The 72,089-nt window shown below is 39.7% G+C and overlaps 2 long non-coding RNA genes across 2 annotated transcripts; one reads left to right on the top strand and one right to left on the bottom strand.

Annotated features, from left to right (window-relative positions):
• Positions 1 to 27,978: 27,978 nt before the first annotated feature.
• LOC109268365 (uncharacterized) lies at positions 27,979 to 31,039 on the bottom strand. The gene is made up of 3 exons (XR_002080616.2): positions 30,569 to 31,039; positions 30,332 to 30,435; positions 27,979 to 28,316 (listed from the first exon to the last, which is right to left on the bottom strand). It is a non-coding gene; the product is annotated as an uncharacterized LOC109268365 (long non-coding RNA).
• Positions 31,040 to 38,911: 7,872 nt separating this feature from the next.
• Positions 38,912 to 41,894, top strand: LOC109266733 (uncharacterized). The gene is made up of 3 exons (XR_002079847.2): positions 38,912 to 39,733; positions 40,222 to 40,350; positions 41,359 to 41,894. It is a non-coding gene; the product is annotated as an uncharacterized LOC109266733 (long non-coding RNA).
• Positions 41,895 to 72,089: the final 30,195 nt, after the last annotated feature.

The following is a 72,089-nucleotide window of genomic DNA, read 5'->3' as shown; positions in this document are numbered from 1 at the left end:
GGCTTCATGTTCAAAGGTGTTCATCATAGTCTTTTTTTATAATCATGAAACATTTGTTAGCAACTCAAGCCCGACAATATGAAAATGTTTAATAAAATGATGGTAAGGTTACTGTAGGAAACTACTGTGTAGCTCAGAAGTCGGCATTCACACCACTATTCAGAACATCATGGGCCAGGTAACCAGTGAGTAGCAAGGACACTGAAGGGCACAGGCTCAAAGAAGGACAAGAGTCTCTTGGTTAAGGTATCTGGGGATTCCTCAAATACTGGGCCTTGAAGGATGGGTTGGAGTTACCAGTGCAACAGTTCAGAGGGATAAAAATCAATAATAAAATGCACAATGATCTAGGATAGATTGTGGAAGGAGAACTTTCTTACACAGTTTCTTCTTTGAAAGCCATTAAATTTTTGCTTAAAGCAGAAAAGGAATTCCCATCTAAAATGAAACTAGGATGTAATTGCAATCACTTCTGGATGCATCTTCCAGATATTTAAAAAAAAGACTAAAATTTGGGTAAACATTTATTCAATAAATTGTACTAAGATCTGAAATGCAATGATAAACAGGAAAGACATGACCTCTAATGTCATTTGGTTTATTTTGAATAACCAAGTTCACAGACTAATAAATGAACTGTAACTGAGGTCAGAGTGGTAACAAATGTCCTAGGAAGACACAGTTTTGAGTTACAGAATGATTGCCAGAGGGAATGACTCTGAATAAGCTAACAGGAGAATTCGGAGGTGTTACCAAATCCAAGATCAAAGTTCAGAGATAATCCTATACCCCAGCGATAACCTATTTTATGGAAAAAGGCATCATTCACAACAGAAACTTAAACTATAAGGAAATAAACCTTTATAACACCCACATTAAAAATACTGTAAAATAATGTTGAAAGAGGTAAAATATTTCTATAAATGATCAAAAGACCATGTATAATTTGTTCATGGATAGGAAATCTCACCATCCTAACTTGGTCATTCCCCTCCCCCACCAAAAAAAAAAAAAACCCATATCTTCAAGACTATATAAATCAAAATCTCAACATGATTTTTCATGGGACTAAATAAACTGATTCTAAAATTATTTGAAAAGGCAATTATCTAATATATTTCAAAATAATTCTTTTTTCTTTTTTCAAAATAATTCTTAAAAAAAAGAATCAATGTAACTTGCCCTATTAGACATATTAATTTATAAAACTATGGCAGTTAAAACATTAAGGCAGACACTCAAACACAGAAAAATAAAGGGAATCAATAAGAGAGATGAGAAACAGACTCAGGTTTGTGTGGAAATTAGTACCTGACGTGCAAGGCATAGAAATCCTGCACAATGATAAACTGTTCATTAAAAGTTATAGTGACTCAGTTGGCTTTCCTTATAAAAAAACAAATCTAGAGCTCTATTTCACATCTGAGAAAAAACAAATTGCAAATGTACCAAATATCTAATTTATAAGATCAAACTTACAATGCATTTAAAAGGAAATGTGGAAAGATGTCTTCAGAACTTCTAAAAATGTCCGGGTGCCTGGGTGGCTCAGTCTACCCGGTTAAGCATCCGACTCAATTTCAGCTCAGATCATGATCTCATGGTTCGTGAGTTTGAGCCCTGAGTCAGGCTCTGGGCTGAGAGTATGGAGCCTGTTAGGGATTCTCTCTCTCTCTCTCTCTCTCTCTCTCTCTCTCTCTCTTTCTGCCCCTCCCCTGCTCACATGTGCACACTCTCTCTCTCTCAATAAATAAAAATTAAAAAATTAAAATTAAAAATTAAAAATGTAAACATTTCTTGGATAAGACAGATTAAAAAACAATGAGCAGGAAAGATTAATAACTGATTATATCAGAATTTAAAATTACTATAATATAAAGATGGCATATGAACAGTTTGAAAAGGGCCAGATGGGGAGAAGAGATTTCTACTAAATATAAAAAATTTATTATTTAAAATAAAAATAATCCAATAGGAAAAAAAATGAACAAAAGAATTATTTGAATAGGCGATCCCAGAAGATAGCCAATCAATAGGAAAATACATGCAATCTCATGGAAAATGAGTCAAGCATGAAGTAAAGCCAATATCCTCATATCAGATGACTGACAAAATTCAGTAAGTTTGACATTACAAAGTGTTGGCAATGATGAGGGCAAACCAAAGTTTTCCTATTCTCTGTAGAATGAATATTAATTTATAAAACTAATATGGAGAGCATTTAGAGGTCTAGTGAAATTGAAATGAATAGATCTTACTCGACAGTAACTCCACTTGGTGGTTTACACTATAAAAAAACTCACATACTTATGTACGAAGAGATAAGCCTTAAGTATTCCCACCACACACACACACACACACACACACACACACAAAGATAATTATGTGAGGTGATAGATGTGTTAATTAACTTGATTGTAGTAATCATTTCACAAAGTATATGCATGTCAAGCCATCACTGTGTACATCACTTTAAATATATACAATTTTGTCAAGTATACCCCAGTAAAGCTGAAAACACATTTAAAAAAAATTTTTAACTAAAAAAGAAAGATACATCTACCAGAAAAACTTGAAACAACATGAATGGCCAAGTGAGATGGTGTATTTGTAAGTAATCTTCGTTTATCTTCACAGTGTTGCATCAAATATGTCATTGTGGAATGGCATTTACAACATGATAGCATTAAGGAAATAAAATACATACACACACCCCTCCAAAGTGGCATGAAAAGATCCACCCAAAACAAGAGAGTTTACTCTAGGGAGAAAGACTTAGTAATGCAGTTGAGAAACAAAGGAAGTTTTCTCCCAATGTATTGCATGATTAGGGAATTATAAAACATTTGTATTATTTTTTGATGTTGGTTACATGGGTGTCTGGCATTTCCTTCTAAATCTTTTTAACCTTTCAAAATTAAAACACATGCACACACATACACAGTACTCAGTGACCACTAAAGTAAAAAAAAAAAAAAAAGGAGAAAGATGAATAAAAAGGATCTTGAAAAGTTTGATTATTAACAGGAAACCAAGAACTGGGATGGTTAATGGGGCAAACCTATGGGAGCTAAGGTTACGGGATTTTTTTTTTCAGGTGGAAAAGGCTAACAAATGCTCCAAATACATTGGGAAAGATTCACCAGAGAAGCTACGATTAATGATGCAGTGGAGAAATGGACTAGCCAAAGACAGAGGCTGTTGAAAAGCAAGAGACAAAGAAATCTATCATAATTGTGGATTCCTTGAAAGATAGACAGAGGCTTTCTCCCCTGAAAATAGAAAGATAGATAGTGCAAAAGTTTATACAGCTTTGGTATGTGTGCAGAATACTACAGTAGATTCTTCCCCAATTTGGGTGGTTCTTTCTCCTGATAGATTTGGAGAAGTCAGCTCGAGTAGTGGCTTCTCATAACCAGTGGAGGCCAGAGGCTATCCAATTTTGCTGTCATTATTCCTGAAGACCAGCCCTGGAAGGAGAAATGGGTCTGCAAAGATGCTAAGTTGATGTTAATATATCGTGGCTGCTACAGAAGGAAGCTTCACAAAGAGGTAGTGCTGACCTTACCCTACATCTACCCCACAAACGTTATGTTTTACCCCTGCATGCGGGTTTTTTTTGTTCTTTTGTTTTGTTTTGTTTTGTTTTGTTTTTGGCTTCTTGCATTGTAATTGCTCCTTCATCCAAATCTGTTCCTCTGCAAGAGATTTCAGACAAACAGGGTGAAACATCAGCATCAAACATTGACACAATGAAAGTTAAACTTCACTTCCCCTTTCCCAAAAACTTATTTCAAAAAGAATGTTGAATGGGGCACATAAGTAGGTTGGAAGTTGTGAAGGGAGGCATGTCTTAGTTTGAAAATTTATGATGCTAGACATATACACCTGAGAGATGAATACCAGCTGTCATATAGTATACATTAAGAGGGCTCCCATGCCAAAAAGATAAAGCAATTCACATCTGATGACTTCAATTTTCAGTTTGAAATATGAAGCTAGGTCATCAGCTGAGAGTGATGAAGAGATTATTTGAGGAGTAAATTAGCTTTGAGATAGTCATCTTAGATCATGATAAAAAGAGGTATTAGAGACACGTGGAAGGATTCCTAGTCCATTCTCCTTTCAACTTAGTGATCTTCTAGGGAAAACAAAAATTGTGTAGTTCACTTGTGTGATTTTTCTCCTTAGCCAGAGTCAGCTGCTCAGGTGCAGACCCTAAGGATATGGATTGTAATTTCCATCAAAGGTGAGTAAAAAAGAGGAAGATAAATACAAAAATATTGACAGTATTTTCAAGAAACTCATAATAATGAATGAAGAAACTCATGACCAAACAGCGGGAAAGTAAGGGATTCAGTGACAGTGAGAAAGTCATGGGTTCATTGGTTTAAAATCCTTGATGAGGTTTAAAAAATGGTGGGGTGGGGGAGGGAGTGAAGAAAGAAATGGAGATTCTTAAAGCAAGAAAAATAGGAAATTGTGAGTAGAAATTAGGATGTTCTACTTTAACTTCAGAGGGTATCATGTTAGGTGATAATAAATTCTAGAGTGTAACCTCTAGTGGGGTTGCAAATAAGTTTACTGGAGTTGAAGAGATAAAGAACCAGAAACTTTTGGATGATTTATTCATGTAGATGTTGAAGTCCCTGACAACATGAATTGAGATAGAAAGAAATACTACAGTCCTAGAGGTAAAAAGAAATGAAAAAATACAGAGTTATTCATAGAAGACAGTGGCTAAGTGGGAAGACAAGGTCTTAGCTAACTGATATGATCTTCAAGACAGCAAGAGATCTGTCCATTCCATTCAGTCTCCAACAGAAGGAAGGGTGTAGATAATCCCATGAGGAATAAGTGGACATCTAGCCAAACTCCTGGCCCTAAGATGAGAGGGGAAAGACAAAATCCTACAATCAACTTAATTTTGTAAGAACAGAAAGAAAAGTAGTATCTAATGGGCAGCCTCATTTTACTTAAGTCAAAGTAGCAAAAAGTACATTCAGAAAAAGAGGTTCAGAGTATTAGAACATAGACAGCTGACAGTGAAGAAGTTCCAGAATGCCCAGGGAAAGACTTGGAGAGCAGATACATGAGTGGAAAATTGTATCAGATGAGGGGATGGGTCCAGAACAGTTAGGGGAGGACAGCACGGGTGCTAGCTCACCTAGGAGACAAGGACTTCAGCACAAAACCAATCAAAATTCTAGTAAGTTACTTTGTGGATATTCACAAACTGATTCCAAAGTTTTTAAGAAAAGGCAAAACGCCTAGAATAGCCAACACAATATTGAAGGAGAAGAACAATGTTGGAGGACTGAAACTACCTAACTTCAGGCCTTATTACAGAGCTATAGTAATCAAGAGAGTGTGGTACTGGTGAAAGAAAAGACAAATAGATCAGTAGAACAGAATAGAGAGCCCAAAAGTAGACATAGACAAATATAGTTAATTAATCTCTGATAGAGGATCAAAGGTAATTCAATGAAGAAAGGATAGCCTGTTCAACAAATGACGCTGGAACGATTGGACATCCACATGCAAAAAAAAAAAAAAATGAGTGTAGACACATCTTACATATTTCACAAACATTTAGTCAAAATGGGTCATATACGTGAACATAAAATGCAAATTTATGAAACTCCTGGAGGAGAACATAGGAGAAAATCTATATGACCTTGAGCTTAGAGCAATGACTTCTTAGATACTACAAAAACATGATAAATGAGAAGGAGACATTGGTAAGTTGGATTTCATCAAATTAAAAAATTATGCTCTGCAAAAAAACACTGTTAAGAGAATGGACAGGCTACAGACTCAAAGAAAATTGGTCAATCACATGTACCCATGTGACAGGTATCCACAACTCATTAACCACAAGTAGATAATACATACCTAAACAGAGTACTTTGAAATGTTTCGTTGGTGGAGAGAAAATACCACCACCAATAAAAATGTCATGCAAATGTAAACATAAGAAAAGCAGCAGTTTCAACATTCATATTATAAATTATGAAAAAATAAAAATAAAGCTTCCCTTTATAATTATTAATGGAACCATCAGCAGAGAAATTATGACTTATGTTTGCATAAGTTAAGCAACCGAAAGTAATAATTATATGAAGCAACAAATAATATAAAAATAACGAAAAATATAACACAAATGGGAATTTTTTCATTGTTTACAGATTAAATAGACACAATCATGCACAGATGCAGAGCAAGGGCTGGCAGATATTTTGTGTAAAGGGCCAGATGGTAAATACTTTATCCTTTGCAGGTCTATGGTCTCTACTGAAACTTCTCAACTCTGCTGTTGTGTGAAAGCAACCATAGATAATGTGTAAACATATTGGCATAACTGTGAACAACTAAAACTTTATTTATAAAATAATGGCCAGCTGGACTTGGCCATCAGGCTGTACTCAGCCAACCCCTGTTACAGAATATCTGAATAGTATCAATAGAAATGCCTATCTCAAGTATTTGTTTTTATACACACCTGCACACATATAAAACTCTATACCTTTCACATGCAGACTGCATCTTCTTTTCAAACACTGTAGTTCATAAACTGTATTTTATTTTTATTTTTTAAATTTTTTTTATGTTTACTTTTGAGAGAGAGAGAGAGACAAAGCAGGGGAGGGTCAGAGAGAGAGGGAGACACAGAATCCGAAGCAGACTCCAGGCTCTGAGCTATCAACACACAGCCTGATCCCACCAACCCACCTCAAACCCACCAACCACAAGATCACGACCTGAGCCGAAGTCGGATGCTTAACCGATTAAGCCACCCAGGCACTCCTGTAAAATGCATTTTAAAGAATGATAATAGTTTAGAAATAGAAGGTATCGGATCTGCTCAGTGCAATTTAGTGACCACATAAATAGCAAAAGTAGAAAAATTTTAAAAAACAACTGATTACTTAAAAAATTTCTCTCTTAAACACTATTGGCTCAAGCAAGTTTCTGTATCTAATGCAGAACATCTAGCAACTAATGTCAATAATATTGTGGTTCAGATGGTATAAATCAAATCAGCACTTAATATCTAAGCCATAAGCTAAAGCTAAGAACGTTCTAAGAGAAAAAAATGGAAAGCCTTAAACGGTTTCATTTTTAATCAAGAAAGAGTGAAAATGAAATAATTTCATTGATTCAATTACCATATACAAATTGCGTGCCTAGGAAGAGCTTTCCTAAGCCTACCTAAGCTGCAGAATAGGCAACACAGGAAAACAGCAGTTTAACAAAATTGTATTATTTCGTATGAAGGAAATGTATTTCTGCTAGGGTGTGTTATGTTTCTCAGGACTGTATGTCTAAGAGGAAGTGTAGGACTTCACTTTACCACTCACTGCAACAGAGCTCCCATCCTCAGACCCCAGATGCAGGAGTCAAGATAAGTATGTATGTGCTGAGGGGGATCATGGAAGGTAGCTGTCAATCCATTCAACATACGTTTTTGTTTGTAAAAGTGAGTAGATGAGCAAAAATCACCAAACATATGAATAAAACAGGCAGCTCTATAGAAGATTGCCCGAGAAGTCATAGCTAATATTGCCCAGTGAAATAGAGTTTATTTGAGATCCAGGAAATTACCACAGGAAAAAACTTACACATACACATAGCGTACATACGTATCTTGCAGGAGGTTTGAGGCGCTGTTGGAGTACGAATAAAATAAGAGCTCGCTTCTTTTGCCAAAGGAGAATTTTTTTTTAATATCAAAGAAAGAATTATAAAAAAAAACACATGTAAGTAGTGAATATCATAATGGACAGAATTACAAACTGAATTAATGAAAAGATGGCCAAAATTCTCCCAAATCTCAGAGCAAAAACATAGAGAAATATAAATTATGGAAGACACATGTAATATAGCCAGAAAAAATTTTTTAAACAATTCTGGATTCTGGGAGAAAAGAGGATAGTGAGTTAAACCTTTTACTGTAAATTAAATTTGCATTTATTCTTAAGAAAAAAATGTTTAAGACACACAAGACCTCAGGACAATATATTCACAAATACTTCTGAAAACAGTTATTTCATGTTATTCTTTGCATAGAAAAGGCAGTAATGTATACAGTTAGAGTCTAGCTTGGCAGTCTTGGAGAGTAAGGAAAAGTGGAACTATTCAACTCCAACAACCTGATAGTTCCATGGGGTTGAGGTCACCCTTATGTTGACTAGTGTAAGGCAATAACTGGAAGGAGGGAAGGGCAGCTCCCCATGGAACTGGAAATAGAATTAAACAGAGTTCTAAAATGGCAACAAATTCAAAAAGATCAAGAGAGATAGTAAAACACAACTTTTATTTATGCCAGTGAGTGAGAAGCACACTTTTATAAAGTAGAAAGAGGAAACCAGACAATCTTAAGATGATAGTTGGATGAATGGATGGGTGGGTCAATGGATAATCCAATAGCTATACATATATACACATTAACAAAAAATATGATGGATCTAAAACTTAGATATGATTTATGGGAACTCTGTTTAACTTTTAAATTTCTCTATTGCTGAAAAGTGTTATAATAAGCATCTAATGTCTTCCATTATAAGAGAAAAAAAGTTTTCATATCTTTAAAATAGAAAGTTCCTTTCTTTCTTGAAACCTAGCAGATTAAACACACACACACACACACACACACACACACACACACACATCGAACTACATTAAATGTTTCCCTCCTGGTCAACCTGACAAAGAACATCTATAGAAAACCTATGGCTAACATCATACTTAATGACAAGAAAATAGTACCTTTCCCGCTAAGATGAAGAACAAGGCAAGGATGCCACTTCCTATACCTTTTCAACATTATACCAGAAGTCCAAGTGAATGCAATAAGACAAAAAAAGAAAAAAAAAGTACACAACCTTGGAAGGAAGAAAGAAACCCGACTTTGCTTCCAAATGATATGATTGTCTTTGTAGAAAATCCAAAGGAATCAACAACAACAACAACAACAACTCTTGGAACTAATAAGCAATTATAAAAGGGTTGCAAGATACAAGGTTAAAATACAAAAGGCAGCTGTTTTCCTATACATCAGCAATCAGCAAATGGAATTTGAAACAGAAAAACAATACTATTTATATTAGCATGCCAAAAAAAAATTTAGGTATAACAAAACATGTACAAGATCTATGAATATGAGAAAAACTATAAGTCTCTGATGAAAGAAGTGAAAGAACTAAATGAGAAAGATATTCCATTCCATTAAGGACTCAATATTCTCAATATATCTGTTCTTCCAAACTCGATCTATAGATTTAACACAAACCCAGTCAAAAACCCAATAATTTATCTTGTGAATGTTCAGAAACTGAATCTAAATTTTATAGTGAAAGGCAAAAAAACCCTGAAGAGCTAACAAATTATTGGAAGAGAGGAGTAAAGTCATAGGACTGTCACTACCCAACTTCAAGCCTTATTATAAAGCTATAGTCATCAAGAGAGTGTGTTATGTGTCGGCAAAATAATAGACAAGTAAATCAACGGAATAGAATAAAGAGTCCAGAAATACATATACGTAAATATGGTCAACTAATCTTTGACAAAGGAGTGAAGATAATACAATCAATAAATGGTTCTGGAACAAGTTGATATCCACATGCAAAGGAAAAAACAATCCAGACATAGACTTTATACTCTTCATAAAAATCAATTCAAAATATACCACAGACTAAACATAAAATGTAAAACTATAAAAGTCCTAGAAGGTAACATAGGAGAAAAATGGGGATCACCTTGGATATGGGGGAGACTTTTTAGATATAATATGAAAGGCATGATCCATGAAAAAAATAATTGCTAAGTTGAAATTCATCAAAATTAGAATATCTCGCTATGCAAAAGACACTGTCAAAAGAATGAGAAGACAAGCCACAGAAATCCACCAGGAGAAAATATTTGCAAATGACACATGTGATGAAGTACTGTCATCTAAAGTCCACAAATATTGGGGCGCCTGGGTGGCGCAGTCGGTTAAGCGTCCGACTTCAGCCAGGTCACGATCTCGCGGTCCGTGAGTTCGAGCCCCGCGTCGGGCTCTGGGCTGATGGCTCGGAGCCTGGAGCCTGCTTCCGATTCTGTGTCTCCCTCTCTCTCTCTGCCCCTCCCCCGTTCATGCTCTGTCTCTCTCTGTCCCAAAAATAAATAAAAAATAAAAAAAATAAAAAATAAAAAAAAAAAAAATAAAGTCCACAAATAACTCTTTAAACTCAACAATAAGAAACACAAACAACCCAATTTAAAGAGGGGCCAATATTCTCAATAGACACCTCACGAAAGAAGATATACAAACAGCAAATAAGCATATGAAAAGATGCTCCACATCATATGTCATCACGGAAATGCAAATTAAAACAAGATACTCCACACACTAGAAGGGCCAAAGTCTGAAACACTGACAACACCAAATGCTGGCAAAAGTATGAAACACCAGGAACTCTCTCTCACTGTTGCTGGAAACGCAAAATGGTATGACCACTTTGGAAGACAGCTTCCCAAATTCTTACAAAACTAAACGTACTCTTACCATATGATCCAGCAATCCCACTCCTTGGTTTATACCCAAATGGATTGAAAACTTAAGTCCGCACAAAACCTACACACTAATGCTTAGAGCAGCTTTGTTCACAATGGCCAAAACTTGGAAGAAACCAAGATGTCTTTCAGTAATTGAATGCGTAAACTGTAGTCCATCCAGACAATGGAGGATTATTTTATTCTGTACTAAAAAAAAACAAACAAACTATCAAGCCATGAAAAGACATGGAGGAAACTTAAGTGCAAATTGTTACGTGAAAGGAACCAATCTGATATAGCTACACACTGTATCATTCCAACTGCATGACCTGGGAAAGATGAAACTGCAGAGACAATAGGAGCAGTGAATTCACAGGCAGAACACAGAAGAAGTTTAGGGCAGTGAAACTTCCATGTTTGATACTATAATGGTGCATACATGTTTTTATATGTGTCCATACCCACAGAATGTAAAAAAACCAAGAGTGAACCCTCATGTAAACTATGGAATGTGGATGATTATGATATGCCCTGTAGACTCACAAGTCCTAGCAAATGCGCCATTCTGTTGGGGGATGCTGAGGATGGGGGAGGCTATATGTAGTGACTGTAGGAAATGAAAAATCTCTGTCCCTTCCACTCAATTTTGCTGTGTACTTAAAACTGATCAAAAAATTAAAATCCATTTAAAAAATTATCCTCATCCTTCACGCGTGACAGGAAAGAGATTTAATCACACAATAATATGGTTAAAAACAGTAAAATCCTGGTTTCATTATGACTTAATGTAGTCATATGGCCAGACCAGCAAGTATCAAACCCCTAAATCCAAAGCATCTTTATTAGGAAAAATCTCCTCCCTTTCTCCCTCTATCTCGGTTCGGCAAACAAAGTTCTACTGCTTTAAAGATTTACTTAAAAGGTTTGAAGCAATTTACTCCTTGCTAAGCCAACGAAACAGTTACTCCAAAATTGGTAGAAAATCCATTTTAGCTGAACGTGAAACTTCTCTATTCACAAGTTCAAATATTTAGTAAAGCAACTCACAACTGAATTAATCAAATGCAAATTGTTAACAACGGGAAGTGAGTGTTCCTGATTTCCAGTTACACTCAAAAGTTTTACATAATTTTAAAAGTATAAATAAAATACCACAATTATACACAAAGAGAATGAAAGAAGAATCAGTCTTGATTATAGTGAAAGGGATTATTTTGGGTAATTTGTATAATAAATATCTTATTCCTTATAAAATTGCACCTGGGGCACCCAACTGAAGGTCAGATCAATGTCACCAGAAATGTGCTTGGTCTTGTTTTCATTTTCTCTCTTCCCAATGATAGTAACTCACATGCACAATCCTCAAAGTGAACACCTGTCTCCCCCACAGTCCTCCCTCTGCTGCTCTGTAGGGACACTGCGCGTGTGCAGGCTCTCCTATCACTGCATGAAGTACTCTGTATGCAAGGTAAATGTGTAACTTTTAACATTTGGATGGAAGGTAAAAAGTGTAAGAGCTCATTGGAAGCAGAAATATAAAAGGAGAGTGTCTAATGCAGCCAATGTTAAGGTCTCCACAAACTGAAGATGCAAATAAAATCATGATGATTTTATTTTCCCTAATCATCATTGGAACCCCAATTCCTTACTAGCAGAAAGCCCAATAATACCCTCTAAATATTAATACTTATATCCTATTCCTTTCATCGTAGAAGAACCCCCAGTGTCATGCTTGACCCAAAGAGCTAAATCTTCTAATGCCAAGTATGGAACAGACTGCAGCTAGTTTTTCCTTGTCATAGGTCCCTATGTTTACACTGTATCTTTATTAAAGTTTACCCTACGCAATCTGATTGGTGATGTTTACTCACTGTAACAATGATGTTTCTGCTTGTTAAATCCAAGGTTTATCACAGAAAGATGATCCACTTTGAAAAGAGACCCAAGGTGACAGCTCTTAGCAGTCTTAGCATCCATGTCTCAGAATGAAAACAGCTCAGATACCTCACATCAAAAATCTGAAATGACTATGTCTCTGGCCTCCTGGTTATTTGACTCCCCAGTACATTGGGTCACCTTTTTTTTTAATTTTCTAAAAACAAAGAGCCTTATTAAAACTATTCCTGGACAATTAGATGTTCATTCTCTACCCAGCTTCATAAGGAAGCCTACATTCAATAATTTGGTATTCTAAGAAGGCATCCTTGGGAAACTCAGGGCTATTCTCTGCTCTGGCTCATACCAAGAAGTACAGTACTTCTGTTGCTACAGACAAAAAAAGAAAAGAAAAGAAAAAAAAAAGAAAGAAATGTTGATCACCTCCAGGGCAACCCTTTGGTAAAGCATCTGGTTATGCTAAGAATAGTAACTTTCCTGTCTTCTGAAAAGATAGTAATTTATCAAAATATTACTCTCTATTTATTCTTTTTTGCAATCCTCTCCCTCACCACTAATTTTTTTCAATGTGTCCTATCCCTATACAACAAAGGGGAAAACTAATAGTCATTGATACACCTAGCAGTGCCTGCACTTGACTTACATGATCTCACCTGATCCTCCCAAGCAAAACAGTGAGAGGCTCTGTATGTAGGTCGAAGGCAGGATTTGAACCCCGGGGGCTATTTGTCTCTGACACCCATATCCTGCCTCTTAAGCCTAACTGTATGATCATGCCCATTTGAGAGGTAGGAAATTGAATCTCAAAGATATTAAATAAGATGCCCACACTAAAGTCTCACAACTGACAAGAATGAGAGTTCAGAGTCAGATTCTCCAAATACTGGGCCTGTTTTTCTCAGCATTTCTCTCTCTCTCTTTTTTCCCAAATAACAAGAACAAAATCGCATTGCATTAGTGGCCACGTCTGGCTCTGAGACGTTTTCTTTTCTTCTGTCAGCATCAGAATGAAGACAGGCAGACGCTGGTGAAGGCCATCAGTCATCTGGAAGAAAACCTGCCCAGAGCCCATTAGCCATAAAAACAGGATGTTTTGGGACACCTTTCAGAAATTCCCTTTCAGGGACCTTTTCAATGCAATTACGACCTTGTCTCTGTTCTCAAAGGACTGTCACCAAGCACTTAAGGAACTCACCTGCCTGCTAAAATGCCCCATAGGCCAATGGAAAATTTTCCTCAATCAGGAGCGAAAGTCAGAGGTTCTTGCTGATTGCCACAAGATGGGGAGACAGCTTTGCACAGGTCATCCAGGGCCACCTGCCACGCCCTGACTTTTGTAAGAAAGGAGGTGACCAGCAGGGATGCAGAATTTCAGAATGTAACCCCTAAGGTCCTTCCCTCCACTGCCTCTGAGAATATTTAACATTTTCACTTTCTGGTACAAACATGAAACAGGAAACAAGCAAACAGAAACCTCTCTTACTTTAAGGGCAGGTCATTCCTTCAAAAAAGACTTAGAGGAAGCTCAAAGCCTTCAGTCAAATAGCAAATGTTGGAAGCTTCCATTACCAGACTTCCGGCTGTGTGCTTTATATAAATGATTGCATTAAGCCTTCTGAAAAAAACCACAAGTGAGGATCCCGGGTTTCAGCATGTGTAAATGGTTCAAAGCCTCCTCCTAACATTGGTGGCTAGTTGGGGGCAACGGTTCCTCCAAGAAAAAAGCTTCCATGGAGTATGAGAGTGAATGAAACACAGGCAAGTGTGTGCAGAAAGTGCCAGCGAGACACAGGTGCAGGACGTCCCATGGAGCCCCTGAGGAAGCATGGTCTTGAACTCACACCCCCCTCAGACACATCCGTCCTCTGGCCAAAATCACGGTGGACACCTAGGGAATGAGATGTGACAAGAGCAGAGCATGCCTCAGGCATCAGCAAGCTGGGGACTTGGGCAAGCTGCTCACCCTCTCTGGGCCTCATTTGACACATGCATAAAGGGGGACTTTGGATAAGATATCTGCAAGATCCCTCTGGCTCCACTACTCTTCAAGTTCATAGTGGTTTTTTTTTTTTTTAATTTTTTTTAGTGTTTATTTATTTTTGAGAGTGAGGCTGGGGGCAGAGGGGAGTATGAGCAGGGGAGGGGCAGAGAGAGGGGGACAGAAGATCTGAAGCAGGTTCCACGCTGACAGCCTCAAGGCAAACGCAGGCTCCAACTCACAAACCTTGAGACCATGACCTGAGCCGAAGCGGGGATGCTCAACCGACTGAGCCACCCAGGCGCCCCTTGAGTTCCTGTTCCAACAACACTGTAGGTTGACATAAAATATTCAATTGCCTGATTCAAACAAATGGATGTAAAACAGCATGATGTGTTATTTTTGCAATAACGTTTGACCTGATTCATTGAGGATTATGGAAGTATCAAACTCGATACACGGAGTTTTATACCACAAATTGTTTCTGCTTTTGGAAGGACAAAGGTAAACATTACCTCATGTTCTACGGTTTATAAAATCCGCATATATTATGGTTATTAAATCTCCATAAGTATTTGAAGCAGACGTTAATGTTCCCAGTTAAGATCACTAAGACCCAGGAAGTATAAATGAGTCTGCTCAGAGGGACAGAACTAGTAGGTGGCAAAGCCAGGACTGAAATCCTTATCCTGACCCCAAATCTCATGTTCCTTACATGTGTACACTTTTCCTTAAGATTAACAATAAATAAATGCATTTTTACCCTACAACAAATGAAAATTCAACATGTAGGGGCACCTGGTTGGCTCAGTCTGTTTAGCACTGACTTCAGTCCAGGTCATGGCCTCATTCATGGTCCATGGGTTCCAGTGTTGGGTTCTGTGCTGACAGCTCAGAGCCTAGAGCCTACTTTGAATTCTGTGTCTCTCTCTCTGTCTCTCAAAAATAAATAAACACTAAAAGAAAAAAATTTCAACATTTACCATCACTAGGCATCACTAGATCTATTTAATGGATCTGTTTGGAATATGGCAAAATTTCCGAACAGTTTGAGGTTAATTCTTTATGACAGAACCCTAAATTTGCAGCTTTTCATTCTATAAGAACAAAGATGAGGAGAAAAACAAAAAGATGGAATATCTCCACATTTTGTCACTCAAAAGCAAATCAGTTTTTAAACTAGTGGCTCAGTTAAGTGCCCAAATGCAAGCGTGACTCCATTCTGAACCGTCAAAACATGTTTTCCTGCCCAGAGCTAAGACCATTTCAAACATGGTGGCCAAATTGACAAACTTTTCAAGTTCCTCTGTTGTTTGAATAAAGCAAAATGATTTCCTGAAATCAAAACAAAACAAAACAAAAAAAGCATTAAAATGCTAGTAAGCCCATATGTCCCTGAGGGAAAGAGAACGAGCCCCTGGGGAGCTTTAAATGGGTACCATTTCCTACAGTGGAGATAATTCTTAGTTATAGCTTTTCAACCTGTTAAGGTGCCCTCCAGGGGAGGGTAAGAGGTTGCACAGACCCTGTGTGACAGGAATGGGGAGCAGTGGTGCTCTCTTGGGAGCTCCTACAGCTGGCTGGAGATGGTGGCCCCATGCTGTGACAACCCAAGAGAAGGAGCAGACTGAAGTCTGGTGTTCTGAGTGGGGTCGAGCAGAATCAAGACGGACTCAGGCCTTCCCTACCCTGTGCCCCTCCACTTCCTGTAAGTTGGAGTGCACGCCCGGCCAAGGAGAGAGCCTGGACCGCCTGACTCACAGGTAGGGAGAAGACCAAGGCTGGGCACGGCTCACAGCCAGAGGGTCACCGATGCCAGAGGAGAGAACTGGCCAGCTGAGCCTCCTGCAGAGACAGGGAAGCAGCACCAGGAGGAGCTGAACTTCAGGCTGGGCCTTCCGGGAGCGGGCATCTACTCCAAAGATCCTCTTGTCCCTGCCACAGACCACAACACCAACCACGACCGTGTCTGTGGGGGCTGATGCAATGAGCCTTCGGTCCTGGCTGGTGACTTCAAGCCCGGTGACATTAAACAAAGCTCTTGCTCGGGTTTCTTAACTGCGTCATGGAGAAGAGATCATGTGCTCACTTCCTTTTCTGAAATCTTATGAAAGTGCCCTGGAAATGAACTGGTGAAAATGTTTGAAACGATGCAGACAGACCAGGACCATAAACTTGAAGCTTCAAAATAAAAATACAACATGTAATTCAGTGATGCAGTCAAAGTTTATGTAAATAAGGACGCTGTTTGAAAGAAAATACAGAAACCTTGAAATCAGGGCTTATTCTTCTTCTACTTGGGGACAGAGTTTCAAAATGCCGGGCTGCCGACCTCACCATTATCAATTCAGAGCATAAGCTGCTTTCATAAAAGTTCCCTTTTGAGTGCAGCAGGCGCTGAAGCCCCATGAAATGTTCTTTAAAGGTTTAATAGACTGTGAGTAGGTCCCTGGGGCAGGATTAACCAGTTCTCTTAAAAAAAAAAAAAAAAAAAAAAAGGAAAGAAAGAAAAGAAAAAAGAAAGTAAGAAAAAGCCAAACATGTGCATTTATAATAGAGTCTTACATCCAGTCCTGATCTCATGGAACAGTTCTGAAATTTCCCTGAGACAATGACCAGGATCATGATAATAATGTTTAAAAATAAAACCTCTGTCGTTTTCTCCTGCTCCTAATTTTATTTTCCCCTATTATGTCCCTTTAGGAATTAGCAATCAAAACTTCTAATTGTATTCCTCGGAGACAGAGGTCAGAGATCTTAATTCAATCTAACAAAAGTTGTCTGAAAGCTCTTCTGAGTGGTTTTCTCAAAACAAGAGCATACTGGATCGTTACAATCTTACTATTCTTGTGGGCTAATTAATAGCAAGTACACTGGGCTTACTGAGCTAAAATGGGAAACAGTTTCCAAACCGAATACGAAAACCATGTCGCATCCCTGACTCAGTCAAAGCCTTTTTTATGTCAGATTAAGGAGTATCTCTCAAAACAGTACGAGCTGATATTCTTGTGTGTGCCCCAAGCCTTCTGCGAATGTAAGGAAAATCTCTCTATTAAAAGACAGAGAGGGAGGGAGAGAGAAAGCCATTGCTAATAATCTGCACAATATATAAATTTACATATTTAGCTATAAACATATATTTATAACTAACGAACGAATATACATACATATATATATATATATATATATATATGTATATAAAATGTTTCATATCCATTCCACAAAAGGTTTGAGGCCAAGAGAATGACAAAGTTAACTCAGTATTTTATAATTAACAGTGTTTAAATCTGGCTAAACTCATGTGATCTTCACAGCAATCCTGTGCTTTATTCTCCCACATTCTATTCATGGGGAAACCAGTATTCAGAGAGGGAACTCACATCACCATATCCCACATGAGTAACTTTGAGCCAGGAAAAAAAAAAAAAAACTCAATGTTTCACTGAGTACGTCCCTACTCTTTACTCTTGCTGTACTTCTTTGAGAAGACTTCATGCCTCTCGTCCCTCAGGGAACACCTGGCCCTTGCACGTAGCAGCCACAGTGCACAGAGGTACACGCTACATTTAGGGGCCCATGAAAATATTTTTAATTTCTTTTAAAATCAGAAAATAAGTGAATACGCCGTACCCTGGATTATAGTCATCTTTATACCATTACAGTCCTCTCTATGAGAGGGGAGGGGGATGAGAGAGAGGAGGGGAGGAGGCAGGGGGAGGGCGGGAGAGAGGGAAGGAGGGTGAGTTGATGGAGGAAGGAGCCCTCTGAAGAGAAGAGTGTGTAGGATCCACAGAGGTCATAATGCAGCACAGACAGCACCTTCTACCCCTTCTTTCCCTGGTTGTCTCCTACTCATCACTTTGAGACTCAGTCAAGGGCATGGGGCACCTAGGTGGTTCAGTCAGTTACGCATCTGACTCCTGGTTTGGGCTCAGGTCCTGATCTCACAGTTTTGTGAGTTTGAGCCCCACATCAGACTCTATTCTGGCAGCGTGGAGCCTGCTTGGGATTCTCTCTCTCTCCCTCTCTGCCCCTCCCCTGCTCATGCTGTCTCTGTCTCTCTCAAAATAAATAAATGAACTTAAAAAAAAAGACTCAGTAAAGGGGACAACTTCTACAGTAAGACTTCTTTGAAATAAGAGAGGGAAAGCAAGCAGAACTTAAGAACTAGTCATCAGAAGTATTAGATGACTCAAGTCAGAATCACCTGCATGGGCACCATGAAGACAGAGTGGGAAGCTTCAGCCCAGGCCAGGCTGTCAGGAGAGGAAAATACAAAATGAGCAAAGCTGTGTACCCAGGCGGAGTGAAACCCAAGTTACTTTACAAACATAATGAGGAATGAGAGAAATCTATAGAATCTCATTTCCTCCCCCGGGTTATAGAGAAACGCTTTTTTTGCCAATCAATTCTAATAATTGATTAGCTAATAAGAGACTGCATTTACAGCTGTAGGCAATAGTGGGTTCACTATCACTGGAAAAGAGCTTTCTCACAGGGAACAAGAAGCCAGCAAGGTGTGGGTGGCAGAGGGAACATCCCTCTGTCCAGAGATTCGCTTGAAGACACCAACACTCCCTATTTTGTTATGAAAAGGCTTTCAATTTTTCAAGAACTCAGACTGGTCTCTTTGCAACTCATCCCCATCAAGAACGTTGTCCTGGAAATGCAAAAATAGCACTACTTAACATTGTGAGTTCAGAATAGATTAGTTGCGTCTGTATTCAAATTTCATCTTCTCCCCAGAGATATATACCTCCTGTCATTTTCCGTATTTACATCAGTGTGAAGAAAGTTGATACGATCAACTGACCAGAGAAGTCCAAATGCAGATGAAGAAAATTATTTTATCTGCGTTTCTTTTCTTTTCCAGCTCAATGGAGATATAATGGACGTATAACATTGTGTAAGTTTAAGCCTTACAATGCCATGATTTGATACATGTATACTTGTGAAATTATTATAATAAGGTTAGTTAACACGTTCACTGTCTCACATAACTACCTTTTTGGTGGTGAGAACATGTAACATTGAAGATCTATCCTCTTAGCGGTTATTAAGCAATAATACAATATGTTTCACTGTAGTCACCATGCTGTACATTAGATCCCCAGAACTTATTCATCTTATAACTGGCAGTTTATACCTTTTAGTCACTATCTCTCTCATTTCATCTATCTGCCTGTCAGCCCCTGGCTATCACCATTCGGGGACCTGTTTCTACCAGCTTGGCTTTCCTCAATTCCAAAGGTAAGTGGGATATTACAGGAGAACTCTATTTTAAAGTTTGAGCCTTTGCACTTGAAGAGACAAAAGCTTTGACAGTCCGTATTGATATGAACACAGCCCAAAGTAGGCTGTGTTCGGGCCACAGAAATAGACCAGTAAAGCACAAAATCCAAATGACAACAGAAGAAAATTAAAACCGGAACAGGTAAAACTCAACAATTGTCCTCAACTAAAGTTTTTACTAAAACCCTGATGTGGAGGATTTTGAGTTGCAAGGATATCATGGATTTGTGTTATTTAATAGACTGAATAGAGCTCATTTGAGAACATGAGTTCTTTCTGCACCAATATTTAGTTGACCTTAAAGCTTTTAGTTAAAAGAACCACCCACATACTGTAGAAGACAGACAGGTATGTTTACCATCTCTTTTCTTGTTCACAATGAGTTCACCGGTGAGAAATGCTTCTTACAAAATTGGAAAAAAAAAAAACCAGGACCAAACCTTGCTCTGTTTGAAACATCCCTAAAAATAAATACCATGAGTTTAAACACTGCATAGAGGAGAAGGAACATTTTTAGGCATACATTTCTCTGTTGGTGTTTTGACATGAGATTCCCTGCGGAACGTGCCTGTTTTCTACATGTCTGCTTTTTTTTTCCTTTTTGTTTTGTTTTGTTTTGCAATAACTCATGTTTCAGAGGTGATTTGTTTCATCTGTGTTTACAACAGGCTACAAACTCGTTTGGTACAATGCTTTGTTTCTTATAATTTATTTGTAACAAATCAAGCTCTAAAACCCTTTTACTCCCTACCATCAAATTGGTTCAGTTTGTTTTAGGAAATATTTTGAAATCTGTGCTTGAATCTCTGCTGAAATTATGCTGCATTACAGTTTAATTAATGTCATCCAAGATTACTACTAATTTAAATGGTTTCACTCGAGGTGAGTTTTAGAAACATTGTTTCAAAATCACTGGTGCATTTTTTTTTTTAAATCAAAGTCTTGCTTAATCCCCAAAAGTAAGAAGAGTCACGTTTACTTTTTGTACACAGTTCAGTTTGGTTCTCAGTGTGATTCCTAAAAAAAGAAAAAAAGAAAAAAAAAAAAAAAGAAGAAGAAAACACCATTGGACAGAGCCCTCAAATCAATGTGGCTCACTTCAGGGAATGCTTTGTATGCATGTTACCTTTTGTATCCAGTTACAAAGTCCAGCTCGAATTTCTACAGTAATCATAACCCTACAGAACAATTACATTGACAGTACTGTAGATGTAATTAGGTAGTTTCAATTTCAAACGCAAAATTACAATTTGCACTAAGAACTAATAAAAACTAAAAGAACAATACTTTCAAAAAATAACTAAAGGTATTGTGTTTCACTAAAATATCTTTTTAGTTATTACTTCCCAGTCAAACAAGGGAAGCAAGGGGAGGTTTTTAAAAAGGCAGAATGACTTGGTGAGAAGGGTATTATCAAAATTCAACTTCACTTCTCTTGGGCAGTCACATATAAGGGACACAACTCTCTGAGCCTTATGTGTAGAATGATGGGCCTGGTCTAGGGGACATCCCACATTCCTTCTGTTCGTGGCATTTTGTGAAACTAATGACATTTTGTAATTTTTACTGCAAAATCAAAATCGTAAATTTCTGGAGGAGGAAGAATCATACTTAGTCAGGTCCATATCCACTGCTTGGCATAAATATGCTGTTATGTTTTCTGAAGTTGTGATTTAAGAACATAATGTAGGGGCACCTGGGTGGCTCAGTTGGTTAAGCATTAAACTCTTGATTCTGGCGCAGGTCATGATCTCACAGTTTGTGGGATTGATCCTGGCATCAGGGTCTATGCTGACAGTGTGGAGCCTGCTTGGGATCCTCACTCTCTATCTCTACCCCTTCCTTGCTTGTGCGCTCTCTCTCTCTCTCTCTCAAAATAAATATATAAATACATAAATAAATAAATAAGTAAATACACTTAACATAATGGAAATTTAGAGTAGATTAGGATATTTATTAAGTAAAATGCATCAGCCTGTTATGTCAAGACTCTCTCTGAAAATAATAGGGCTCCAAGCAATTTTTTGGAAGCACGCTTTCCACCTACATGTAGGATGGAGCTTCTGGAACAGCGGTCTACCATGGGGAGACCAGTGAGCTCAATTAGTGAGAATGTGAAAAGCACTTCCTGCAATCCCTTCTCTGTAACTTCCGTCAGCTACATAGTAAAAGCTACCAGAACTATGTTCTCCCATGGCACCTTTGGTAGTTTAGAATGTTCCCTGGGGCAGTTCATGCCCTACATGGCCCATGTGAAATTCACATACATGTTGCTAAAGTAACATGGTCCGTCTTTGGGGTCACTTTGCCTGTCCTCCCAAGATCTTTCTCATTGCTCTTTGCCACCGCTGCTGAATGATGGTTCCCTTGTCTTTGGCCTGCTCTTCTCCCTGGAGATTTCCTGAAAGCCCACATCCTGACTAGACTCATTTGCCCATTGCCAGGTCTGGGCTCCCCAAATCCTCCCTGACAGCCCTGTGCAATTTGTAAATAGTCGCCCTCCCTTTATCGCCTTTACCCAAAGCTGTGCATGTAATAGATTAAATTCCAGTTATCTCTTCTCCTGTGTCCTTCCCCTAAGCCCTTTACCGGTCTGCATTGCCTTGGTCATATTTATTTTTACCGTTATCAACTTCCTTCTCTGTGCATGGGAAATGGGAACGGAAACAGTGCTCAGGTGTGGCAGAAGTGGCTTCGTACACAGGGGCACAGCAAGAGACATGGACAGGAAGTCAGGACACCTGGGATGAGGTCAGAGTTCCCCCCAACTTCCTTGGTAACACTGGACAAGTCAGATACGTGCTACCAGCCATGGTCCACTTAAAACCTGTGTTCTCTGAAAGAGGCATGACCTCGAATTCTCATCCACTAGAGAGTTTCAGATAACAAATGGTGGAATGCACACACGTGGAAATCCACCTTGGGAGCTCACTGCAGCCATAGTCATCCATCTTCAATATTTAACTTTCTTTTTAGAAACGGCCGCATCATAAATTTCTCCATATCACAGTTTGCTTGTTTATTTGGTCTGATAATTAAGGTAACTTTGGCATCAGCAGGCCACTTCCTTAAGGAATGGAACGCAAGGCAGCTCACGGAATGTGGAATCATCCTCTCCATCTTGCTTAAGGCCTTCACGCCGAAGAAGGGAAACACAGAGCTCAAAAGCCGTCTTGGAAAGGTCAGTCGGCTTCTGTTTCTCAAAAAAGAAAAGAAAGAAGAAACCCTAAAGCACAATGAAAGAGAAGGGAACCGTGCTGCCTTATGGATTATTCAAGGTTGTTAACCAAAGCCTTCTTACCTGCCTCTAATCGCTGCCTCCCCCGCGCACCCTCCTTTTTCCAGGCATCAGAGGAGGGCAAATTAGATCATATATTTGAAGCGCTTGGTCTCCTTGTAGGAGAGGGGTCATATAAATCTTCAGTGTTGTCACTTTCTATTCTCTCCATGCCTTTGACCTTAGCTCGCTGAAAATAATTTATAACTGGTTGTAAGGCACCTGAGAACGGCTCCATCCACCTCATGAGTAAAGAGCCTGAGGCGGGAGTGCTTGGCAGTCACACTCCCTTGACCAGAGAACCCCCTCCAGCGCTTCAGGAGACAGAAGTATCCGGACAACAGCAGCTGTGACATGCCACATGGTGGCAGCAAGTAAGCCACCGGCCAACGAAGTGGGCTAGAAGTCAGAGTGCCGCCTCCCCCTGGCTCAGGCAGGCCTCCCCGCACCTGCCCAAATGTACCAGGTGAAAGGAAAGTCAGCTTTGTGACAAGGACCCGTGGATACTCACGGATACCCGTGAGTCCTGCCCACAGTGAGTGTAGCGGCTCCATTGGAAAGTGTGGCTGCCATGTGTTTTCATTCACTGAGTACCAGGACTCAAGAGGGAAAACAGATGCTGACAAGTCTGAGACGACAGAGAAAATAAATAACAATAAAGAATTTTTAAAAAGCAGGTCTATTGATGCCCTGTCTCATTTAGTGTCATCATTTTCTCCCAGGGATCCAGGTCATGAAGTCCCATCTTCTTTGCAACCCACACGTAGTTACAACTGAGTGTCACTTGTGTCTCCTGAATATTCCCCATCACCCGTTCGTCTATTTCCCCAGACCCAGTTGCCTGTTTTCTGTGGCTTCTCTGAAGACTTCTGTGTAGTAGGATTTCTTCTAGTGCACCTGCCTGATCCATCCCCTTGTATACTTCGAAACCAGAGAAATTCTAAAAGGTGATGTGGGAACAGAGTGGTCTGGGGGTTCAGGCCAGCAGATGAGTTGGGGACAGTGAGGAAGAGGAGGTGAAAGCTGGAGCGCCTCCTGCTGTCACAGCTCTGGGAACTGGAGTGAGCTCTGCATCAGCCTCCTGGCAGGAGGTGTGAAGCGTAATCAGTATTCATACACCTGCCCGAAGTTTTTCCATGGCTCTGAAATGTGTCTCGTGAGACGCGGTCGCACTCAGGAGCTAATCCCTAAATACATTTTCAGCCTTATCCTTTATTTCTCCCACAGAGTCACCCAACACTCAAGAAAATCGAAAGTCTATGGTCTTCATGACTTTTATGCTCACGTCATCATCGTTCCCAGGATTACTGATTCGCTCATCCAACTGGGAAATTCTACTTGGTCTCTACTTTCATGAAAGGACCACTTCCTGTTTTGAAGTCTTCTTTATTATCCACAGGCACCCTCCTCTACACATCTATTTACACCTTTTCATCTACATGTTGTGTTTTTACATGACTCTATTTTAATATTTTGTCTATATTTGTTTCCTCCACCAAAGTGAGCTGTCCCTCCTAGGTTCATTGATTATTTTATTCCTGGCATCCAGCACCATGACTGGATGCTACTGGAATACTTGATTTTGCTGGAAGCAAATTACATGTCTGAAGGATTACAAAGAGGCAAGTGGAGAAGAGCGGAAGCAGGCATGAGCGCTTTAAGAACAATTTCTTTTCCCCACTTTTCCATGCTGTGAGTTTATGCCGCATAGCGGGGAGCTGGGACACGGGATGTGATGTTGAGATCTTGTCCTCGGAAGTTAAGCCAAGTACCTTCAATATACGTAAATCGTAAATCGAAATGCCAACATCTTCACTACCCCCGCCCCCACACCTCGCACAGCATCTCACCAAACGAGTTTGAGCGTACGTGGGTTCAAATCAGGTAATGCTGAACCCAAGGTGATTGAAAGCACCTCACCAACAGGTTCCAGGGTCAGTGTTTTATGGGGAAGACCTGGAAGCAAAGCAAATAAATTTTACGACTGGTTGAAGCATAAGCAGCTGTCTTACCTGGGAAAGTTTAGTTGGTTATTTGTGGTTGCCTGTTCTTACGTTTCTATATCAGCTTTGAGTGCATTGACTCAGTCTCAGGTGTCAGTTTGCTTATATAAGCCGCCAAGGTATTAGAGCCACCCCAGTCTAATGGCTCCCTGTTTAACAACTGAGAGTGCTCTGTCCTACATTCAGTCTAGAATTCTCTCTCCTTTTACTTCATTTAATGGATTCACCGCAATAGAATTATCTTAAGTTTATAAGGTACTTTATAATTTGCCAGAATTCAAAAGATCGTGGGAATAAAAATTTCCCAAGGCCAGTATTTAAGCTGGGTGGCTTTAGTTGGCTTTACCATCCAATCGTATTCTTTGACCCTGATCTCCACTATTTGAAGTATCCGCCACAAGTTGAAAGCATTACGTTTACTTTATGTGAAACATTTAACACAAAAACTTTAAATAATGACAATCTCAGTCTTCAAGAAAACCAAAATGCAGAAGTCACTTGCCCAGTTTTGCACAACCAGTAGCAAAACGCGGACTCAGACTCAGATCGTTCCCAGCCCAAACCATGTGTTCCTGTCCTTTCCTTCTGCCGCCTTTCCATAACCAATGTCGATGCCAGGCCTTATGTCTTCAGACTTCCAAAATCACAATCATTGCCATGGTTCGATTCAACTTCATTATTTTTAAAAAATGCAGTTTCCATGGGAAAAAACTTTCCTCCCACCTACTCCAGGATTATAATCCAGCTTTCAGCGCCACAGCACATTCTTTCTTTTTAGGCAAATTAATTACGAGCTTTGATTAAGAGCCTATGAAGACTTCCTGCGCCAATCTGCACAGCAGAGGTGTGCTGAAAGCCTATGTGGTTGAAAGACCAGATCAAGTAAATAGTTCAGAGGTTTTAAACTACTCATCCCTTAGCCCAACTCTAAAAAGATGGAGATTTTAGTGCCTTTGCACATTTCCAAGTACTCTCTCTGCACGTTTGAGTCTGTTTTATTCACTGAGCATATATTTGAGCTATACGGACATAATTTCATTGCCAAAGTCAGTGGAATCTAACTTTCCCTATCTCCATCGCTGTGGACTTAGTTCAGGGCCTCATCTCTTGCACAGGCAACTGCATTTATCAATCATTAATGTAGATGGCACCCACAATTATAAGCCGGCTTCGTGTCAGAAATTTTCATACAGGCTCTCCCATTTTGCTTTCAAACCATCGTGGGAGATGTTCCCCGCTCCCACCCACATTTTACAAGCCCATCAGAGCCAGAAAATAACTTATCCATCATCACTCGACCTGGCAGAGGCAGAGCAAGATATGAAAATGAACATTTTCTCCTGCCTTATTTTCATACCATGCAGCAGGGGGCCCTGAGCTCCTGGCTGGGGGGAGAATCCATGCAGTGATGAAGGGGAAGAAGGGCTAAGATACACCCTTTGCTGTTGACCATAGGCCGTAACCAGCCACCACTTTCTTAGGTGGTCTCCATATTCACCCTCACAGGCACCGACCGTCAGAGACCAAAATGGGAAAGATTTCTGAGGGCAGGGAAGCCTAGGCCAGGAAGGGAGGATAAGACTTAGAAAAGTGCAGAGAACCTCAGAAGGGAATACGGTTTGATGGGTGTTGACAGAGGGGAGGTGACATTACTGTGTTTGTGATCTTCAGAGGCATTGTGCTAGACACTTCCACTTGCATTACTCACAGATCTACTATATTATCTGTCCCACTTCACGGATGAGGTAACTCAAGATAGGAGAGAATAACTATCTTGCTTCAAATTATACAGCTCATAAGTAGGAAAGCAGAAGCAAATCTGAATAATTGAGTGCCTACAGTGAGTCAGTTTCTGGGTACTCAGGAGAAAAAGACAGTGCTATGAAGCTTTGTGTAGGTGTTGGGGGTTGGAGGAAGCAAACAAACACTCTCAAAGAAGCACACAGAGTTTGTTAAGAAAACACGGAACGGGGACTCCATCAGACCGAAAAGTCATGAAAAGCTCCTTTGAAAGCGTCCGTGAAAAGAAAGAGGTGTCTGAGCCCAGCTGAACACAACACATACAGTAAGTATGCTGGCTTGGGTGAGGCAATCACGCAGATGCCCCGGGAGCATTAGCAAACTAGTTGGAGCAGTTTCTAGAGTTTTTAATCTCTAACCAGGAAGTCTGGGTGTCATTCCGTAGGCAGTGTGGTGGCCCGGATGATCATAAGGTAGGAGAGGGCCTGCATCCATCAGGTTTGCCAATTCAGTATCTTAAGGGGCAATGTCACTCTTGCAAAATGGAGGCAGGATTCTAGGATGCAGAATGCAGTGACACATTTCGGACTCTGATTATAGGGCAGGGGTACATGCGGTGACCAGGATGGGGCTGGAAGTGTATTTTTTTTAACGTGCCTCTATACACAGCACCAGTGCATAATTGGTGCTTTATACATATTAAGATGATTTGGGGGCGCCTGGGTGTCTCAGTCGGTTAAGCGTCCGACTTCAGCTCAGGTCACGATCTCGCGGTCCGCGAGTTCGAGCCCTGCGTCGGGCTCTGGGCTGACAGCTCAGAGCCTGGAGCTTGCTTCCGATTCTGTGTCTCCCTCTGTCTCTGCCCCTCCCCCGTTCATGCTGTGTCTCTCTCTGTCTCAAAAATAAATAAATAAATAAATAAATAAATAAATAAATAAATGTTAAAAAAAAAAGATGATTTGGACAAAAATATGAATAGGATTCATCTTAGGTTGGATTCTCTAGGAGCAGAGGAAGAAAATAGCGTTCTTGTTAAGTGATTGTGGGGAGAGGCTCTGAGGAGAAGGGAGTGAGGGAAGCAGGGCAGGAGAAACAGCTCAGCAACGATATGGGTTCCATGGGAGATGGGCTTTGGTCTGGCTCCACATGGAAGCGCCTGACCACAAACCACAACAGGTATTCCACCCACCTGGAGGTAGGTGTTTGTGTTAGGCTAAGGGCAACAGAAGGGTCAGCCATGACTTGTTGGCACCTAGGAGAGCAGAGCAGCTGGTAAAGGATCTGAGGGCAGGAAGAGCTTCCCCTAGAGCAGGGATGTTCAGGGCACACCACACTGGGAATATCTTAGAAATGCGTATTTCTCAGATATGCATCTCAGGCCCCACTCACACGTGATGAACTTGAAACTCTGGGAGCAAGGTCCAGGCAATTGTTTTCCCATGCCCTCTAAACGACGGGGATCCCTATAAAGTTGGAGGAATACCACACTGCAGGATCCTGGACTAGGTTCTCTCAGACTCCTCCTCCCCGCTTGGTGATCAGACAACTTCCTGGTCATGGAGCCCTTGAAAGAACAAAATCTGACCTTGACCTAACATGGCAAGGGAGGAATGTAAAGGAAAGGAAATGTCACTGTAGCACTGGGTATACTCAATGCTTATGAATTTCTGGATTTCTTCCATAATAAAATCATTATAGAATTCAGTCAGATTTAGGAGCCTAAACTTTACTGGTAAGAGAGAATAGCTTATTCTGTATAACTTAGAGAACAGCATAAAGTTTAGGGGATAAAACTTTGGCTTTATATAAGAAAGAATTTTTTTTTAAATTGAGGTAACTATATATAGTAAAATCAATGCAGTTGCCATGTATTGAGGACCTACTATACATCAGGAACCTAATTACATGACACGTAGAAATCAGGGCCTCAGCTGGATTAGAGAAAGGAATTCATTTACCTACAGTTTTAAGTAGGTGTCAGACCATGGTATGAAGTTTTTATTTTTTTTTTATTTATTGTTTTTAAAATGTTTACTTATTTTGAGAGAGAGAGACAGTGAGAGAGCGCAAATATGAGTGGGGGAGGAGCAGAGAGAAAGGGAGAGAGAGAACCCCAAGCAGGCTCCGTGGTGTCAGCACAGAGCCTGATGCAGGGCTTGATCCCACAAACCATGAGGTCATGACTTGAGCTGAAATCAAGAGGCGGCTGCTTAGCCAACTGAGCCACCCAGGCGTCCCTCTGGTACCAGGTTTTTAAAAGACTGGATTCGGGGCGCCTGGGCGGCTCAGTCGGTTGGGCGTCCGACTTCAGCTCGGGTCACGATCTCGCAGTCTGTGGGTTCGAGCCCCGCGTCGGGCTCTGGCCTGATGGCTCAGAGCCTGGAGCCTGCTTCTGATTCTGTGTCTCCCTCTCTCTCTGCCCCTGCCCCGTTCATGCTCTGTCTCTCTCTGTCTCAAAAATAAATAAAACGTTAAAAAAAAAAAATTTAAAAGACTGGATTCATATGAGCAGAAGAATTTGCCAGGAATATGCACTGTATCACATTTGGGGTGCAGAAATTTACAAACAGGTCTTCGGTCTCAAAAGAAGATCCTTATGATATTGGGCCACAGGGATGATGTGCCAGGCCTCTAGAGAGAAATAAACAATGGGCAGAAATAACCTGGGCAGAAATAACAAAACCCTGCAAAATTAAAAGGGAATTTTCTACCTAGAACAGTCTGAAAACACCCATAAAAAGACCTGGATTCCAACCAGTGATAGACAGCAGCTCAGGGGCAAGGTCCAGAATGAATGCTGGGCAATGAGAATCCAGAGCTGGGAGCTATATCCAGGAGAGATGGGCCACTAAGGGAAGCATATCAAAAACCCAGGAAGGTCTCCATGGCAGAGTCAGTGGTGATAAAAAATTCCCAGGGGACTTGAGGGGTTAATAGGAGTCTGGGTCCACCAAATGGGCAGGGGCTAATCTCAGCAGCTCTTCTGATGGCATTGGTCAGAGTTTCTGCCCAAGCTGACCAACAGCAAACAATGATGGGGAAGGCTCATGACACTGGACCACAGAAGAGAACTGCACAGGTGCTTAAAATAGCCCAAGTTAGGGGTGCCTGGGTGGCTCAGTCGGTTGAGCGGCCGACTTCGGCTCAGGTCATGATCTCATGGTCCGTGAGTTCGAGCCCCTGTGCTCGGGCCCTGTGCTGACAGCTCAGAGCCTGGAGCCTGCTTCAGATTCTGTGTCTCCCTCTCTCTACCCCTCCTCTGCTTGCTCTCTCTCTCTAAAAAATAAAGGCTAAAAAAAAAATTAAAAATACCCCAGGTTATACAGGAAACAGCCCCAGGACTCACAGGCAGACTCCAGGAAGGAGGAGGGCACCTCTGAATGAGGCCAGACAAGGCTCTCTATTCTCCCCCATGAAACTGTGGGGCTGTAGTTACCTGGGTATACCAAAGTATCTCTAATTCTTAAAATAGTCACCTACAGTATGTGTTGTTAATCATCTCTCCAGATTAAGGAGGGAAAAGCCAAGGCTTTAACAGCTTTATTTCTGCTCACAGCCATACAGCTAGTCAGGATTTAGCTCACTCAAAATTCAAATTAAATTTACCTGGACTCTTCTCTGTGTAAGTGTTTCTCAAAATGTAGCCACTTGAACACCTATGATTGAATGGCCAACAGCATCTCTAGAGCTTGAGTCCCAGGAATCTGAACCTGCAGCAAGTTGGGTGATTTGTGTTATGCACACATTTCTGAGGACACCTCCTCTCTCCATGTTGCCTCTCTATCTCCCACAACAAAACTAGGATCCTGCAGAAGTACGTGCACCATGGAGAAGCATTCCAACCTGGGATGGATGACCACAGTTCGCAGATGTCTGGGAGTGGGCTGCTGCAGGGCAGGTGCGGAGCAAGAAGTGCTTGATTCGATGACCTCACAATGGCCAGCTGCCATTGAATTTCATAAGCCCAACCTCTCAAACTTCCTAGAGAGCTACCATGGATGGAATTTTGTGTTCCAGAAAGATATGTTGGGTTCTAACCCCCTGTATCTCAGAAAGTGACCTTATTTGGAAATAAGGTCATTGCAGGTACAGTTAGTTAAGATGAGGTCATAGTAGAGAAAGGTGGCCCTTAACCCAATATGACCCATGCACTTATAAGAAAAGGGACGATATGAAGACATACACACAGGGAGGACACCATGGAGGGACAGAGCAGAGATATAAATGATACAGCTGCAAGCCAAGGAGCACCCATGATTTCCGGCTACCATCAGAAACTAGGTAGAAGCAAGGAAAGATTCTACCTAGAGTCTCAGAGGGAGCATGGCCCCACTAACTTAACTTAGGACTTCTAGCCTCCAGAACAGGAAGAGAATAAATTTCTGTTGTTTTTACAGCAGCCCTTGGAAATTAATTCCTTATAGCAGCCCTAGGATATTAGTATGACAGCTAATGACAGGGAAATTTAGTGCTTCCTCGCCTCCTCTTTTGCAGCTAAAATTAGATTTATTTATTTTGAGAGGATGGGGGAAGGGCGGAGGTAGAGGGAGAAAGAGAATCCCAAGCAGGTTCTACATTATCAGCGCAGAGCCCAACGCAGGGCTCAGTCCCAGGGACCATGAGATCATGACCTGAGCCAAAGTCAAGAGTAGGGATGTTTAACCTAAAGAGCCACCCAGGTGCCCCAAACTCTTTTTGTTTCTTGACTAAGAGAGCCTAGACTTGAAATCTCTGAGACTGAACATACGTTATGAAATCAAAAGTGTCTGTCTTCAGAGAATGTTGATGAAACGTTTGAATCCTCTGGCTTCCCCTCTTCTGCTGTCACCACACGAAATCTCTTCCAAGGATGATCTCTCTCTCTCTCCTACTTCTGTTACTGTGAAGAGAAGTTCCAAGGCACAAATGCCCCTGCTGTAATCTCCTTCCAACGGTGCTGCAGACCATACCAAATTGCATCAAATCTAGCAATTTTTGGTACAAGAAAGGTTATCAGTTGTTGGGGGAAAGAAAAAATCTATATAAATATATATACATTTTATACAACATTTTAAAAGCACTGCCTCTGAGTCGTTCCTGCCAGTTGGAAGGGCCAAATCTCAAGGCCAGCAGCCTTTTGATGTTGAAATGTTTGTGTTGCCTGACAGGACCCAAACATTTGTAAATCGGGGACTAAAGCTAATACTGATCGCAGGGGGAAGGCAAGGCCAATCTCCCACTTCCGTCAGCTCAAAATAAATGTTACTTCTTCTAAAGGCACATTTAGAGTCTGAATCCAGGATGAATCAGACCGAGTGTTCTTATTTAGATAATAGTGAAATCAGGCCTTAGAGAATTGTTAGTCAGCAAAACTTAATTTTGGTAAACCCATGCTGCGGGAAAGGAAATGAAGGGAGATGGAACCGGATTTAGACCTGCCGGAGACCAAAAACAGCGAGGTACACAGGAGAAAGATCAATCTGATGTTCCTCTTGCTTGAGGAGAAGCTGGGGTGAGCTGCAGGAAAAGGAGTCGCTCACTTTGCAAAGTTGGTGAGCTCCTTCCAGCTACGAGATCAGCCTGGGAACACTGTCCTACAGTGGCTTCTCACGGATACCGCTCCACTCAATGGCCTTCATCCTCCTTGGCCACAGCTCCTCCAGCAAGGCTCCTGCTCATCCCCGTGGCTGTCGCCCCTCCCTGCATGGTCTCAGAAGCTGCGGCCCATCATGTCTGGACAACCCTCTGGGGCCTCGGGTGCAGAGGTATTTCCCCAGCAGAGCCCTTGCGAGGTGGGGGCTGTCACTTCTCATTCTGAAGCGTCTTCAATATGATGATGGATTAAAATGGCTCTGGGCAAGAAAGACAGTCTGCCCATCCTGTCCTTGTCAGTCACCAGATGTGGGACAAAAGAAAGTTATAGCAAGAAGTGTTCCTCTGCTTTTCTCTCTCACACTTCTCTCAGTCTTCTAGAGTAATTCCAGGAAGGAATGAGAGACATTAATAGCCAGCGGATGGGAGCACTAATCTGCTTTTAAAAGTACTTCATTTAAATTCTTCCTGGTCCTATGACAGATTTCTTTCAATCTGGCCTCATTTCGTCTGGTGCTGTCCTCAGCTTAAAAACTCACAGAACTCACTAAGCAAACCACAGGAACCTCGGAAGTTAAGTACATTCACTGTGGAAGGGTATAGCACATCTCGTTCTCTCAAGGAATTGAGGTAGTCTATATCCCACTTTACTGAATACATCTGAAAAAAGAGAGGAACCATAAAAGATCTAAAATGATTTTCATTCTGTTATTCTCCAATCAGGGTGCGCCAGTCTATGGGAATAAAGTCATGGAAAATACCCTCCATTTTCCCTTAATGTGCAAATATTCGTGGAAGAGAAATACAGCAAAGAGAAAAGGCTATTACAGAAAGAACCATAATAGACATGAGGAGAGTACGCAGGGAGGATAAACAACGCTGCCCAAAGATTTGCAAAGACGTGTTCTTGCAGGAAGACTGAAGGTTCGCCAGGTATTGGCACATAAGAGGAGGAAAGTGGTGGGTGGTGCCTGTTGGGTGGTGGGGGGCTGGGGGGAGACAGGGAATGGCAAGGAGACAGGTTAGGTCCTTAGGGAGCAAAACCTATGATGTTTGTGGAAGGCAATAAGGAGTTCAATGGGGATGAGCAAAGATACAGACAAGAAGGAAAAAGAGATTGGATGAGTGCTGGAACATAAAGACTATTGCAGAATAAAAGTAAGTTTTCTCTGGCAATGGAAAGTCATTGATGGGTTTTAAACACAGGACTGAGGATTGGATAAAGTTTTGACAATTTCTCTGGCAGTAATGTGGAAAATGTTTTAGAGGGAACAAACCTAGGAGTGGGGTAGGAGGCTTGTTAAAATACTGTTGCCACTACCTAAAGAGCAGAGAATACACGTCTGGGATATAGGGTCAGGGTCTGAAGAGGCAGTGCCATAAGCCTGGCTCTCTGCAAACTATGTACACAGTGAAATAATCTGGAATCAATTTGTTAGAAGGACAAAAAAAAAAAAAAAAAAGAACCAAAAATAAAGATATCTTAAGAAAAATAATTTTCTCACCCCCTACTCCTATCTAAGGAAGCAACAACACCATCATGAAAAGAAGCTAGAATTTAAAAAAAAAAAAAAAAAAAAAAAAAAATATATATATATATATCTTGGGGCACCTGAGTGGCTCAGTCAGTTAAGCGACTGGCTCTTGATTTTGGCTCAGGTTATGATCTCATGGTTGGTGAGTTTGAGCCCCACGTCGGGCTCTGTGCTGACCGCTCGGAGCCTGGAGCCTGCTTCGGATTCTGTGTCTCCCTCTCTCTCTGCCCCTCCCACATGCTCGCTCTCTCTCTCTCAGAATAAATAAATAAAACTCAAAAAAAAAAATCTTGATAGCATCCAGACCATTTTTCCCATAGAGGGGAAAGATTGTTTTAAATATTAACTGATATATTTTCCTGCGTTGTAATTTTTCCTTACCTGCCACCACTCTACCATTAAACTGTTTGAGGGTAAGACTAACAACCATAAAAAAGGGAGGTCGCAAAAGACTCCAGCGAGAACCACCTTTTAAACCCTTGATCTCCTAACCCGGTCTTGGCACAGAGGCAGTAACTAACTCAGTAACTCACTCACTGTTGCTCAGCCTGTAGGAAAACGTTGTATTCCTTTCCAGATGTATTTCTGCTCTTTGATGACAACTCAAGCAGATCTATGACTTTATGGCCACTCTTGGTTTTAAGAGCAGGTCCTGTTTTCAAGACTAGTGCTCCCTTTTTGGTACTACAGATGTCCCTTCGAGCATACAGCAAAAGGTACTTTGCCTCATCCAGAGAAAGCTTTATACTCAGGCCATCCCTAACCCAGCCTGGAGACCTAGACACCTTGGACACCTCCCTCTTCCCATTGAGGCTCTTACTGAAAGAAGAGTAGGAATATACAGGAAAGGGGCAAACATTCTTCTCATTTATTAGGTATGGTTCTAGTGGCCCTCTGTAGTTATGCTGACTAGTGATGTCCTCCATGAGACAGGTGTCACATGCTGATTCTTCCAAGGGGTCCAGAATCCATTGTGTGAATTTCATCCCTGCACAAATTCCTGACATGGACAACTGGACCATTAGCCAATCACTCCCTTTTCAATTTCTGTCCCTGGGAACACTCCCACAGATGTTGGCTTCCCCTTGCCCCTGAAAGATACCCTATTGGATAGCTAAGAGATGGTTCAAGTTTAGCTACTTTCTGCACCATCCATTTGGGCCATTCTCAAACACCCTGCTGCACTAAACACTAGGAGCGCAAGCAGTCTGCCACTGGATGCCCTGTTTCCCCACCCTGCTGTCACAGGGGCTCCAGTGACCTGTTGCTTCTGGGCTAGAAGCAGGCACGCATTTCTATGTTTACCAGGACGCTCGTATTAAGCTCCCTTAAGAGTAACCTGTGAGTGCTACACTCTGATGGGCTTCGTTGCAGTGACCTGTGACTTTTGCAACTCGGCAATATCCACCTGGGGAGGGTGGTCCCAGTCCCTTTCTTTCTGACCTCAAAGAACTCTCTGGATGATTCTCTTGGAGAACCCCTTCCCGCTCCCAACCCAAGGAAAAGGTAAAAGCTTCAGACATGACTGCTACTGTAAAGTTTTCTTGTCCTGTAACCAATTCCCTTGGAATTGCCAGTCTCCTGTTTGCATAGGTTGTTTGGGGAGGGGAGGGTGGGGGATCAGGAGCCTGGTTTGGCAACCTTTTCACTAGCACTGGAAGTACTAACTGGCAGCAACTTGGTGCTCTATTTAGAATGTCACAGTACTTACTGTTCCCGGTTTGGGGCTTCAGCCAAAATTCCAGGACAATAGGAAAAGCCTCATTCAATATCCTATTTTAACAACTTTGAAAACTGAAGAGGACTTTTGTCATTGTCATTGTTGTTGATTTTAGCTCTTCAAGAACTATAGTGCTCGGAATGTAGAGTTCAGCTTCAACTATGGAGGAAGGAAGAGGCAAGGCTGACCTAAGAGCTGTGTAGCAACTAGACAAGGAAATAAGAAAGTAAAGTTGTGTACTGAACATGGGTAATGGGGAAAGCTTTGGGACGAGATAGAAACGTGTCTGCACGTGTGAAGGTTGGTTGGGAAACCACTTCTTGCTCCGCTTTTGGGGTCAAAACCTTGGGAGGGAAGGGTGGTTGACAACTTCAAATAACTTTGGAGGCTCTCAAAGCAGAGAGGGTTTATCTCTCTTGCTGTGGGGGAGAGCTCTTTGCTTTACAAAGAGCCAGAGGGTGGAACAGAAACAGCTATAAGGAGACCCAGAGAAGGCCCTGTGGAGAGTCCTACAGCCCTGTCATGGAAGCATCTAAGAGTATCTGAGAGTGCTAGCCAATAGGAAGAGCCCTCCAGGCTGGAACAAGGAGGAGACAGGGTGTGTTACATCTATAGGCACCTATAGGTGAGTCCGCAAGCAGATGATACAGTCCCAGCAGGGACAGGGGTGCGACCAAGACCTGGAAGAATGAGACAACCACAGCGGCGGCCTGTAAGAACACATAATGGGTTGAGGTTCTATGCTCACCCCACCTCACCCCAACCTGGAGCTAGCACAGACTTTTGCACCTTGATTCTTCCCCAGTGGAAGAGAAGGAAAGGGGAGGGACTGGGAGAAATGGAATTGACGTAGTAGCTACCTAAATGAGATTGGATTTTATTTTTTATTCATTTTTTTAAAGTTTTATTTGAGAGAGCGAGAGAGAGAGAGAGATAGTGTGTGCTAGTAGGGGGTGGGGGCAGAGAGAGAGGCTCTGCACTGTCAGTGTGCATCAGCTAGAGCTCAAATGGTGAGATCATGACCTGAGCTGAAACCAAGAGCCAGATACTCAGCCAACGGAGCCGTCCAGGCACCCCTGAATTTTAAATAAAAATGACTGACTTACCTTAATTTGCAAGGTTGAGTTTTTTGCCTTAGAAAAAAAAAATAGGTGGCTCATGAGCTAAGTTGAACGCAGGTATGGAGAAACATAAATGTGTCCTTTGTCCACTCCAGACTGTATGGCTAGGCAGTCCCACCTCACACCCGGTCTTAAAGATGGCAGATTGCAACTGGGTTGTGGTGAGGAGTGGGAACTGCCTTAGAATCTAAACAGAGTTTGCAACGAAGCCAGATCTCTACCCTGATCGTAATCATTGCCTTACACCAGAAGGGGTAATATCTATAACCACAATGGGCTGATCAGGAGCATTTAAAGAAGAAAATATTTCACTAACACATTTCCTTTGGATGTGATGAATCCTGTCCTGCCACAGCCAAGCTCTCCAACCAAGCCAAAATCCAAATCTCTAAATAATGTGTTCCTCTCCTTAATCCCCATCACTTAGACATGCCTCCATGTTCATTAAAATTGGCGTCAGAATACCTGGAAGGTTTATAACCTTCATTGAAGCAATGGGGGAGATACTGATTAGGTACAGAGGCAGAATATGTGCTTATTTAGCAGGGGGGCTCTAAGAGTCAGCATGCCGGGGGGTCAAATCTAGAGTCTGCAATTTACTCTATGCGCAACCTTGAGCAAATTGCTTAAATGTCGTGTGCCTCAGTTGCACCTTGTGTAAAGTAAGGATGATTACACTAGTTCTCTCAAGGTCTCCTAAATTGAAAGCCAACATAACTACTTACAGGTGAATGTGTATAGGAGTGAGTTCTCCGTCAGGTCAGACATTCAAGTTCAGGCTGGACAGCCACATGGTGGGGATGTTGCGTTGGACTGAGTAACTGGTGAGATCCTTGCCAGCTCTGAATATCCTTTGAAAAAGAAGGCTCAGTGCCAAAGAACAGCATCCACTTTGAGATAAACCCAACTGGCTCTCATTTGGAAAAGGAGGCCAAAGACACACAATCTATTTGAAACTAAGATAGAAATGGGCCAAGTCCCCTTTGCTGTTGACTCAGCAACGAGAGAGTTGTGTCAGGTGCATTAGATGTGGTCAGGAAGCCTGGGCTAGACCCCAGTTTGCTCTCAGCAGCCTGTCTTGGGGAAGCCAAGTAATAGACACGGACTGCAGATTCTTCACTTGTAAAATGGGTGTAAAAACTGTTTTTTTCTCAAAAGGTACTCATGAGGATGAAATGAGCCAATGTGAAATTGCTTTGAAAATGGTAAATCACAGGATGAATATAGGTATTATCATTTTCAGAGCTCAAATTACACTATACATCATTAATTCTGAAAATAACATATGTAACCTCAGACTCAGGCTGTGACTAAGCCCTTATTTTAACAATCGTGATGGGTGTAGAAGTTAGAAAAACTACCATTTCAAAAGTTCTTGCATATTTTCTCTACCACTCAAGAGTGGAGACTCCAATTTACCTTCAAGGGAAGCTGTGACTTTCTGAACAAAGAAAAATAAAAACAAAAACAAAACGAAAGGCACAGCACCTGGGCCATATAGGTTTATGCAAAGATAAGCAATCTTACCTATTTTTTTTTTTAATTTTTTAATTTTTTATTTTTTTTTTAAATTTTTTTTAACGTTTATTTATTTTTGAGACAGAGAGAGACAAAGCATGAACGGAGGAGGGTCAGAGAGAGGGAGACACAGAATCCGAAACAGGCTCCAGGCTCTGAGCTGTCAGCACAGAGCCCGACGCGGGGCTCGAACCCACGGACCGCGAGATCATGACCTGAGCTGAAGTCGGCCGCTTAACCGACTGAGCCACCCAGGCGCCCCATTACCTATTGTTTTTAGGAATAATTAGGTCATCCTCAACTTTAATGCTGAAGTCTTAGACCCAGTAAAGCTTTTCTCTATAAATTTTTACTCAGATATTTATGGACAGAAACTCTACACCAGGCAAATAAGAGTGGTGACAAGTCAGATACGTTTCTCATGGTGTTCACAGGCTGTATCATAGGAGACAGATAAAATAAGCAAAAATGACACGAATAACATATAAAGTGCCCTAAAGGCAATGAGGAAGTAAAAAAAAAAAGTGCTATTAAGAATCTGTAAGCTGAGGACCACTAAATGTGGAATTGGGGAAGTTGTCCTGAGAAAATAATATTTAAGCTGAGCCTTGAAAGATGAGCAGGAATTACCCAGGTGCAAGATGCCAGATGAGAGCAGAAATGTTTGTCCATCGTTTCTTTGAAGATAAGTGCTCTTTTCCTCTGGATGAATTTAGATGACTATGCCTATAAAGTAATTGCTATTCATGGTAAGTTTTGTGTATTCTTCTCTGGATAGACGTTACCAGAAGAAGCAAGCTAAGGTGAAAAGGGTTCAAGAAGGGCAAGGATATGCTGCCATATTTTATGTCTCATCCTGGAAGGAGGTGTTGTAAAAAGAACAAGACTGGGCTCAATATTGACTGGACATCCTAGACTTCATGTGTGGCTTTACGAGATGTAGCCCTGTTGGTATGATCGTCTTCCTGTCCCCACTTGGTATCCAAAGTCAAGGTCCCTCACTAAGTAAGGCTGGATTTTTACTTTATGTAAGCGAATCATCTCACTGTACCATCCTGTGAAAAGGTTAATCCTGGGAAAGAAAATGAAGACTCACTTTTTGTACCTTTAGCCAAAGTGTAGTCTGGGCTTGAACTTGAACCTGAAAACAAGCATGACCTAACATGATTATTATGAGGAATTGCCTGTGATGTGCTTTCCTTCTTTCTTCCCCCATTTTGGCTGTGCTCTGTTGGAACAGTGGAACTTTCTCCTCCATACTTGGGAAGGTGAAGAAGAGAATCCCGTTCTGGAGCCTAGAGCAGTGGTGGAGGCCTTGTCATCCATAGAAGACAAGTATGTCTGGCAACAAGGTGATCCCACAGCAGTGAGAAATGTGGCGACAAAGCTGCACTTTATCCTGGCACTGTCATCCTATAAAACAGCTGCGGCTAAGAAACCTCCCACCCATTCTTTGGTGTTCTGGGAAACAGCCTGCCGCAAAGTAACATCCTTCTCCAAATGACCTAAGTAAGACTTGCAGACGCTCCCTTGTTTATATATGGTAAGACCAGACACAGAACCTCCACATTTCCATTCTTTGTCTCATACATGATTGCCTATGATGATTGCTCCCCCCGCCCCCTACCCCACAATCAGAACAAAGTGCTTATGAATCCAATTCTGGTTAAGTTTCTTTTCTCTCTAATCCCTGAATTCTGACCTGAGCCTGAGCCAGCATCCAGCCTCTCCTTGATTCCCATCCACTCCCCAAGGACAGGCTGACCTCAGAGTATAACTTTCTGTGATGTGATCAGCCACCCTTTCATCCCTGTTCCACACACATGGGTATTTCTGGTCTTGTTTATTTTCCTCAAAAGAAAAAAACTCTCTCTGCCTAAACCTTGATCATAAACCTTGCTGATCTATTATTACAATAGTAGAACTCTCCGACCACATGATCAGAGAAAGAATCCTGGAAATAATCCTTGAAACAATCCTTTCAAATAAAGTCTCTCTTTACTAAGTCCAGATTTGTTTTTTATTTGACAGTGGTGAGATGGAAGTAAGCCCCAAGTGGAAAAATATGTGGGACTCCATTCTGAACACACGTTCAGATGAGTTGGCATCCTGGAGAAGCGTCAGAAAGAACAAGAGAAAAGTATAAAGAAGGACAATTAGGTCAGAAGTCTTCATGGGGTCATAATTTTGGTATTAAATATGAAATGTAATCTAATTTTGGGAACAGTTTTTGGAAACCGGATGATTAGGTTACATATAAAATAATTTTTTAATGGGAAAAACACCCCAGGTGGCAGAATCCAGCCAGCTTACAGCAAGCAATTCTTTCCCAGGTATTGGAAATTGCTCTAGCATTAAAATCTAGCCTATTATGAAGAATATGCAGTTAAGGAATAAAGTCCTTATCTCCACAGGCAAAGACTCTGCCTTTGGCTAGGAGTAATTCCTCTCTCCCTACCTGCCAGGAAATGCAGTCCCTAAAGTTTTTCTCAAAGGTGACCCCAAACACCTCTAAGAAAGTTAAAGACACAACAGTTCCTTCTATCATTGCCACATCTTTGTTCTGACCTTCTCCAGAGATTGAGGTTTCGTCAGTCTTCAATAAAAGCAGAATTATTAACACCTTAACTCTTGTATTTACTTATCAGTTAAACATATAATCCTTTAAAGTAAGAAATGGTAGGAACAGGGAGGAAAGGCTAACCTTTAGAGTCAGACACACTGAGGTTCAAATGCAAGCTCTGTCACACATTCGCTCTGTGATCTTTCAGGGCAGGTTAATTGAGCTCAGCAAGGTCATCACTAAGTGGAAATGATAGCTCTCATGATATTAGAGCATTATTACTAGGATTGGTAATCACTAAAAACATTAGGATTATTACGATCGGTAATCACTAAAAACATTATGAAAACATTCTTGGTCTTGAGTAGAGGGTTACTAAATCTTATTTTTCCCCCTCAATTCATGCTGAGCACATTTGAAGCCAGGTCTTCCATTTTCCCTCTCTCAAGTCCAACACAATGACTGGGTTTCATCACTCATTAAAGCCGATTATTTAACCAATTTTAAAATTATTGTGAACATAGAAAAACTAAGTTCAACACTAACTCAAAAAGACTTATAATGATTTTTCCTTTTTTTTGTCTTCTTCTTTCTATTTTCTTTAGGAATTACATATTAGTTCCCATTCCTTTCCTTCCCATGAATCATCCAGGTTTGCCAAGCTTGGCAAGGCCAGGGTCAAAGAGGCAGCCAGGGCTACTGAGGCACACAAGACCCAGGCCAAGAAGGTGACTGAGACTAAAGGAGTGACCAGAACTTGTGGGGCTTGGGCGGAGAAGGCAGCCAAAGGGGTCAATATATTGATTATAAAAGAGGGAAATGAGCAAATAAGAAAATAGGAACCATGTTTCTCATTGGGAAAGGGAGTTCAAATGACACAGCTAGAATAATTCCTGTGATTTGGGGATTTGAATTAGAGGTATGGATGAATTTATACTAACTAACAGAAGTAATTGACTTAAGTACAATTTGGAAATAAGGAATATGTTGCCAAGAGAACCCCCAGATGCCAAAAAGACATTGGGTGCTGGAAAGGTCAATAACTTCTTTGCGGGGCAGTGTAAGAGATAGAATGTACCAGAGAAATCTGCTCTGCTCTCTACAGAGACCTCAGTTATATAAGAAATAAACCATCTTATCCTCTTGTTGTGTGTGTGGCATCTTCAGTCTTGATATCTGAAAAAAATTGGGGTGGGATTCCATCATGCCTCTATAGTTGGGTTACAGCACTTACGATGGAGAAAACAGGTAGGCACCACCTTAGCAACATGATCTAATTTCACATCATCAGTGATAGGGTAAATATCACGTGCCTTCTGTTGTGATGAACAGAGAATGACACAATGTTATTTCTGTCATAGTCTTGCCAAAAATGCATAACCTCCATTAATTATAAGGAAATGTCAAATGTAAAGGGAGGGGAACTGTACAAAACAATTGGTCTCTAGTCTTCAAAATATCACCATGAAAGACAAAGAAAAGATTGAAGAACTACTCCAGATTGAAGGAGATTAAAGACATAAGTAAATGCAGCCTGTGATCATGATTTGTATCTTGGACTAGAGGAAAAATGGGTTTTGTTTGTTAGTTTGGCTAGAATTGTCTCATTATTTGGACAATTGATAGAATTTTCACAGGGTCTGTGTACTGGATAGCAATATATCAAATTCTTGATTTAAATAGTTTTTTCCCCTATGGCTATATAGAAAAGTACACTGGTCTTCTATAAAATACACATTGAAGTAAACATAAGGAGACAAAAAGAGAGAGAGAGGAAGAGAAAATGGCAGAAGAAACACACATGTGCTAGAATGTAAATAATTAGAAACTGGGTAAGAGTTATAGGTGTTTTGGTACCATTTTTGCACTTTTTTGGTAAATTACATTTATTTCAAATTGAGAAGTTTAATCTTTACTGAATAGAAATTTAGCCTCATCATAATTCCCAATTTCCAGAAAATGCACTATAATTAAGTGGTCTGTAAGACCATGTTAAGCAAATATTTCTTAAACAGGACCCCAAAAGCATAAATCATGAAATGAAAACGTGATATAACCATGACTTTAAAAATTTATTTTTAAAGTTTATTTTTGGGAGACAGAAAGAGAGAGAGCAAGGAGCAGGGGGCTAGAGAGAAAGGGAGACACAGAATCCAAAGCAGGCTCCAGGCTCTGAGCTGTCAGCACAGAGCCCAACACAGGGCTCAAACTCACAGACTGTGAGATCATGATCTGAGCCGAAGTCAGACGCTTAACCCACTGAACCACCCAGGCACCCCCACCATGACTTTTTTATATTAAGAATTGTTCATCAAAAGACATCAAGAAAGTGGTAAGTCAACATACTGAGGAAAAGAGAGTCACAATATATATCTGACATGAAACTCATATCCAGGATATACAATTAATTCCTACAAATCAATAAAAAAAAGGCAGAGAGTCCAATTTTTAAAAATTGAGAATAATTTGAGAAAATACTTCACAAAATAGAATATCCAAATGGCCAGAGCTCATTAGTCATCAGGCGAATGCAAATTAAAAGCATAACTATATATCACTACCCACCTACAAGAATGGCTAAATACCAAAGACCAACAATATCAAATGGTAACCAAAGATGTAAAGCATTGGAGCTTTCACACATTGCTGGTGGGAGGGTAAATCTGTCCACCCCTTGGGAAAATACTTTTGCATTACCTACTAAAGCTGTAAACCTACATCTGTCCTATGACCTAGCAATTCTATTTTTAGGCATATACCCAAGATCAGTGAGTGCACATATCCACCAAAAAACAATAGAAGAATGTCTGTAGTATCTTTATTCATATCACCAAAAAGCCATAAACAATTTAAATGTCCATTAACATGAAAAACAATAAGCATGGTACAACCATTTAAAAATGAACAAAAAAAGAATAAACTACTGATATACACAGAAACATAGATTAAACACAATGATATCACATTGAAAATAAGCTAGACACAAAAGAGTACACACCGTGTTATTCCATTTATATGAAGTTCAAGAATAAGCAAAACTAGTATATAGACAGATGTCAGAATATGTGTTAACTTCTAAGGGGAACTTGACTTAGAATGGGCATAAAGAACCCTTCCAGGGTGATGGAAACGTGCATATCTTGATACAGATGGTAGGTGGTAGTAACAAGGGTGCTTACATTTATAAACATTCATTAAGCTGTATGCATAAAATTGCATACACCTCAGTGAAAAACATAGATGGGCTCAGGGCTATCTATTTTAAGGGCTACTGGTTAAATGGAAACTATTTTGAACTTAGAAGAGTCTCTACTATGGCTTTGACCATATTTAAATCCTTCTTTAACCCTATATATCTTCTCAAAATGTTATAGGAGTAAAATCAAGTCCCCACTAAAGATTGAAAATTCAGTCATATCTGGTTGGCAAGACCTGGTGTGTCTGTATTGAACAATCTACATTTATATGTGTCATGCATGACAACAAAGGAAATGAAAATAGGCTAGTTTATTGCGAATCCCCAAGTCAGAAGGTGTCTAGTTAAAAAGGTAGCAGAAACAAAGTTGAATCGAGCCCTCATGAATCCTGGACATGTGTAAAAATTGATATATTATGAGATGGAAGAGTCTCCTGCAAACTGTCTCCTGCCAGCATCTATTGTTAATTCTGTCCCAAACTTGGTGTACATGAAAAGCCTCCAGCAACATTTGGGTCAGGAGTCCCTAGCATCTGGAGAGCTTCAGGTGAACCCTGCATGTCCCATTCACCTCCTGGCCCAGCGCAACCCAGTGGGATTGTACCTATTTCTCATCTAGGATGAAAGTCCCCTGCTAAAGCCTTTAAACCTGACCAGCGTCTGCCAGTTCCTCCCCTGGGGGAGAAAGTCCCTTCCCCCATCATCTTGGATACTAATGTCATATTTAAAATCGACATATTACCCCCTGACACAATGGCCCATTTTTCCTCCCTCACACAACCAGTAAGCTCTGCTGCCTGCATTGCGGCTCTGATCACTCAATGGGTTGGACTTCCTTGGACAAAAACCCTGGCCTCCAAAATAGAACGCCCCTCAATAAAAGTTATTGAAGTATTGTCAGGACATAGCTTTTGAGGATAGATTCTGTAGGCAAATCATTTTTCTAGAGCCCACACCACCCAGACTCAGCCACTTCCTATTCCTCATCACACCACTGGTTGGCATCTTAGTGTTCTTGGATCAATGCTTACTCTACTTACCAGCATGCCCAAAACATCAGAAAATCTGGAAAGACCAACTATGATCTCTAGGAATCCCTCGTACCAATTACATGACTAGGTCAAGAGTATCTACTGTCATATGACTTGTAGCCATGCAAATTTTAGAATAAGGTCTAGACTAGCATTCAACAGCTTCGTATGCTGGAAGTCAATATTCTGTTATTTATTCTGTTATAAGCTGTAAATGGAGAGAAAAGGGGAGAGAATAATAAAGCTGATCACCCACATACATGCTAATGGAAGGGGACTGCTGAGTTGTGAATGATGTTGAAAGCTGAGTGCAAGTGGGAGGAGTGAAGAGGAAGGGCCAGCAAAGTGGCATCTCAGAGTGGGTGGCGTAAGGAATGACTCCATGTTCTTCAGTTCCACTTCCATTTTTGACCATGTACCTTAGATTGCCAAACTTGCCAAACTCTGGTCTAGAGTTGATTAATAAGAGGCATTATTGCAACTAAAATCCTTTATCGTAGGTGCAACAGGGAAATGGTCCAAAAGGTTATCAGATCCCTAACTGGCAATTCAGCATCCAATCTATTATCCCTATCTCTCAGATCGGTAACCCTTTTCCATCCCTACTGTTTTGTCTACATTAGAACCTTATCATCTCTTATCTGGAATACCGAACCAGTCTCCTAGTTTTCCCTCTTCCCAGCTTTTCCCCTCAAAGCCATATTCCACATGGTACTCATGTTGATCTGTCTGAAAACTAAAATATGACCGTGTTATCCTTTTTATCTGCATCCTCCAATGGTTTCCAATTGTTTATTACACCCAAGCTCTTCAGCCATGAAAGGCTCTCTGTAATCTGGTCCTCCCCAGACGTATGCCCATATGAAATCTTGACTCACTAATCAGAGCCCTTACTAAGTATGTACATACTCTGTAAATGTTTGTTGAATGAATAACTAATGAATAAGTAAATATATAGATGTCATTGGGGCACCTGGGTGGCTCAGTGGTTTGAGCATCCAACTCTTGACTTTCAGCTCAGGTCATAATCCCAGAGTCATGGGATCAAGCCCTGGGCCGGGCTGTGCACTGAGTGTGGAGACTGCTTAAGATTCTCTCTCTCCCTCTGTCCCTCTCCCTCCACTCATGCACGCTTTATTTCTCTCTAAATTAAAAAATATATATGGTCAGAAAAGGGAATTCAGATAGATAGATAGATAGGTAGATAGATAGATAGATAGATAGATACAAGGGGAGTTGAATATTCTAGATAAGTTTCAAATCAGTTTTAGTTCCCAGCAGAGGGTTTGGAGAACAAGGAACTCCCTTTGACTAGATGTGTGCTCCTACATTCAGCATGCACACGTTTTGTTGGGAATGAAAGACTATCCTGCTGATATGTAGGTTTCCAACCAGATGTTGGCTCTGGAGAAGCTTGAATAATAGAAAATCCTTGAGGCTAAGTCTGTTCCTTAAGTTCCCTTTGTTCATATTTACATCTGGACAGAGACAAATATGCCTATTTCCCACGTAAGCATAACTCCCAGGGAGCAAATGTCCACCGCAATTGATTTCAAACCAGCTATGGAGAAACTATACAGTAGTTCATTAATGTAGTTTCCATCTCTCCCTTACTCCCAATACATCTTACAGACAGTAAAATTTATCTTCCCATAACACTAATCTCCCTACCTCCTCCCTCATCTTGCTTTATTTAATATGCTCCCTCCCAGTTAACATGTTAGCATTTTAATAGCAGCATGCTAGCATTTAACAGGAACCTTTAATTTTTAGCTGACATTAGGAATGAACAATGGTGAAATTTTAGGGACCGTGTACAGCAAACTGCTGTAAGAAATCATTAGAGACAGAATGGTCAGAGAAGGGAATTTCTGTGCCAATCACCTTGATCTTCATTAGTTATTCTTAGAGTATTTAGCAATTTATGTGCAGCAAGTCTTCTCTGCAGACTGCACGGGCGGTACACCCTCGTTTCACACTACAAATGGCGTTAACTTTGGCACCCCTGCACAACTGATTCCTCCCCGCTAGAATATGAGCCTGGTAATAAAAATCCTATGTTCTTGGCTATTCAAATTCTCTCGGAATGTTGGCATTTGTTTTGAAACCATCTTTCTGAATGTATCCAGAGCTGCTATGTTTATGTATAACAGAGAGTGAGAGAGGTAATAAAGCTAAGATCGATTGCCTAGTAATAGCCATGATTCCATAGACATTAAAGGGTATTTGTAATTTAGGCTCCATAATATGGCCTAATGCCCCATCTTGTGTAGCTATTGATTTTTCAATAATAGGACAGCCCCAGAAAACCTGCCAGGGCTCCGTCCTCCCTGCTACATCCAGCAAAGAACAAAACCCAGTCTTGTTTATAGGAGCCCAGCCTAGAGAATTGTCTTCTATCCTGGAAGCTAGAAGGACTCTGGCTTATGAATCCGTTTGCCAATGTTGTTCCTGCAAACCTCTCTCTGTCCATCTCTTCAAATATTCAAAACAACAATAATTTAAAAAACAATGTTAAGAAGAGGATTTTTATGATTTAGTAGTTAACAAGGAGAAAGCCCTGAAGAGAAGAGCCCCCTACCAATGACTTCTCTGACCAGAAATGATGTCCTGAAATGACCCATCACTTTTTTACACATACCGAAGACTTTTCTGGAATGGCCCTTCCAGACACTCAAAAAGCAAGAGGACAGACTTTGGCTTTATTGCAGTTCAAATGTTGCCAAAGGGCAGCCTTTCAGACAAATATATATCTCCTTCACTTTGCTATTCTCAAATAGGGAATGAGTTCTTTGAGAGTATGCCTGTTTGCTGTCATTTCAGGGTCCCAGGTCATATCCTTGTTCTAAAAAGATTTTACCTACCCTTGAAAGACTGGGTTTAGCTCTATTTTCTCCTCTAGATATATAATCACAGAACTCAAGCTTTTTGGCTTCCACCTTAAACTGTTTGGATAAATAATATATTAAGAGTTCAAGGTCAATGACTCAGTAATAAGTAGCTCTTACTACTACATCCATGCTGGCCTTGTTTTGTGTTTCTCTAAATGGGCCCTTGTCCTATTTTTGTATGATTAAGCTTTCACTTTTCCTAAACCGTACAAGAAACAAAACCACAGAAACAGCATAAATTCACATTCTGATATTATTACTGGCCAACTCTGTGACCTTGAGTATGCCCTTTTAACCTTGATGAGCATAATCTCCTCATCTGCAGTGAACATTCCTCTGCATAATCTGAAAGGCTAAGGCAGTGGGTTCTCAAATATTTGTTCTCAGGAAACTTAAAATCTTGTTGACCTCAAATAGCTTTTAATTTCTTTAAATAAGGATTTTATTCCTTAATATTAGAAGTCAAAACAAAAAAAATTTAAAAAGTATATATTAATTCCTTTATAAATAAGAATTCCATTACATGTTACCATAAGCATTTTTGTGGACATAACTATATTTCAAAAAACTTAATGAGAGAAAAGCACCATTATTTTACATTTTGAAATAATCTTTTTAATTCCTGGCTTAAGAAAAGACAACTGAATTCTCATATTTGCTTCTGCATTCAATCTGCTGCAATATGTTTCTTTGGTTGAAATACATGAAGAAAATTTGGCCTCTCCAGACGTATAGTTGGAAAAGGGTGGAGTATTTAAATAGCCTTTTCAGATAATTATGGACATTCTGCTTTTATTCTACACTAAAATTGGAAGAGCGGCAGCTGCTTAAAGGTTGGTTACCATGCGGCATCTGAAACCACATCAATGAACTTTTTATAATCTGAGGAGTTAAAATCTAGTTATCTGCACTTGAATAGATTTGTGCTCGCACATTTTTTGCCACACTGATCATTTTGGAAAATATCAGTTCATGATACTATGCAGATTTTCAAAATGTTGACACATTCCAACATACAATATTAAAAAAAATCACACTTGTTGGGGGCTGGGTGGCTCAGTCAGTTAAGCATCCGACTTCAGCTCAGGTTATGATCTCACACTTCATGGGTTCGAGCCCTGCACTGGGCTCTGTGCTGACAGCTCAGAGCCTGAAGCCTGCTTCGGATTCTGTATCTCCCTCTCTCTCTGCCCCTCCCCTGACCACACTTTGTCTGCCTCTCTCTCTCTCAAAAATAAATCAACATTAAAAATTTTTTAAAAATCACACTCATTAATACCACTGCAGATTTCATTAGAAGAGTCTTTAAATAAGGAAAAGCTTCCAAACTCACGATGGTAGATACAAGTTTTACAATACTAATATTTATCTGAAAACATGAATTTTATCCTTGGCCAAGAATACCATCAATTATCACCCTTAATGTAACAAGCTCACTTTATTCATCTTGGAGAAAATATCTGCCAAGTACCCAAGCCCGAACAGCCACTGCCTGTCTGTTCTTTCAAGTACAAATGGGTGTTCCATGAGGAAAGTGGCTAGTTCAACTCACCCCTCAAACAATCATGCCAGTGTTTTTCCTTGAGACAACCATTGTACTTGATGTGCAGCAGATAGAAGTTTTTAAGTTTATTTTTATTTATTTTGAGAGAAAGAGCAAACGAGGGAGGGGAAGAGAGAGAGGGAGACAGAATCCCAAGCAGGTTCTGTGTCTGCTGTTGATACTCAAACTCACAAACTGTGAGAGTGTGACCTGAGCCAAAGTCAAGATTCAGATGCTAAACTGAATGAGCCACCCAGGCACCCCCATCAGATACAGTTTTTACCCACATTTTCCAAACTGTATGCTGAGGCACCCCTAACACACCACCAATAACTCAGACAAACTCCACAGATATTTTTCAAGGCTGACACGGCAACATCTATTGGATATTGAGCAAAACACTACATACAACAGGAAAGAAGGGTGACGGCCAGTGTGACTCCAAGGTTTGAACAACTGGTAGAGTGAACAACAGGTATATCCCATTAGTAAGTATTTGACATTTATGAATGACATAACATTACTGCTTTTTTTCAGTTGATATACTAAAACTAAACTGTTTGGGCATACTTACTTAGTGAATAGAACTGGTAGTTTTGTTTATTTTGATCTAAGGGCCACCATAAAAAAAAACAAAAAAACAAGAAACAAAAAACAAAACAAAACAAAACAAACATAAAAAACAACAGCCCTGGGCCACTAGTGGAGAAACCTTAGGAACCTGAGTTTTATATGATCACACAGTATTAAATGGCTATGTACTCAGAGGTTAGATTTTAATAAAAGTAATATTTCTTACCATTTAATTAAAGGAAGTCTTAGGCAAAATTGTTTGTTGTTGAGAGTGCCTGGGGGTGAAAATGACAAGAACTACTAGAATAGTTTTGGGCCACGGCCTTGATTCCGGCGAGGGTGCCAACAACTTTACCCGCCATTGCCTTTGCTCTACCAGTAAATGCCAACATGGAGAAAAAGGCAAGTGATTTCTCAGTGCTGTTATGAAAATAGTTTTGACCTTATACACCCATTGAAAATGGATCCCCAGGGACCATACTTTGAAAACCACTGGGTAAAGGAACGATCAGATACAATCAACGTGAGGATGCTTTCTGTATCATAAAATGCTGGACCCATTCTAATTGCTACTGGCAACATCCCTGGTTTTCTGTATGTTTCTATACGCTTGTCAATTTCAGACTCTTGTAACCAGATCCACTGAATGAGGCAGAAATCTTGATAACAGGATATGATTAAACAATATACAGGTTAATATAAACAAAAATAAATTCATTGAAAGGGAATCGGGTCACTCATAAAATTGACTAGAGGTCTGTCATGGCAGGCTCCCACATCAACCAAGGGAGGAAAAGTAGAACCAGGTCATTCCCCAGATAACAGCACTTGCTGCCTCTGGACGCTCACTATCTCATCACTGAATTCTTGACTCCGCTGTGGCCGCTAAAGATAACCTCTGCTAGACTAACTCCACCTGTGTCTCATTCTTGCAATAGTCAACTTCCTGTGTGGGGGCAAGTAATTGACTGTCGTTTAGTCATGCACCCATGCTGTCTGGAGGCAGGGAGTGGAACCCTCCCCTTTCAGCTTCCGACTCCCATCTAGTTAGAGCTCTAAAGGCGTTTGTTGCCAAGCAGTTAAATTGACAAAGCTTGACATTGTTCAGCTCTTTGGCAAACAAGATCCAAACACAAACTTCTTTCTAATCTGCAACTTAAAAATATATTTACCTCTTGACAAAATTACTCCACAAGGGAAGACATTTCAAAAATATCATCAGTTATTCCACCCAGCTACAAGTTCAATGTACCCCGGCGATATCTATTTCTCCTATAGGTAGTTCTTTGTGATTTTTCCCATAATATTAACTATCACCTTCATATGCTTCATCAAATAGTTGGGAGAAGGTGAAGGAAAAAGAAGAAACTAAAGTATATACTTATGCAATTAACCCATAAGGAAAGGAAATGTAAGTATATGCTACAGTATTTAAATGTGCAACTGTTCACTATCTTGTTATTGATGTTGATAACTTTTCATATACTTTCTTTATGTTTTTCAAGTTCAGCAAGTATCTTGGTTCTTTAAAGGCAATCTGCAGTTTAGTTACTCAAACCTTTATGCCTAATGGCTCTGAATATTTAGGGTCCTAACTCCTAGTAATCCTAAGAGATATTCAGTGTTCTGGGGAATCTCTGGGGAATCTCCGTACTGTGCATACTCTGTTACCCGCCATTCATTAGCAACAACTCTATTTTCCCTAGAGAGCTAGATTCAATCACCCTAGTCAATACCGATAACCCCTGTTTTAGCTTGTTTTCTTAGTGATGAAGAGATCCTGACACGGTCTGTAAGAACCATTGGAACTGTTATTGGATCCCCTGGTGAAGCTTTCTTCCCTTGATACTAAAATCTGTAAACCAATAGAAGCAAGAGTAGCAAGGATGGGAAGCAAAAAGTATGCAAGTGGTTAATTAGAAGGAATTATGAAAGCTGCCATTCTCAAAATCACCTCTTACTTACCCGCTCCATAGTTTATAGCTATGGAAGAATCAGCACCACATATTAAGGACTAATTTAGAACATACACTGTATCTAGAAGGTAAACTGTTTTTCCGGCTAGCACTGTCGCTTATATTTAATATCCCATTCCACAATTATACAATATCAGGCCCTTCAGGATGATGGGTTTAATAATGCTTTCACTCAACATCTTTTTTTTACCATAAATTTGTTGAAAAAATTTTATATAATTTACCATGTATGGGAGACCATGACGGTACAAAAGGCATTCAGTAGATCCTTGAATTATAGTATTGTTAGAAACATGGGAACTAGGGAAAGCAAATCAAAAGACAGTTAAATGTTTATTCAGTGAGAACCACCTCTTCCATGATTGGGGTCAAATACCATCAGTCTGCTGCTAGGTAGCTGACTAGTCCTGCAAGAATATAATAGACTACCTGGGGCTCAGGATAGGTTGGTGCTACTGAAAGGCTGGGAACTCAGCAGTGGAAAAAGATAAGTCTGTGTTTATGAGGTAAAATTATGGGCACATAAACAGTCACCATGCCTGCTACTATGGCCACTTAGTTGAACCCATTGGTAAACCACTTGGGTGGCTAGAGAATGAGGATAACTCACATCTATTCCATAGGGATGGTGAATTCCCTTCCAGAATGTTTGTTGTTTTGTTGGTTGGTTAGTTTTATTTTGGTTTTGATCAGCATTCATATGGGACATAAGTATTCTTACATTTTAAGCCTATTTATCCATATATCTACTGGTCAGATGATTAGCCATTGTCGATTAATGGCTGTGGGTTATGACTTCATACCATCTCTTCTTGAAGAAAAGTGAATATTGAGATATTCTTCCAATGTTCTCAGTGGGGAGAATCTCTCTCCCCTCTTTTCTCTGTCTTCCCTGAATGAGGTTAAAACACTCCCACAGTCCATTTCTGGTTATACCAGTCATTTGTGCAGAGCCATGCGTAAACCAGACTTGACTTATTTCCCTTCTTAATTAGGAATTTATGGTTAACTTGCCAGAAGGCCATAATTGTGAGCTGGAGGGAGACACTCGGCAGATACATAGAACATTGGAAATATGAAAGAGTTCATGCGATTTACTTGCAAAATCAGAACCTGTGTGATCCCATTTCTGTAAGCACACTTCCAGTTGATAATGGAGTGCTTCTATGAACTCCCAATTTTATGCCAAGGTGAATGAGATAACACCCAAGACATGATGGGAAGTCTAGGTAGCCTAGTTAGCATAGTTGCCTCATGGCCCATAACCAAGCATTTAGTCAAGGAGTTGGCAAACATCTTCTGTAAGGGGCCACATCGTATATATTTTAGGTTTTGTGGGCCATACAGTCTGTAGCCTCAAGTTAACTCTTCTGTGGCAAGTGAAAGCAGCCACAGACGGCAGGTAAGCAAATGAATATAATTGTATTCTAATAAAACCTTCTTTATGGACACTGATATTTGAATTTCATGTAATTTAACATGTCACAAAATATTATTCTGCTTTTTATTTTTGTCCAATCCTTTATAAAGATACAAAACCACTCTTAACTCTTAACTTTATACAGAAACAGGCCGGAATGGCTTGCGGGGGCAGGGAGCATAGTTTGCCGGAACCTAATCTAGGCTCTACCAAGGCCAAATAGGAGTCCAAGTGTTACTTTGAAAAGGAAAGCAATGATTTGTCCAAGAAGTTATAACTTTACTGCAAAACCCTAGGAGACTTTGCTATAATTCAACCTTCAAAGGCTTGTCACAGATACAGGCAGCTTCCTAGTCTGCATATTGGATATGCAGGCTCACAAAAGCAAAAGTGTGTGAGCAGTTCTGCAGCAGCTAAAATCAGCTAGAGGGTCATTCTCTCATATGAGCTCCTCCTAAAAACTGGCTGCCTTTTCGGGTCTCCTGGTAAATTGGTGGGCAAATCGCACCTAGTGACAACTGAACTTCCAAATAGAATTCACTCATTAAGACTACTACAAACAATTGGTAATAAGTCACATTTTGATACCTTTATCAACACATGATATTTTAATGTTTTTTCTTATGAATCAGGTGGACAAAATATGATGTTCCATAAATATTTCACATTTTTTAACTTAGATTTTTTTAATCACAGAAATTGACTATTTTTCATGTTTGCATTCTTTTTTCTTTCTTCTGGGAATTTCCTGTTCATATCATTTGCCCATTTTTCCATTAGTTTTTTTTTTAAACATACCAATTTGTTTAAGCTTCTTTATTCCAGATATTAATCCTTTCTTATTAAATATATGGCAAATATTTTTGTCCAGTTGTTTACTAGTATTTTAACTTTCATAACATGTCATTTGTTGTATAAAAGCTTTCTTTTTTTTTTTTTATAACATCATGTGTTTTCCTTTTCCTTGATAGATTCTTCCTTATATCTCACATAGGGATACCTTTTCCATTCCAAAATTATAAAAGTAATGTTACATATTTCCCTAATTCCAAGAGATCTGGTTTTGTTTATTTGTTGTTTTTATAGATATCTCGTCAATCTATCTGATATTATTTAGTTTTTGGTGTGAGGAAAGAATATATCTTTATGGTTTATTAAGTAACTTACTAAATAGGGAGTCCTTTCCCCACAGATTTGAAATACCAACTTTATTTTACACACGATTGTCTATTGTCTTTTCTTAAATATATGATTATTTATATATGCTTTTACATTCATTTTTAATGTTTACTTATTCTTGAGAGAGAGACACACAGAGCATGAGCAGTGGAGGGGCAGAGAGAGAATGGGAAACACAGAATCCGAAGCAGGCTCCAGGCTCTCAGCTGTCAGCCCAGAGCCTGACGCAGGGCTTGAACTCACGAACCATGAGATCATGACCTGAGCCAAAGTCAGACGTTTAACAGACTGAGCCACCCAGGTGCCCCTATTTTTAATTAACCTAACTATTAACTATTATAATTAACCTAACTTTTGGTCTATTTAAAATCCTGTTAAGGCAAATCCCTTCCTTTTTCTTTCAAAATTTCCTTTGCATTTATAATCTATTAATTTTTCATATAATTTTTAAAATAAGCTTCTCAAACTCTATTACAACTTGTTTTATTTTAACTGGGATTATATCAGGGTTTGTATGACACTTTTATGAAGACTTATTTAATATATTCAATATTCTCATTCAGGAACCCAGTATGTTCATCCTTTTATTTACTGTTCTTTGCTCCCCTTAAGTAAAGATTTGTAAGTAATTTAAACCCCTCTGTATTTCTTATTAAGTTTATTCCGAGGTATTTTGCAATGGTTGCTGTTATTATGGTGATAATCATCTTTCATTGATATTTTTTAATTTCTTTAATGCTACTATGTTAAAGAAAGACTGTTGAATTGTATAACTGATTTGTATACTGCCAAATTAGGGAATCTGATTATTAGTCCTAAAAGTTTCTATTTGATTATTTTGAATTTTAGGTGTAGAAAATTACATTGCCTGCAATTCACAGCAGGTCCACAAATCCTTACCATTATTTATGTTTCCTACTTCTTTTCTTTACCTGTACTTTAATTAAGTTCTCCAGTGAAATATTAAGTACAGAGTAGCAGATATGGCAGTCAACTTTTACTGCTAATTACAAATTCCTATAGTATTATGAGAGATGGTCTTTATCAGGTGAGGCAGTTTTTCTTACTCTTAATTTTTAAGGATTTAAATTTTTTTGTAAATTGGTTTTGAATATTATCAAATGACTTCTTACATATATTGTGACTATATTTTCTGCTTTCACATTTTGAAATAAAGAATTTATTCTTTATTGAACAAATTTAATCATGGTGTGTTTTACATAGGCAATTCTTGATAATATTTTTGGATCTTTGTATCTATATTCTAGAATAAAATTTGTCTGTAGTTTTCACTTTTCAATGAGTGATCAATATGTGTTTTTTTTGTTTTTTGGTTTTTTTTTTTTTTTAATGATTTTGCCCCGTTCACAGAACAAATGCTAAAGTTCCACTGGAAAGTAGATCATGTCTCTTATGCTGATTAATAATCGAAATAACTTATAAACTGTCTAGCCATAATTAGGTTAATAAATAAGTTCCTAGTGAAATACTCTGAGCCTCATTTCCCTTTGTGTGTTAAGTCTCTAACGGCCTTTATTTTTTCATCTTCTAAATGGTTCTTGGTCTATTTAGGTTTTCTATCTCTTCTGGAATCAAATTTTGTATTTTCATGACAATCTTACATTTTATTATGATTTTAAAAATTATTTACATGCATGGCACAAAGTGTTCTGTCACAAATTTTTGGAATACATCATGTTCCTGTGATTATATTTGTTATTTCTTACAACAATTTTCACTCTATTTTCCTTTTTTCCTCTTTCATCAGACTGACAAAAGAATTGTCTATTTAATGACTCTTTGCAAATAACCAGCCTTGGTTTTCATTTATAAGCCTATCTTTTATATGGAACTGTAATTGCAAGAGTGTAAAAGTTAATCTTACACTAGAGAATATAAAGTGAACAATCATTTCATTCTATGTGCTTCCCAATCCCCCACTTCTCCCTGGTGGAAACTATTGCTAAGAATTTGGACTGTATTCTTCCAGAGGTTTCTAAACATTTAATTGCATCTAGAAAAGGTGAACAGATTCATATAGTACTTATTGTATCTTGACTAAATTTTTGTTTAAAACAAATCCCAACTTTCAAGAAAACACAACCTTTACAATTAGTAATAATCATTACAGTAAAACACTCATGAAATATTATAGTCTTATATCAGTAATGGCTCTGTTATGATCCACCTGTTTATTACTTATTGATAATATGGACATAGCCAGCAATCTACTGAAATAAAACTCAAATACACATAACGCCAATGAAATTGTTCATTAACTTATATTTGCTGTACATGCAAACATGTTATGAAAATACTTCTTTTGCAATTATAAAAATATATACTGTTGCATTTACAGTTTGCACCGCAAATGTCCCTCATTAATTCAGTTGTCCAAGAAATACATGCTGATGCTGACTTTGCCATACCCATTGTTCTAAAAACAGAGGATACACCCAGGCAGATTAAAGGAAATACCTTCATAAAAACTCATAGTTCCTACTCTACTCACTCTTTATTATCTTTCATATTCACGTGATAATGAACTCCATTATCACTAAGCCTACTTTTGTTTTACAACCCATTTCCAATAACTTTGGATGTTGTTGTCCATGAACATGATTCTCTTAACTTTATTGCTCTCTTTCCTGTCTGACTACTGGTGCTTTGGTTTCAGTGTAATGGCTTGCTTTTCCTAAGCCTAAAGCACAGTACAAATGAGGAAGAAAAATAATTTCCTAACAACTTAAGAAGACTGCACACAAATAGAACCAATGGACACATAAAAGGCAAACATATATGAGAAGCTTTAATTACTCTAAAAATATGCTAGAGAAGAGAGCGTAGAAGAGAGGTGAGAATCCAAGAGTCATTAGAAATTTGTAAAATTGCTAAGTGTCCAAAAGGGAAGGTCATTTAAATTTTCAGTCATATCTTATCATGGGGGAGGGACGGATATCAATTGGAAGTTTATTTACATTATCTAAACACCTGATAGGCATTCACAAGTCCTCATATTTTTGTTCATGGTTCTCCTTTCTCTGGGTAGCTCTCCCTCCCCTTGACTGTTTAGCAGATTCTTATATATCTTTCAAGAGTGAAATTATCACTTCCTCTGTGAAGTCTTTCCTAACCTCCCAACTCACTCCCAGGTAAAATGGATCATACTTTTCTTTGCACCTCCCTATACCCTGGAGCTTGTTTTCTTATCTGAATCCCTCTGTGAACTCTAGGTAACTTCAGTATGTATTTTACCCCTCTATAATCAATCCATGTCTAGCACAGAGTGTAGGTCCAACAAATATTTGTCAAATAAGAGAGAGGCTGGTAATGTCCCATTCTCCACTGAACCTACTGCCTGATTGTTCTTGGGTTCTCATGTGTTCAAGATTCCAAACTGACTTAATATTTTCTCTTCGATTGCAAGAACAAAAAAAGTCTACATCCCCTCTCAAATCATACCCACTCTTGCCTACATCACTGAACATTGTATATATTTTTTCCTTGTCACGTAGGCTAAATGAACATAAGTAAAATCACGCTGGACTGTGACTCATTTATTTGTGGACTACTGGAAGTTCAAGCTGAGTCCACAGGGCAATGAAATAAAAGGGAAGATAAAAATAATGGTTTATTTTTTTTAAGTTTATTTATTTAGTTTCATAATCTCTACACCTAATGTGGGACTCAAACCCATGCCCCTGAGATGAAGAATCACATGCTCTTCCGAAGGAGCCAGTCAGGCACCCCGTGATGGTTTCATTAATTGCTTCTTCATCTTCTTGTTCAACTAAAAATTTAAAGGGAGAATCTCAAGCAAAAACATAAAGATATTGAAGAAGTTAGCTATGCAAATCTCTGAGAAGAGCTTTCCAGGCAGAGGGAACATCCAGTACAAAGGCCATAAGGCAGAGGCATGCTTGGTATATTCAAAGAACAGCAAGAGGGCCCGTAGGGCAGCAAAGAGCATAGTGAAAAGAGTGAAAAAAAGGAGACTACTCTGGTTCTACTATGTTTCTGGGTAAGACATGATGGTGATGGTTTAGATGATAACAGTAGAGTTGGTGAAAGGTGGTTGAATTCCGAATATGTTTTCAGAGCAGAATTTACCAATGGATTTGAGTCTGTGTACAAAAGAAAGAGGAATAAAAGCTGACTCTGATTTTTAGCCTGAGTAAATAGAAGGATGAAGTTGCCAGCAACTTAAGTGTGAGTAGATTTTAAAGGAGCAAGATCAGAAGCTCGGCTTTAGGTACATTAACTCTGTTATGTCTTTAAGACATCAAACTGGAGATGGTGAGTGAGCAATGAGATACATAATTAAGTCAAGGGACAGGTCTGAGCTACAGATAGAAATGTGGAAGTCGCTGGCTTATAGGTGGTTCTAAAGGCCAAGAGAATGGTTAAGTTCACCAAAGGAACGAGGGCAGATAAAAAAGAAGAGGTAGCAGAAGCTCTAAGGACTGAGCCCTGGAGACAAAGAACCCTGAATTCAAGTCACAGACACCTGACTCTGAAGCTGTATGAATTTCCGAAGTCCATTACGGTTCCTTAATCTGTAAAATGTAGACCTGAGGTAAGGATTTGTGACCATATTTTTTAGGCATTAAGAGTAATGTCTGCCTCCTGGTAAATGCTCATTAAGTGGTGATTAGTTGCTGTCGTTGTTGCTGTTGTTAAAAATAACCAAAAAGTGTTTTCCAAAGGGTCTCCTCACAATGCAATCCCTATTTGGAGGGGATCAGATTATAAAAACCAATCTGGCAAGAATAGTCCATTTTTAAATAGTCTTGCCGAGCCAGGAAAATGACAAAAAGGAGGAGGCATGAAGTAACCAAGGTTGTCTTGCTAAATTCAAAGAATTTTCTCCATTCTGACCTTTCCCTCTTGGTAACATGTGACCCTGCTGACAAGTCCCTTCTTCTGGAAATAGGTCTTCCTTTAGACTTCTCCAGAGTTTTTTGAAATCTCTATTTTCACTTTCACTATTATTTAATTTCTGGTGTTCTCAGAATTTTATTCCGTGTCCTCTTCATCTCTCCTTAGCTTAGATTACCCTCTAAATACAGATGAACCCAAAATATTTACATGTAACCAAGATCCTTCTCATGATGTTTGAACTCAACATGTTTGGCCACCTGCTACTTACTGGACATGCTCCTTCTTGTTGCACATCATATATGTTATTCCTGCTAAGACTTATTCCTGATTCTCTGAACCTGCTGAATACTACCCCTCATTGAGCTTGGAAGTCATTTACTCCCAGTAACTGTTCTGACACCTCAACTGCACTTCAATGCCTGTTTGTGTCTACCAACACACCATACATCAGGCTAGGGGTACCCCCCGCCACCTTCAGTATTCACAGATAGTGGAGAGAAGTCTTGAAATAAGGAGAAAATTTAACTTCATGCATCTGAAGAAAAGCTTTGCATTCTCTACAATTATTGCATGAGCGATGGAAGAAAAGGGAGAGTCTATGATGGACCAGGAGATATCTGAAACACATAGAGAGATGATAACAGAAACAGCCAAAAGCAAGCAAGCAAGCAAGCAAAAACACCAAGAATCATTTACCCAGTTAATCCTAGTCCGTGTATTTTTTTTTATAAGTACTCTATAGAGATGAAATCGGTAATCAAACATTGCAAGCATATAGCTGTATCGGTTTATACGGCTACGTGCACGACTACCGACAGAAAACTAATAGTTGAACTATTTGATTTCTATGATAATTTGGGCGCTTATTTTCAAAATAAATCTTTCATTGCCTTTCTAGATTCTTTAATTAAAAGAATATATGTAAGTACATTTTTGAAATCCTCAAAGAGAAATGGAAGATAGAGCTTATGGAGACCTTTTGGGATAGCATATACGAGTAGTTACTTCTAAGAGGTCCTATTCATCTCATTTCATACAGATATAGATGCATGTGTGTGGCTCCCATTACACGGTGCTAGTTCAAGTGTTATTTGGTTTTAATGTCAAAGAATACAATTTTCTGAGGTCCTGCTAAAATGAAAGAACACTGAATTCTATTACCCTCCCAGCCCAAGCTAAGCAATAATGTACAAATAACTCTACGACTTTAACAACCACAAGAATTCACAGAGTAATTAAAGGAATTTAAGCTTTTAATCACTGCCATCTTGTACCAACTAAGCTAATCACATTTAGCAAAGCTTATCACTAACAGGAAGATCATCTATTGTTTTCTGCGCCCAACACAGGGGCTTTTCTGTGCCCTTCTCCCAGGGACAGCATGGCTCTCCTGGGAACTGTGCCTCCCTTGGAAGCTGTGGTCCTTCCACAACTCCAGCTGAATGATGCAAAGGTTAGCTCTTCACTCCAGCTTTTCTCCCAAATATTGGGTCTAAAACGTCAAGTAGCCCATAATCTGTTAACACTTCAAAGCAGTTGGCGACCATGGAGAACAAAAGGGCACACTGAAAGAGGCAGGAATGAGGGCTGGGGACAGAATCCTAGCTTTAGGTGTGGCCCTGCTCCTGAGGGCTCCATCTCTCTACCCTTCTTGTACCTATTGTTCAATCTTTCCTTCAGTCCTTGAGCCAATGGAAACATTTGGCTTAGGCTTGTTGAAGTTGTGTTTCTGTGTTACAAAGAGCCCCGATTAATAAACCAAACACAGTAGACATTTATATGGCCTTGTGTAATTTATAATTTCTATCTAGACTTTGATTTCCCCATCTAAATAAATCAGGGATTAGAGAAGGAGACATCTAAATATCGCTTCAGATTTAATATTCTATGAGACAAGGGCACTCACAGAACTAATCTTAATTTTTCTCTAGAAAATATCCTCTCCGATATGCACACCATGTTCACTTAAGCAATAATCAACATGGAATTGAAAAAAATGAGCATCTACTTGTAACATGAAATCCTTTGAGATATGCCCTATGGAGCATCAGACAGATTCAGCAGCTTTTACATCAGAAAATAAAATGGAAACAAGTCTGAGAAATATAGAAAGGAATAGGCAGCTATTAAAATACTTCTCAGCCAGCCATTTAATGACCTAAAATTTTCAAACCTACTCAAAACACCTACTACTTAATCCCTAGTGATTTAAGGAAATTGGGATATATGGTTCTTACAATCTATTGGAGGATTTCTAATTATTATATAATTACTTCAATTTGATTAGCATCCACCAGTAATGAATTCAAAGAACACTGAGACTCCAGTTATAAATGCGAGGTAAATTTATTTTATTTTATTTATTTTTATTTTTAAATGCTTATTTATTTTTGAGAGAGGGAGAGAGAGAAAGAGAGAAAAAGAGAAAACAAGTGGGGGAGGAGCAGAGAAGAGAGGGAGACACAGAATCCAAAGCAGGCTCCAGGCTCCGAGCTGTCAGCACAGAGCCCGGCATGGGGCTCAAACTCACAAACTGTGAGATCATGACCTGAGCTGAAGTCAGACGCTTAACCGACTGAGCTACCCAGGCGCCCCAGTGTGAAGTAAATTTTTAAAAGAAAGAAAGATGTAAAGGAAGGAAGGAAAGGAGGGAAGGGAGGGAGAATGGAGAGAAAGAAAAAGGCATAAATATCAGAGTAAAACTGGAAATTTCAACCTCTGTGGGACAGAAGCTGAGAAAACTGAAAAGAACACAGCAGGCAAATAAGAAGATGAGAAGGTGCATGGAAGCAGCTGAGATTTCCTGAGCAGTGTTGCCTTGGTTCCAATTTCACTGGGAAATGTTACAATTTACTCAGAACCCGTAATATCCCACCTACTGAAGTGTGCATTTAGCTTCCATTTTCAGTCTCCAAGATCCTCATAATGTACCACTAGGTAGGCTTACTGGTCTAGTTCCTAAAAGAAGAAGATTCTGAATGTCAGGGAGTTTTGTCCATAACTTCAGTGAATAAGGAGAGGCTCAGGATTTCAAATCACTTCTGTTTATGCTCCTTCAACTATGCTCTTTATAGCTCTATATAAAGTCCTACAAATAGCTCCATAAATTCTGAAAGAAAAGAATGTGGTCAACCAGAATGGGTGGACCCTCTGGATGGAGGATCTTCTAAAGCAGTGGTTTTCAAAATGTGGTTGTGGGACCAGGACCATTAGCGTCACATGGGAACTTGCTAGAAATGCAAATTCACTCACTCCCATCCACAAACCTAGGAAGTCAGATCTGAGGAGATGAGCTCCAGCAATCTGTGTGTTAAGAAGACTGCAGTGTGATTCTGATGTACACTCAAGTTTGAGAAGCACTGTTAAAGATCAGTGGTATACTAAGACCCCGTGACCTTTTCTTCCTTCTTTCCTTCCTATTTTTTTTTTTTTTTTTTTTTTTTGCCGTTTAGGGTAACTCTTGGGTCCGTTCCTACAACTCTACCTCCACACTTGTAAAATGTGAAGTAATTTTCTTACCCAAGAAATCCCGTGATAATCTTTAAAAGCCCATTATGCACTAAGCTTTGCAGTAGAGTCCAACAGATACAAAAGTAATAAGCCTCCAGTTTTCAACAAGTTAAAATCTCATGAAAGAAATAAACACATAATTAACTTTAAAACAAAATAGGCTGTGATAAATATTCAAGCAGGAGAATATAGTAGTTTTAAAACATAAAGCCAAGTAAATAATTCTAACTGGTGGCAATACGGAATGGCTTTTCATCAAAGATGTGACCTTCGCATGGTCTCTGACTAAGCAGTAGTATCTGAGCAGAATCGTACCGAGGGGAGCCGGGGTAGGAGTGCAGAGAGAGCAACGGTGGTACGTGCAGAAGGAACAACGTAGGAGGAAGCCAATTCGATGTCTCTATATGCTACCCTATGTTCTCTTTCATCCACGTCTCTAACATTGTCACTTCTATGAGAGGCGTCCTCTGGCTATACTGCAGTGGATAAATTCCCCCTTTAAGCTCATTCTATGCCCTAAGCTTTCACGTCACTGCAATGATTACAATGGACATTTCTCTAACTTTAAAAATCTCTTTTCATGTCCTGTGAGACTACAAGCTCCTTAGGACAAGGACCACCAGGTCTCTTTTGTCTACCTATATGTACCTAGCCCATAACACTGTGCCTAATCTATAGCGTGCACGCACGGTATTTGTTTAGTAAATGCACAAGACAAAAACCTGGGTGGAATACTTGCCATGAGGGCGAAAAAGATGTTTTTTTTGGAATCAGACAGACATAGGTTCAAATCTTGAATCTGCCTTTCTTAAACCGTATCATCTTTGGCAACTTTCTTAACTCCTCTCTTCTCGAGGTTTCGTATTTTATTTTATTTTTTTAACGTTTACTTATTTTTGAGACAGAGAGAAACAGAGCATGAACGGGGGAGGGTCAGAGAGAGAGGGAGACACAGAATCGGAAACAGGCTCCAGGCTCTGAGCTGTCAGCACAGAGCCCGACGCGGGGCTCGAACTCACAGACCGCGAGATCATGACCTGAGCCGAAGAAGGCCGCTTAACCAAACGAGCCACCCAGGCGCCCCAAGGTTTCTTATTTTAAATAGAGATGAAATTTAAATGTTATAAAAGCTAAATGGGAAAAGTTAAATGACAATATGAGTATTTAAACTACTTGGCACATAAACAACAGTTAACAAAATGATAATATTTAATGCCACATAAAAGGCAATACCTGTAAGACAGATAAGATCTAATAAAGGTTATTAAAGAGAGGGGGGAAAAAGGGCGTTCAGGAGGATGAAGTGAGCTATAAACCCCTGCCACCCCAGTCCCTACCCCCATCCAAATAACTGTCACGACCCTCAGCTGGTAGATCAGTGAGGAAGGGAATAAAGGAACAATGAGAGGAAGCAAGGAGTTGAGTAGGGAGATTGGAGAGAGGGAAGAGACAGAGACATGGAAACAGGAATGAAAGAAAAAGGGTTCTTCCTGTAGAGCCCCTGCCATCAGGTCAGTAGAGGTTTTCCTTGTCGAAGGATACATTCGGACCACTCCCACTGCACACTGGACCTCTATTCCTGCTCGTTCCGTATCCACCCGTCTGCTCTTTACCTATCTGTAAGTGCTAGATAGCCAACTCAAGACAAGTGACTGACTGTGGATGCTTACATCCAGACACAGAACTGGAAGGGAAAATCCCACCACCGACAAGACTAAACACAGCAAAGAAGTAGAAGATAATTCTTGGAAATTAAAAATGCCCACTAATTAATAAAATAGCCATGTCTAGATATTGAGTTTCCGAATATATAATTGAACAGAAGTGCCTCCCTAAGAGAGACAAAAATAAATGATGAAAGAAACAAAATGGCACAAAAGAAAAATCCAGAATTTAAATAGTCATCTAAAAGGAGGAAGAAAGAAAGAAAGAAAGAAAGAAAGAAAGAAAGAAAGAAAGAAAAGAAAAGAAAAGAAAAGGGAAGAATTAAATGAATTGCCAAAAGGGTTGATCCTTTTGATCATGTAAAATTGGAAAGATCAGATCACATTGAAAAGGTCTACTGGTACAGGGGCGCCTGGGTGGCTCAGTCGGTTAAGCACCCGACTTCCACTCAGGTCGTCATATTGTAGTTCGTGGGTTCAAGCCCCGCATCAGGCTCTGTGCTGACAGTTCAAAGCTTGGAGCCTGCTTCAGATTCTGTGTCTTCCTCTCTCTCTGCCCTGTCCTTGCTCATGCTCTCTCTTTCTTGCAAAAATAAAACATTAAAAAAATTTTTCTACTGGTGTTAAGTGGAAATAATAAAAACATAACCACAGTTAGACACATGCCAGGATGACTTTTTGAAATCTAGGGATAAGGGTTTTTTGTTTTGTTTTGTTTTGTTTTTAATTTTAATCCCCAAATTCTCTGGAAAAAAGTACAATGTACATAGAAAATAGAGTCTCGTACTGACATCACATTTTTCATCTGCAAAATGCATACTGAAAGACAATGCAGTAATATTTCAAACTTCTGAGAAAAAAATTATTTTCAAACTGAAACTCTAAACCCAGAAAAGTTATCATATCATCCCTATACCTACTATTTTCCTACAAGTGGGAAAGCAAAATTACATTAAAAAATTAAGGAATAATTACTACAAAATTTTTATAGTATGTTAAAGAAATAGCTCTTAATACAAGAACCAGAATTTGGAACTATTACTGTAAAGTGGACCTCCAAAATCCTCACGATATTTGGAAGACAGCTTGTAACAGAAAACATTACATGGTATTTGCTGATGTTCTAAATAATTGGAATTCATTTCATTCCAAGAGCACCATCTCAGGCATCTTAGCCTCCACTTGTTAACAGAAAATAAAACAGGAGCAGAGAGAGCCCAGGTAACATGCCTAGGGTCCTACAGCTCACCTGTTGAATTCGCAATTCAAATTCAAGCTGATAAGCAGCTTCACTATTTTCTTATATGTTACTTAGAGACAGTGCTTCATTCACAAGATGTGCATGAAATTCCAAATTGGAACCACCTGTTACAAATTCAAGGCGTGGCGCCTGGGTGGCTCAGTCGGTTAAGCCTCTGACTTCGCTCAGGTCATGATCTCGCAGTTCCTGAGTTCCAGCCCCATGTCAAGCTCTGTGCGGACAGCTCAGAGCTTGGTGCCTGCTTCAAATTCTATGTCTCCCTCTCTCTCTGTCCCTTCCCCTGCTCGTGCTTCTCTCTCTGTCTCTCTCTCTCTCTCTCAAAAATAAATACACATTAAAAAAAAAGGTTCAAGGTAAGTCAGTGAAGAACAGATTAGGTCTAACTTACAAGTTACTTGATGTAAAAATAGTAACATGGTAACATTATATGATTAGTCCAGTAAATACAATAAAAGGTGAAAGGACAGACAAAATCATCACATATAAAGATAATAAAATGGCGAAGTAATTCTCAACATATCAGTGATAATAAAAATTATAAATGGTTACATTTACTTATTAAAAGTTTAAGATTTTCACTCAAAGAAAATCAAAATTCAGTTTTATGCAATGACACACTGAAAAACGCAAAAGAAAATTTGAAAATGGGCAAATATATGCAAAGGACACACACACAAAACAACTCTAAATTGAAGTGGATTCATTGATGTATTTTACCAAGCATTTAATAAAGATATTATCAAAGTCTCTCACAGAATCTTCCAGAGACTTGAAAAGAAAATAATTCAATCACAATTATTTACAAACTTTGTATAACCTTGATTAAAGCCTATGGCTTTACAAAAATAGAAAATTATAGCCTAAAATCTTCTATAATTATAGACGCAAAACTTCCACACTATATATCAAGCAAGCAAAATGCTACTGGATTATACAACTGTAACAATACATCATAGCTCATATAATAAACATGAAAGATTAGTCTAAAGCTAGAAAATCGGGGGCACCTGGGTGGCTCAGTTGATTGAACTTCTGACTTAGGCTCAGGTCATTATCTCAGGTTCCTGGGTTGGAGCCCCACAGCAGGCTCCCTGCTGTCAGAGCAGAGTCCACTCTGGATCCTCTGCCCCCTCTCTGCTTGAGAACTCTCTCAAAATACACAAACATTAAAAAAAAAAAAAACCTTAGTAAATCAATGTAATATATTACATAAACAAAAGACAAAATCATATGATTACTAATTGCTACAGAAATGCATTCAATAAAATCTAATACTCATTACGATAAAAATCCTTAGTAAACTAGGAATATAAGGGATTATCCTTATTCTGTTGAAGGGTATCTCAAAAAACAACAACAACAACAAAATTATAGCAAAGATCAGACTTACTGGGAAAACACTGCTTTTTTCCAGAGATTGGTGAAGAGACCATCGTAACTTCTGTTTATCAATTCTATTCAATATAGAATAGCCAGTTCAATAAAACAAGAAAAAGAAGTGTAATTTATAAGAATTTGAAAAAGAAAAATGTAGTAATAGATATTCACAAATGGCATGACTGTGTTTATAGAAAAATTCAAAAGAATTTAAAGAAAATAATGAGAATAATTTAATGAAATCTCTAGACACAAGATGGGGGGGGTGGGGAACAACCTCAGGGATACTAATCTTTCCAAGACAACTTTCACACAGTGTTTGTCAAACTAACTGATATGTTTGGATCTTATTTCTAAAGCTTACTTTAAGTCAACACTTCATAAATTAGAGTACATTTTCCCACAAATATATAATAGTAAACTGAATAGCTGTATTTATGGACTGGACATAACCTAGATATGAATATACTAGGGTACTCCTTCCTTGACCTACATTGGTATTGTCATGCATAAGTACAACTGAGCCTTGGCACTCTCCATGTCCCAAATCCTAGATAATGACCTCTCAGTGGACTGCCTAGTTTTTGAAACCCCGCATCTGGAATATAGAACTTCATCTTAAAACCCAGCCATGATCTAATCTCTTAGCAGGAATATGAGCCATATTCCTTACAGAACAGGCAGGGGATTAGCAGAACTGCTTTCTATCTTGACCTGGCAAGTCTTTCATTGTATGATTTATGAAATTCACCTAAGTTTCCTAAACTTCAGTTTCCTCATAGTTCCTGTTGAGGGGAATATATCTGAGGTTTATAGTCAGAAGACAATTACTTTTCATGTGGCATAGAGTGAACATATTGAAATATTCAATTCTAGACCATAACTACAAGCTCATCTCCTTGAAATCACTGTTAATCATATTACAGAAAAAATAATTAACAGAAACAAAACAGCAAATATTCTATTTTAAGACCACATATAAATACCAAAATTCCTTTCAAATTCTAATCTTTATTCTTTTACTTATTCGCTGGGTACCAATTACGTGTCATTTATAAGGAGAAGGCTCAATCCTTCCCTTCAGAGAGTTCATGGTGAAAAGAAATGAGACCAACGATGGAAGTACTTGGGGAACACCCTTCCTGCATTTTCTCTACTCACGGTCATTGGAGGGGCAGGGAATGCAGACCGTGAGCTCCTCAAAGTCATGGAATACATCTTAAGTACCCAGCTTAGCACATCACCTGGCTGACCCTTGATCCCTGGACACTGAATCAGTGGAAATCCTACAACCCTCTATGTGTCTGCACACTCTGTCCTGGGAAAGCTGTCAGACGTTGCATCCGCCCATCTTCAAACAGGCCCTCAAGCAAAGTGTTATTCAGCATCCCTCTAGGACCCACCGGGGATCTCCTCTGTTTGTGCCAACTTCAGCTGTGTTTTCTGCCCCTTTGGCTGCCCTGAATTTTGCTTCTCAACTAAAAAAAAAATGCATTGATACAATTGAAAGAGGAGGATCCTACCACTGTCTCCACAGCACCATCTGATGTGCCTTCTCATTTTGTAAGAGAATAAATTCTTATCGGCATTATTTTTCATAAATCAGAGCCATAAAACCTGGCTTACTCTTTTATAAATAGGCCCCCAACAAGAAATTGTACCATACTAAAAAAGAATGTTAACTGAATAGTGTCGCAGTCTATGAGTCTGGAGTTCTCTCTTGTCCAGCAAGAGAGCGGATGCAGAATTGAATACGAGAGAAGCTAATGTCCAGGAGGAGACAAGAGACCCGAACAGGGGTTTTGTCTCCATATTTATTGAGATCACAAGATGTTGCCCATGCAGTGAATGTGAAGAAAACAAGATCTTACACACATAAACGTGGAGAAAACAATCAGACAGTAATCATTAACTTGTGTATGTAAGAGGCAATGGGTCTGGGGGACAAATGGAGTTTGTGATCAAGGTACAATAGCATATTGGCATCAGATGGAAAGTAATTTCCTGCAGGGGATATAACAAGTTACTCATGATCCCATTATGATATCTCACTAGCTAACCTTGGGCACTTTCGCTGCATGGTGGTAAGCTTTTTTCTAACCCGTTTACGTAAGTAGAACCTATTTCCCCACAGAATAGTTTTAAAAATAGAGAAATTTGCCTGAGACCCAAATCTTCTCTTGTGGCTTCCCATTTGCTCTTGGCTCCCCTAAGGCACCCCCTGGGACTATTGCATGAATATGGACATTCTCACATTTTGGCTCTGAGCCCACCAGTAGTTGAGAGGATCCTGCCCAAGTCCCCAAGTTCTGTGATCCAATCCAAAAACATAAGCCCTTTTATGGGTAATTAAGGGTACACATCTATGGTAATTCATTTTACTTAAAAGTAAGTAAATTACAAATAATCTATTAAGTGAGTAAAAGTATGGTATTTCCCAATCAAAAGTAATGTCTTTAGAGTTTCATGAGGGCTCTAAATTGAGTATTCTACCAAGAAATATGGCCACCTGCCTGGCAAAGTTGGACAGCTCTTACAGCCCAAGTGTAATATTTGAGGTTCCTACATGTGTGGGGAAGGGTACTTTGTCAGCTACAGATCATCAAAACTGTTACAAATTTGTTGTGCTTTTCAATTACAACTATTCTTGCTTTTAAAAAAAATTGTTCATTTATTTCTTAGAGAGGGAGAGAACAAGTAGGGGAGGGGAAGAGGGAGAGAGAAAGAATCCCAAGCAGATTCCACACTGTCAGCACAGAGCCCAACATGGGACTCAAACTCACAAACCGTGAGCTCATAACATGAGCTGAAATGAAGAGTCAGACGCTCAACCCACTGAGCCACCCAGGTGCTCCATTCTTGCTTTTTCATTAAAAAATTGCTCTTTATTGCCTTCTGTTATGTCAACGTTTGCTGTGGGTTATTTGATCAATCTATAACGTATGGTGATATACATTAAAAACAATTACTGTGTATTTATTTTTGAGAAGCAGAGACAGAGAGACAGAGTGCAAGCAGGGAAGGGGCAAAGAGAGGGAGACACAGAATCCGAAGCAGGCTCCAGGCTCTGAGCTGTCAGCACAGAGCCCGACACGGGGCTCGAACTCACAAACTGCGAGATCATGACCTGAGCTGAAGTCGGATGCTTAACCGACTGAGCCACCCAGGCGCTCCTGGTGATATACATTTAAATCAAGAATAACTTGGATTTCACTTTGTCTAATGACTGGATTTTAAAGCACTACTTTCACTGTGCTTCATTCAATCACAAAATGTTTCCCCCAGCACTCGTGTGGGGGAGCCTGTTCGGGGTGTGGGGACACAGCACTGAGCAAAGTAAGCCATAGTCCTTGCCCCTTGTGGATCACTTGAGTCATTCATACCCTATTGTTACAGCAAATATGTAACAATCTCTCCTAAGGTTTGCTTTTATCTTGACTTCATTTCGATAACTGAGTTCTTTTTCAAGTGGAGAAAGAATGGTATAGGTGATGTCCAGGGAATTTTCCCCCTCAAGGTAAAATACAATCAAAACAGTTTGACACTTCAGCACCAAATGATGTCTAAGTTCCTATGATTTCCTTCTTCCCTAATGCTGCTCAAGGAATTCCATTTTGGACAAGTACTAAAACAGTGTTCCTTAAATGGTTTCAAGCTAAAAACCACAAAGGCTTCACTACCTGCCTAAATCTGCTAATTTGGATCCAAATTCCGCTTAATAAATTTAATTCAGCAAAGCCATCATGCAGTCCTCTATCAGCACTTGAGACTCAGACTCCCCTCCAAGTCGGTGTCACCTCCCTCTCTCCATGACCAGTATGGGCTTTTATTTCCTGCTGGGTACTTTAGCTAAAGCCCCACTGCGTGTTTTCTGGGCAGTGAATACAATTCCAACATAGGCAAGCCGGCTCAGTGAAAATTACTCCTGGTTCAGCATGTGCCGTTTGCATAGCAGAGGAATAGGCTTGGTAATCATTCCATTCATTGGTCTGAGCTGAACTTCTGATGGGAAATTGTAATGACACTGAATTACTGCTACTCTCCAAATAACCCATACATCTTATAGATGGGGAGAAGGGGGGTTTCCAAAACCACCTCATTGTTTTATGTGCGTGTCTGTGCATTTTAATTCCCAGAATCCATTTTTTATTAAGTCTCATCCCAGGAAAAGAACACAAGCTTTTAGGCTGGTCATACCTGCTTTCTATCAAGGTTCCACCTCCTCTTGGATGCTTGAAATGAGCAGAGGCTCCCAGAGCTGGATGTGGGGCTTGAACCCACATACTGAGAGATCATGACCTGAGCCTAAACCAAGAGTCAGATGCTTAACCAACTGAGCCACCCAGGAGCCCCAAAACATACATTGTTTAGTAAACGGCAGCTTTCTGCCTCTTTGTTTCTGAATTTGTGTCAGCTTCAAGTCTGTTCCATTTATAATAGAGCAATATTTAAATATGCCCCGCACCATTTATATGTTTATGTCAAAACTCAGTGAAGAATGAAAGGAGCTTCACAGATTAGCTAACCTCATGGTTTAATTTTTTCAATGTACAGGATGTTTTCTTGAAATGAAAGCTTCTTTGATATTCTGATATGGACAGATAAAAGATGAGTTTTGCTGGCCGAAACAGAAGACGAAGCCTAACACTGCATCCCCCTCCACCATGAATTGAGCCAGAAGGATTTCACTGAACTTCTTTGGCTCCATTAAAACTAACTGGAAAGCTACTAGCCACATTTTCCATGGAAAATGATGATTACCTATAGATGAGGTAATGTAGAACCAGCATAGAAAAAAGACTTTCCCAAGATCACACCAATGCCAGCTAGGATT

Source organism: Panthera pardus, unplaced genomic scaffold (assembly GCF_024362965.1).
Source record: "Panthera pardus isolate Hobbes unplaced genomic scaffold, ASM2436296v1 HiC_scaffold_26, whole genome shotgun sequence".
NCBI classification, from domain to species: Eukaryota; Metazoa; Chordata; class Mammalia; order Carnivora; family Felidae; genus Panthera; species Panthera pardus.
The sequence above is the reverse complement of the archived record's forward strand: the minus strand, read 5'-3'. Positions and strand labels throughout refer to the sequence as shown.